Below are 72,089 nucleotides of genomic sequence, written 5' to 3'. Positions count from 1 at the left end.
AAATGGGGAAAGAATTCGGTTTTGGAAAGATTTGTGGTGGGGGGACCAACCTTTGGGAACCCAATATCCAAGACTATTTAGAGTAGTCTTGGATAAAAACATCCTTATTTCTTCAGTTTTCGGTCCTACTCGTCCTTTCTCTTGAAATTTAAATTTCCGTCGTAACCTGTCAGATTCTGAGATAGAGGACTTAGAAGGCCTCATGCGGTCTCTTGATGGATTGGATTTATCTCCTTCGGTTCCAGATGCCAGATTTTGGCCATTATCTTCTTCAGGGCTTTTTAAAGTTAAATCATTCTTTCTAGCATTATCTCGATTTTCTGGATCTCCTCAGGTTTTCCCTTCTAAGTTCGTTTGGAATTCTCAAGTTCCTTTCAAAGTGAAGTCCTTTGTCTGGTTAGTGGCACACAAGAAGGTGAATACTAATGACATGCTACAAGTGAGAAGACCCTACAAAGCCCTTAGTCCTGATATTTGCATTCTGTGCATGAAGCATGGGGAATCAGCAGATCATATTTTTCTTCATTGTTCCTTGACGATTAGGCTGTGGCATAGGTTATTTCAGTTAGCTAAGATGGATTTGGTCCCCCCGAGGAGCATTTTTGACATGATGTCCATCAAATTTAATGGTTTTGGTTCTTCTAAGAGGGGGTTAGTTTTGTGGCAAGCTGCAAGCATCGCTCTTATTCGGGTTGTGTGGTGGGAAAGAAATGCGAGGATTTTTGAGGATAAAGTAAGGAATTCAGAGTATCTTTGGGACTCTATTGTTTTCCTTGCTTCTCTTTGGGCTTTCTATTCCAAGGTTTTTAAGGGGACTCCTCTTAATGTGCTACAACTTGATTGGTTAGCGGTGTGTACTCCATAAGGAATGGTCCTTTTTAGAGTATTCGCTTGTTTTTCAGTGTAGTTTCCTGTAGTTTAGTTTTCTATGGCGGGAGGATTCCTCATCCTTCTTTTTGTACTTCTTTTTATCTATCAATATATCTCTGTGTCGTTTCCAATAAAAAAAAAAAAAAAAAAATTTCCTATGAGTTTTATCATCTTATAATTTATATTTTGCATCTGGTTAGAGCTTAAGAATTCCTTGTTGCTGGTAATTTCTGAATTCAATACAGTTATTTTCTTAGAGTTTCTAATCATTTCTACATTGGAGAGATTTCTTGGTTGGAAGCGATTCTCATCTGTATCAAAAACAAGGTATTTCTAAATGTAGTTCTAATTGGTTTCTTTTAGAAACATTTTATTTGTACATTAAGTTCTTCAAAGTTTATAAGTAAGGTCCATGAGTGATCTATCAAAAAAAAAAAAGTAAGGTCCATGAGTAATGAAAATTTTAGTTTGATTTCTTTAAGCTGTATTTTAGTTAGATTATTGAGCATTGAATGTGTGGTTTCCTAGAGCCTTCTGGCTCATTTTTTAACTACTCTTAAACGCTCATTACTACCATACAACCACACAAGTAGTCACCCTTTCTTTATTTTCAACTGTACTCTAAACCTTGTTCTTTAAGCCTTTATACTTTTACTTGAACACCAAATCCTAAATTTTGGAATCCAGAATATCAGCAATCAATTTCCTGGACTTTCAGCTACATATTTTCTTTATACCTATCCTAATGTACCCATATTCCCATTATAAACTCCAAGACTGTTCTTTCATTGTAACATACTGTAAAACTATAAATTTCTTAAATCTTGGCCCACTAGATATATAAATGTAGACAACATTTTTAGAGTTCTCAATTGTTATCCTGCATCATATTACATTTATAAACTATATTAGAATGAGTTTGTTTTGGTTGACTGATTAGAGAAATAGTGGAGCACAATTGAGATTTGATGATTGCCTATCCAAAAAAAATAAAATTGAGATTTGGTGATAAGCACTTTGATCCTGGTCTGCCTCATGGAATTATTCAGATACATGGTGTCGGATGTTGAACTGATTATAGAATAAACTGGCTTCATTTGTTACTCTGAGACTTAGATGATCCTCCACAATTGCTTGGATTACATTCTTGTACTTGGGAATCTCTTTCATCTAACTTAGCCTTTATTGACAGAATGAATAATTTTACTTTCCAAATTCAATGGGATTTGGTTAGTACCTTTTATAAATCTGAGTGTGAAATGAGAGCAGTTTGTCTCAAGGAGTAAATATGATCTGCAAACTGAACTGGAAAGTGATTTGATTGATCATGTGATATAGCTTATGCCCCCTTGCTTCTAGGTGCTTATTAATATACCTCCCATTTGCCTATATAGAAAGAATATGTTAGTGAAAACCTAACCTAATATTTACCTTTCCATGTCTGCAATATCCTGGATTGTTTGCTGTCTTGCCCCCTCTTTCAGAGTTGTAAAATTGTGAGAAATGCAGTTTCTTTCTAGGATATACGATTACTGGCTATTTCGGTGTAAGGTACATGGGTGGGACATATAAATATATAATTTACAGTATCACTGCTTGAGCACTATGTCTGTTAGTCTGCATGCATCAACTCTGGTTTTCTCAGTAGTGCAATACTTCCCATTCTATGTATTGTAGCAAATCCTCTACAATTCTGTCAACTGACAGTTACATTATTAATTTATTCAGAGAACTACATCTTCTGGAAGCTTTGGATCATTTGATAGCAACTCCATGTCTATCAAGTCAGCTAATTCCAGTAATTTAATGGATGTTGTCTCAGAACCTGAGCAATCTACTGGTGGGGCACACCAGGATAAAATATCTGAGCTTCATGCATTACCGCGATCATCTGTTTCTGGATATCCTGTCAGCTTGGACCTTTTTGATGCACCCTTTGCACCAGAAACTGTGACTTCTTCAGCTTCATCTATTGATTTGTTTCAGTTACCTGTGACATCATCAGTTCCATCTGTTGATTTATTTCAACAATCCTCAGTTTCTTCAGTTTCATCCATGAATCCTCATCAAGCTTCCCAGACTTCACCACCTTCGGCTTTTGACTTCTTTGCTGAGATTAATCAGCAGCAGTCGGCAGCCACCTTGCATCAAAAGTTGCCAGAATTATCTGTCCCAAAAAATGAAGGTTGGGCTACATTTGATACACCTACACCCATGACATCTATTGCAGGTACGACTGAAAATTGTACCCCTGCAAAAATACCTTCTACTGATGGAGGTCCTCCAGGAAAGTTGGACTCAGTTTTATCCATAGATGCAAGCATGCAGTGGCCACTATTTCAAGATTCTAATGCTCATGGTCCTTCTTCATCAATGTCTAATCCATGGGATCAGGGTCTACATAATGTTCAAGCCTCCGCTAATGTGACCAGTACCCCGGTAAGCTGTTGCAGAACGTAAACTATGTATTCCTTTTTCATCAAAGTTCCAAGAAAAATTAAGAAAGGTTGCAGGTTGGTTTGTAGTGTTATACCTTATGGGGAACTTTTGTAACATTTATAATTTCAAGCTAGCACACAATAAATTGAAGTGATCATTGAATTAACACGTTCCATCTGAGCAGTTATGGAATGCTTTTGAAGATGCTATTGGACATCTTTCGTTGGGAAGCATTCAACAAAGTAGTGAACCACATGTTGCAGTATCCAAGCCTTCAACCGCTGATCAGTTTTTAGGCTCAAGAGTTTTAGAGGTTGTTACAGTGACCTGGTGATAGCGTCAATTATGTTGCTTTCCCAAGTAATTCTTACAGTTTTAGCTTTGCAGGACCCTGATAATGATGGGATTCAAAGAGCTGCTTCGGCTGGTGGCCCTTCTCTTCCTAGTGTACCAACTCATGTCACTGGCCCGCCTGATGCACCATCAGAGCTTGCCCTTATGGTTTTGATTTTTCTCTTGTTTCAGCCTTTTTCTATATTTTTAGGCATTTTTCTGTTGATTGAATGGTAATTTATTTATTTATTTTTTGTTTAAACTATGAGTTTCTTCACTTTTGACAGGGAGGAACACAATCACAAGGAACTGATAAAAAATCTTCTAACCCATTTGATCTTCCATATGATTCTGATTTGGAACAGAGCAGTATGGTATGCCATAGGATACTTATTCTCTTAATAAATTGTTGACATTTATACCAGAAATTTGGCCTTATTTATTTCTTTATTTATTTTTATGTAATGCTAGATTTTTACCTTTTTATTTGTTTTAAATTGCTATATTCCAAAATTCTACTGACTCTTCTTAGAATCTTGGTGGTGATTCATGCTTGAATGGTCACCCTGAAGGTCAAAGATTCAGGACTGTTAAGAGTGAGGAGAGAGTGATGACACATGTTGTGTACAATGACCTTCAAGGACAACTATATGCTTGAACTTTATGAGAGCATGTTGAAACCCTACTCTGCATTTTGCTAGAATCTAGGTGGTTCACTATGTTTTCAAGTTGATTAATTTTCATAGTGTTTTTTAATTTATTTTATTCTCCTTTTTTTTTTTTTTTTTTTGCTTCATTACTTAGTTTTATGAGAGTTAGGAGCTAAGATTTGTAATAAGAGGTAGCTTTGGAAGTGGTTATACATCCGGTATGAACTGGCAGTATTTCTGACTGACCTTAAAAGTGAGATTCTGTTCTTCAAATTTATATTGTATTATCCTAAGAGAAAATTATTGGCTAGTTAAGTTGTGGCATTGGTGATAATATGATTAAGGGTGAAACAGCCTTACATGGGTGTTGCAGATAATAAAGAAAAAAAGGGGCTTCTTTTTTCAGCTTGATCAGACTACCATTGGGTAGCACAAGGCTTGTTGATGGAGGGTCATCCAGAGTGTTCATTCCAAGGACATCCATATGGCTACCATGTCATTTGGCTATATTGATGTGTTGTTTTAAATGATAATGTTGCTGAAGAACCCAATGAGGCAAGTATGGGGCCATTTAACATATGTTGATATATGGTTATTGTACCCTGAATGAAGTTATTAACTTGAGATCTTGACATTAGGTTACTAATTCTGAGAAGTGGTTAGTTGATACAGTGGTCATAAAGCTATTTGGAGAGTTTTAAGGGCCTGACCATGGAAGGTTCCTCGGTTATCAAAAAAATAAAAAATAAAAAATAAAAAATGGTCATAAAGCTATTTATGCTGCTGTTGAACTCGTGTGGCTGACAAACTGCAACACTCATTTCTTTACAATTTGTAAACTTCTGTTTGCTATTGCAGTAAAGCCTCAACACTCAATGCGGTGTATGCAATTGGGGAGTGAGTCCATATGTACACACATGGTTTAAGGGACTCCATGGAAGCATCATCATTCTGATGATTAGAGGAAAAGATGAACCTCCTGTTAATTTTGGAATTTGAATGAGCTCACCAATCCAATTAGAGCCACATGATTATCTGGCACAACCAAGCCTTTATCATCAATTGAAAAAAGGAAATTAATATTAATATACTATTGATGGATAGGGATATGCAACATCAAGGACTTAATGGTTGATAAGTCTATTTGCAAAACCTAATTTTTTGCCAGATGATTTGCACCTATGTTTTATTCTTTCTAAACCATTTATACTGTTGCAACAAAGAGCGTCATTGAATAAATTAGTAGTCCTTGGAGCTAATGAGAGGCGATATTTTGAAGGATTTTTTTCCTGAATCTCTTGAATTTATTACTTATTAAATAGAGCACTGGTCTGACATTTATTTTCTTGATCCCTAAGATATTTTCTTTGGTATGTAAATGAACAATTTATAACAGCGCCCATTCTTGATCCCTAAGAATCCCTCTAAAGGTTGTAGCTAGGGGGATCATATTGTTGTTAATGAGACCATTGCTTTTATCAAAGACAGGCATATGTTGGATGCATTTTTCATTGCTAATGAGTTGTGAAGGACTGCATGAGAAATATGGATGAGTTTTTATTTTTATTTTTTTACAAGGGGGAATTTAGAAAGAATATTGTAACCTATATTATTAAACCTATGTGATGGACAAGAAAGGACTCGGGCCAATTAAAAGTGGATGAAAGATTGTTTGGAAATAACCTTTTATCGTCTTGATTAGTGGGTTGGCTGGAAGGTGCTAGCCTGGCAATATGCCTTGTTTACCTTCAAGGTAGGGGGAGAATTTGAATTCATCATCTTCATTTTGTGAAATATACCATAGTCCCAAAACTCGATGATCCCCTAGCTACAGTGCCTTGCTGTAGACTGGAGAGTTGTGCCTTGTATATTTTTTTAACAATTTTAATTATAAAAGTGACTGTATATTGAAATTTTATATTTCATTTGATACTTATTTAAATGCTTGGAATCTTGCTGCTCATTATTATATAGGTTGGGTTGCTTGGATTGGACTTTCGGATCACATTTGGTGATTGAGTGTATGATAAATGTTTGCATGTCTACATTTACTATATCTTATAAAATTGACCACCCATAGGTTGCATCTCATTTAGCTTAGGCATTCACCTTTTGTGCATTATTGCACCTTGCACCTTGCACCTTTCAGAACAATGCTCTGTACAGGGATTAATACTTTTTTGATAGGTCACAGGGATTGATATCCCGTGGAACAGATTGCAGTGCAGTTAGGGAGAGTGAGATGGTTGAATGTCCCATTAAGTACTGAGGTCTCCCGTTTAGTTGTAATCCTTGAATCCTCGAGTTTGGGACCTAGACAATGAAAACATTTTAAGGAGGATTGTTGGATGGCTAAGTCCTTTTGCTCCCTTGGAGGGACCATAACTTGTCTAGTTTTGCTTAGCCGGTTTTCCCTTCTGTATCTGTAGGATGCTCATTAGTGTTGCAGACAATACTTGAAATTCAGAGAGAGATTGAGGGGAACTGAAGAGATCATTTGGTTTGATGGGGTGTGCTTATATTCCACATCTTAGAGTTGGTTTGGAATTATGTCAAAGTTGCTTTTAGTAGAGCCCTCATAGGTGGACAGGGGAAACCCACCTAACCTTTTTGCCAGATCTCAATTAAAAACTTAGATTTAATGGCCTGTCTCTTGTGTGTAAAATTGCCTGCACTCCAAATTAACATTTGAACCAACGCCCAATAAATTCACAAGGCTTGGATTTCATGAGTGCCAAAGGAGAAGGCCATTCAAAGAGATGTGATATCTTCTCTTTTCCTTTTACTTTTACCGTTTTTTTTTTTATAAATTATTATTGTTGACAGGCAATATTTTTGACAATCTATCCATTTAGCCCCTCTCACTGCTCATATTATGAGTGGTTAATTTAGAACCTTTTTTGTGTGCCAGAAAATATCTTCATGATGAAGTCAGTATGCACATCTTGTCCTATTATTTGTCACCTGGAGAAGACAAGCAATTGGATCTTTCAAGTTGTATTTTTATTTATTGTTATTGTTTTTCAGGATTGATTTTTATACAAGCTAATATATTATCTAGCCATCCACACCCCTTTTTTCCTTGTTTGTCATTTTGAGGGTAGGAATACAATATGCAAATGTTGGGGAAAATATATGCTTCTGCAGATGTGGATTATCTATTATGTTTTAATCTTGGCATACATTTAATTACAGTTCTTGGACATGAGCTCTCTCCAAGCGGCCCTGCCATCAAATCCTCAGTTGCCATCTGTATTCCTTGGTGGTGTAACTCAACCATGGTTTCCTCAAAAACCAGTCACACCTTATATCCCAGCTGCACCTCAAGGTAACCTTTTATGGATTGCTCCCAGCAGAATTTTATATTCTATTTAACTATACTTTTCTATATATAATCAGATTTTGGTGTGATTTGATAGGGGGCTTAGCGTATGTGGCAGGATCAACACCAAGCTCCCAATTACCGTAAGTCATTCTTCTTCCTTTAGTTACTTTTTGTAGATGGTCGTAGATAATAATAGTCTTCACCATTGACCTCTTTTCCCCAATGGCTCAGTCATTGCTACATGGCAAAAGGACCAAATTTTTTGCAATTAATCTTTTGTATTTATATGTAGTTGAGATGCAACCTAAGCAACCCAGCAATTTTTGTTTATGCCACCAGTTTTTATTGTTTTTCATGTCAATCTTAATGATTTGACTGATGGGTGATTGATTTGCTGAAAGAATTATCTGATTGGATGATTTCCTCTTAAGATCGTTGCAATCACCCACTTTTAGCTGACTACAGCTCACCATATCATGATAAGAGAGTTTTGCTATCATTTCATCAGAAAGTGAACAGTTGATTAGTGAGATGCTTCCTTGAATTTATCATGATGTGGGCGTGCTTTGACTGGAAAATACTAGCTCGTGCTGAAGTGAGAAAGTTTATAGCTTCAAGTAAAGAGCCTTTTCCCCATGATTAGGGCCTTCACCTACTTGTTCAAATGAGTTGGCAAATGGTTGCAGAAAAACTGTGGCAAGACTTGATGAACTTTATTGTAGTTTAGTCTGCTTCCATGAAATATATTTTTGTAGAAGATAAATTTGGAGTGTATAAAAAATATCCTTCACTGAAATGATTTAAAAAGGAAAATGATCTACTGCAAGTAAGTCTCCAATAATTATCTCATGTCACCATTTCGGCATAAGAAACTAGGGCTCAAATCCACCACTAGATAGTTTGTGCATGGTGGATAAGTTATAGCCTAAATCAGCCTTTGCACAAATTTTAACCACCTGATTAGAATTCCCTTTTTAGAATATTATTGGACCTACTTACATTTTCCAAGACTTTCAACTAAAATTTAATAGGAGTTACTAAATCAAGTCAATTTTGTTACTTCTGATCTGCTGAAGAAGACAGTTTGATGTTGATTCGTGATCCTTTCTTGATGCACTGCTGTGATGAGATGTTAGTGGGTGCTTGTAGTTCACTCAAAGAGGCAAACCCCAATCTATCTATCAGGGATATATCCTTCTTTCTTAAGAAGATATCAACAATGGTGGGGTATGAGTGGGTTGCAAGTTGCTGGATGTAGCTTAGTTGAGAGGAGCCCAACTTGGATATATTGTTCTGATGTGATTATGGATAAGCTTGTCCTCTAATAAAGCAATACAAGGGTTGCTGCCAAAGAAGCTTGATTTGTCAGTTTTGAACTTTGATGCAGCCCCGTCAATTGAAAGGGAGTTAACTGGTTTTACTTATGATGGATTGAAAGTTGAAACATTGTAAACAAGAGAGATATGTCAGATGGCCACTGTTGATTTCTCAAACAAACACGTGAAAAATCCTTATTTTTCTATTAGAATAGATTGCTTTTTCAAATCTTTTTGTGCCTTATGATATTTGCAATCTTGACATTATTTCTGTTTGTATTCTGCATGTCAGATCTGTGCTGCTCGTTTATATGATTTATTCTTGGTAATGTTAAGCTAATTAAGGAAGTTGTGGATTTAACAGGAATGGCCAAACACAAGGCCCTGTTGCTTCTATTGGAGGAAACCCTTTCGCATAGGATGCTGTGGTTGAAAGGAATGTTTTCACCATCCTCTTCCTTTGGAATTGTTGAAAGGTTTTCCATGACTAATTATTTTCAAATCTCTTCCATATATTAGAATCTTTTCTTTCCCTCCCCCACTTTGCTGTCTTATTTGCCTGTATTCTTTTTTTTTTTTTTTTTAAATAAAACCTATGTACAAAAACTAGCAGAAAATTTGCAAGGTCCCAGAAATTCTTAGTGATTTGCATCAAATTCTGGCCTCATGTTTGTATCCTAATTGTAGTTCAAGAAAAGGGCGATGTCATATAGATGAGTGTAGCTATAAGGATTGTATTAGGTTATGTGTTTCTTTGGGTTCGACTTAAGATGTGGATCTGTATTTACCTTCTTTGCCCATGCTTCAAATGAAACATGCAACAATGATCAGCTGACTTTACTTTGTATTTTTCTCTATTTTTTTTCTAATTGTTTCTCTGTATGTTACGATTGAAGATTGTTGACTGCTTTACTTGAGACAGTTCTTCTGTTTTATTTATTTTTATTTTTTTGCCTTTTCCTCCTAATTGTTGCTTTGTGTGTGGTTGCACCTAGGCCTATGGAGCAACGACTCCCTAGCTATAGTGCTTTTGCTTGCCAAGGCTCGTGCCTTGTTGGAGAGGCATGTCTTTTCTCTCTCTCTCTCTCTCTCTCTCTCTCTCTCTCTCTCTCTCCCTCGTCTTCTTCTTTTTAACACTTTTAGTCTTGATGGTAGATTGAAATTTTATAACTCCATTGGATGCTTCCTCCTATGCTTGGAATCTCGATTTTTTTATTGCTTGGATTGGATTTTGGATCATATCTTACAAAGTTGACTTATGCCTAGGTCTCGCCCATGCCTTAAGTCCTATGTTGTGGTAGGATTCCATTCTCTATTCAAACTTAAGATTATTGAAAGTGAACGCTTGAGAACCTAATCTGATCAAGTCAAATCATACTACTAACATAGAAACTATGACCTTTTTCTCATGCCCATCACTATGTACCTTGGCCACATCTGGATTCCAAATCCTGGACACATCACCACACTGCTTATATGCTGAAAGAGATATAACATAATCCATTTATAATGATTCGTATGATATGCTGATACATTATCAAAGATGAATGTCGAGTGGCTTTTTAGGCATACAATTCCAACAAATATCCTTGAGAAAACTAGCGTTTTCTGAATTATATGAAGCTAGTAAGTAAACAGCGAATCCATGGGTATTTGAACCCGAGTATCCGGGAAAAAGTAGAATATTTGATGGTAGAACGGGAGATCCTTTTGAACAACCTGTTATAATAGGAAAGCCTTATATCTTGAAATTAATTCATCAAGTTGATGATAAAATCCATGGACGTTGTGGACATTATGCACTTGTTACACAACAACCCCTTAGAGGAAGGGCCAAGCAAGGGGGGCAACGGGTAGGAGAAATGGAGGTTTGGGCTCTAGAGGGATTTGGAGTTGCTCATATTTTACAAAAGATGCTTACTTATAAATCTGATCATATTAGAGCTCGCCAGGAAGTACTTGGTACTACAATCATTGGAGGAACAATACCTAACCCTGAGGATGCTCCAGAATCTTTTCGATTGCTCGTTCAAGAACTACGATCTTTGGCTCTAGAATTGAATCATTTTCTTGTATCTGAGAAGAACTTCCAGATTAATAGGAAGGAAGTTTAATCGAATCGGACTGAATCATAAATTTTCTTCTATGATCGATCGGTATAAACATCAACAACTCCGAATTGGATCAGTTTTCCCTCAACAAGTAAGTGCTTGGGCCAATAAAATCCTACCTAATGGAGAGATAATTGGAGCATCTTCTCTTGAGCACAAATGCTTTATGTGCATTATATATCATACAATAGCAGCCACGAATTGTGTGGTGTAGTCATTGTTAGAGACAGGAATGAGGAGGAAATCAAACTTGAACCTTTTGATGATTTTCAATCTCAACTTGTCATCCTTCACACGGTTCTCATACTTGGAGGGTATTTGATAAAATTTCCATCAAAATTGAAGGTTGGGTGAAATAAGTAGAGAATGGCTAAATTTGTTCAAACTCTGCCCATGGAGTGGTGCCAAACCTGAGGCATTATGCTTCTTAGAGTTGATTCACTGGCTAACCATTGGTGTTAATGGATCGTGTTCATACAAGCGTTAAGATTCAAACAACACGACATAAACAATAATGGATCGTGTTATTTGTTTAATAATCGGTTGAGTTAGGTTTTATTTGAGTCAATATGATTAACCTAACAATAATCACTTTTGACTTGTCAATCATTCTTTAATCATCGTAAGTGGGTTGTTGGGACATTGCGTGTGTTGGGGATGCATTATTTTATTATATTTTTCCACTTTAGATTTCACACCTACCAAAAAAAGAAGCTTCCCCCGTCAAACAAACTCCCCTATTTTCATGCAAAATTTCCTCAAAGTTAGAAAATAAAAATAATTTTTATTAAATATTAAATGTGATTAATGATATTTTAAAAATATTGTCATTAATAATTAAGGATATGTTTGGATATACTTCTTATTTATTATTTTGAAAATAAAAAAATAATAATAATTTTTATATAGCATATTGATATTCTTAAAAGTTTTCAAAAATATATATATATATAAATTAGGGCAGCATGTGGGCACAAATAATAAAGTTTGACTAAGATTTGAATTAAGATTTATTATTATAAAATTATTAAAATATTAAATGAAAGATTAGGTTGTTAGGAGAAAAGTGTAATATAATCCAACTTTCTCATTGGGAAACTATATTATATTATTGCCATTTTTTATATACCCAAATAACTAAGATGTCGGTGACTTTTTTTTTTATATTAAATAAATGGAATAAAAATAAAAATAAAAATTAGACATTCATACATATATAAGGTAAAAAAAAGCTTTTTATTTTTCTTTTTGAAAAATAAAAATAATATTAAACAAGATATTTACATTGGCTAGCTAGACACATATCCTATAATATCTTCTTTATGGATGCAAAAATAGTTAAAAAAAATTATCAAATAATTACATAATAATCAAAATTAAAATCCTTTTTACCAATATCTGACCTATTGGCTAAAATCCTTTTTACCAATATCATCTCTTGACCTACTGGCTTATGAAGATACATTTAAAAATTATAATTTTGGGGTTTGGTTGTAATTGATTTTGAAAATAATTTTGAAAAATAGTTTTTAAAAACTATTTTTTGATTTTTGTAAAATAAAAGTCTATTTAGAAACTTAAAATATTTTTAACATATTTTTAATATTTTCAAATATATTTTAAAAATAATTTTTATATTTTTTTGTTTTGAAAAATAGAAAACTGAAATAATACTTAATATTTTTTTCATTAGATTTTATGAAAAGAAAATGGGTCAAAAATGCCCCCTCATTAAAACACATTATAAATTCTAAAATATTAAAAATTTAAAAATATATTATATAAATAGAATATAAATTACAGCTATATGTGTGAGAGTTAATGAGACATTCCACTTTTCAAAGTTGTGGGAGACAGTACTGTCTCCCGGTCAATATCATACCAAACAATGAGGAGGACACGCATTCATATACAAGCAGACAAAGTAATCGATTTTCATCTCTCCCTCAGTCGGTCAGTCCTCACTTTATTTTTGTTTTTATTGTATTTAATCATCCATCTCTGAGGTTTATTGGAAGAATAACTTGAGGAATTCATCATTTCAAGAAAGGAAGACCATGCTTATTTGTTGAAGAAATCTTATGGTTTAAAACAATCTCTTATATAATACTATAAAAGATTTAATATTTGTATGTTAATAATTATATTTATCATAAGAAATTATCTAATGACTCTTTTATTTGTTTATTGTTATATGTTGATAACATGTTAATTACTTACAAAAATTTGTTAAAAATTAATAGGTTGAAAACTCAACTTAGGGGAGAGTTTGAAATGAAGACCTTAGAGTTATGAAGAAAAGATTGGATATGGAAATTCATACATGCCGAGAAATAAGGAAATTGTGCTTATCATAGAGTACATTGAGAAAGTATCGGAATGTTTTAGAATAAAAGAGTCAAAGCTAGTGAGTACTTCATGAGCAACTCCCCTCAAACTTTCAAGTGATTTATCACCATAGACTAAGGAGGAAGTGGACCAAATGACATGTGTTCCTTATCCTAGTGCAATTTGAAGTATTATAAATGTTATGGTATGCACTAGGCTGAACATTTCACATGAAATTAATATGGTGACTAGATGTATGGATTGTCTTGAAAAGGTCTATTAGCAAGTGCTGAAATGGATATTTCAATACTTGAGAGGAACAATACATGTTAGCTTAGTATATAGTGTAATTAGTGATGTAAGGAATATATGAGTACCTCAACATTTCACCTATAAGTCAAGGTCACTAAAGACCTCAATGCTTGTTCAACATTATCTCAATATTGAAAACTCATGTGACATGGTAGCATGATGAAATCATGACTACTTGATAGTCAATATCATGATACCCCATAGGTTCTGTTTAACATAACCAATCATGAATACTAGTATACTTACTACGGGAAAACTATCATGATAATTAAAATAAGTTATCCCTTTCATTAGTAGATAGTGCACTGTAATTTTAAAGGGAAAATCATCTAACCATACACCAACTACAAAAAATATGAGATTTTGGAACTTTACTTTTTTTTTTTTTAATTTTGGTGTAAAATGGAAAAAAATATTGTTTATTCATGCACTCCAATAGTGCTTTCAAATTTGTTCCACAATTACCCTCTAAAGTAAAGGACAAAGTACATACCAATTTAATGCTATCTGTTAACAAGTACATGAGTCATTTAATTTTATTATTTTTCTCACATCAATATATCTCTCTTACCACTTGTCATGTTTCCACTTTTTTGTTTCCATTTTTTTCTTTTTTCTTTTTTTTCCTCTCCTGCCACCATAATCCATTGTCACCTATTGTAATTTTTATTATTATTTTTCTTTTTTGTCTTTATATTCTTTTTAATATGCTCGTGCATTTTTTAATACAAATTCTTTAATTTTAATTTTTTTACTCTCTAATTTGTCTATATTTATTGATTTTAATTATTTTTTTGACATATTAAACTTAAAATGATAATATATAATAAATAATTAATATAACAAATTAAATAAAAAATATGTATAATGTAAAAAAATGAAAATATTATCCCACAAATAATAATGATTTTAAATATTAATTATAATAATACATTTTATAAATTAAGGTTTAAATTTAAAAACTCCATTTTATTATTTAGAAGTTTATGATATAAGATTTTTTATATTAAAACTAAACAAAAGATTTATTTATTTTGTAAATTCTATCACATGTAAAAGTAAAAATATCATCGTAATACTATTTTATTATTTACATTATTTTTATTTTAATTTTTATTTTAAATTTATCATATCAAAATCACAATAAGTGACGATGCTTTTATCATTTTTCTTATGATTTTAAATTGATTGTGGATCTAACTTTTTTTTTTGGTTAAAATCTTTAATTTTTAATTAAAATAAAATATAAAAGAAAATATATTTTTCATAAAAAATTGTATTTAACCTTTTATATTAATTTAATAAAAAAATAGGTACATTCTTAAAAAAAATAGGTAAATTAATGCTTAAGAGAACCGAAAACACTATCATACTTATCATGGTGTATATATTCCTTTAGGACCCTTGATAAGTAATTGGAGGTCTTTGCCCATCCCAAAAAGAACTTTGGGATCCTAGGTATATCCATTCTTAGAGGAACCAAGACCCCTATTTTCATTTTCATGGTTCATATATTCATTTGGGGACCCTTGAGAAGGAATTAGAGGTTATTCCCCACCTTAAAATGGATATTGGAACCCAAGGTACATCCTAAAGACAATTTGGTGCATCATTTATAAAATTTGGTACATATTTCATAAAATTTGGCACATCCTTAAAACGATTTTGTACATCCAATTCATGAGCTACCAGGACCTCTATATTATAACCCATGGTTTGTTTATTTCTTTAGGGATCTTTAGGAAGTAATTAAAGGTCGTTCCCTACTAATAAACGAACTTTGAAACCCTAAGTACATCCTTAAAGAAATTTGGTACATCGTTAAGAAATTTTGGTACATCCAATCCTCCGGCTATCGAAACCCCTATCTATCTTCCCATGGTCCATATTATTCTTTAAGGACCCTTAGGTAGTGATTGAAGGTCATTCCCTACATTAGAACGACTTTGGCACTCTTGGTACATCCTTTACAAAATTTGGTACATCCTTAAAAATATTTGGTACATACTTGAGCTATTGAAACCTTTATCTTATTACCCATGGTCCATTTATTCCTTTAGGGATCTTTGGGAAGTGATTAGAGATCGTTCCCTACTCCGAAATGGACTTTGGAACACTTATCTCCATTTCCATAGTCCATTTCTTCCTTTGGAGACCCTCAGGAAGTTATTGAACGTCGTTCCCTACCTCATAACGGACTTTGGCAACATTAGTACATCATTTACAAAATTTGGTACATCATTTACAAAATTTGGTACATCCTTTACAAAATTTGGTACATTATGAAGAATGTACCAAATTTTGTGAATGATGTACCAAGGGTTCCAAAGTGCATTTCAAGGTAGGGATCAACCCTCAATCACTTCCTTATGGGTTCTAAAATGAAATCATGTGTCATCCATGTTCAGAGGGGGGTCCCGGAAGCGATAGGATTGGATGTACCAAATTTAATAAAGGATGTACTAAATTTTGGGAAAGATGCACCAAGGGTTCCAAGGTGGGGATCGACCCCCAATCACTTTCTTATGGGTTTCTAAATGAAATTATGGACCATCCATGTTTAGATGGGGGTCCCGGAAGTACCAAATTTAATGAAGGATGTACCAAATTTTGTGAAGGATGTACCAAGGGTTCCAAAGTGCGTTTTAAGGTGGGGATCGACCCCCAATCATTTCCTTATGGGTTTCTAAATGAAGTTATGGACCATCCATATTCAGATGGGGGTCTCGGAAGTGATAGGATCGGATGTACCAAATTTAATGAAGGATGTACCAAATTTTGTGAAGGATGTGTCAAGGTTGTGCTCTTTACTAGTGCACATAGCCTACCAATATAATGGTTTTAGCAATAGGCATGCCTCTAAAATCAAGGGTGTGCCCCTAGTTTGCATACTGCATATAGTATACCAAAATAATATTATCATACTCATGGGCATGCCTATGCAACGAAGGGTGCACCCTTACTTTGCCTTTTGCATGTAGCATAGTAATATGATGTCATTCAACCATAGGCATGCCTTTGAAATGGAAGGTGCGCCCCTAGATTGCCTTCTGCACATAACATACCAAACTAATGTTATTGTATAAAAAAAACTCCATTTATTCTAAAGATAAGGTGTAAATGTTCGAATGCTTTCCCGATGTGTTAATGGGTCAACCTCCCTTTTACCGACTCCTCACATAACACGAAGTCAATCCCCACCTCAAGGATTTGGTACATCCTTCACAAAATTTGGTACATCCTTCATTAAATTTAGTACATCCGATCTTATCACTTCCGGGACCCCCATCTAAACATGAATGGTCTATAATTTCATTTAGAAACCCATAAGAAAGTGATTGGGGGCCGATCCCCACCTCGGAACGCACTTTGGAACCCTTGGTACATCCGTCCCAAAATTTGGTACATCCGATCCTATTGCTTATGGGACCCCCATTTGAACATGGATGGTCCATGATTTCATTTGGAACCCATAAGGAAGTGTTTGGGAGCCGATCCCCACCTCGAAACACACTTTGGAACCCTTGGTACATCATTTACAAAATTTGGTACATCCTTCATTAAATTTGGTACATTCTTCATTAAATTTGATACATCCGATCTTATCGTTTCCGGGACCCAATCTGAACATGGATGGTCCATATTTTCATTTAGAAACCCATAAGAAAGTGATTGGGGGTCGATCCCCACCTTAAAACGTACTTTCGAACCCTTGGTATATTCTTCACAAAATTTGGTACATCCTTCATTAAATTTGGTACATCCGATCCCATCATTTCCTGGACTCCCATTTGAACATGGATGATCCATAATTTCATTTAGAAACCCATGAGAAAGTGATTGGGGGCCGATCCCCACCTCGGAATGCACTTTGGAACCCTTGGTACATCCTACACAAAATTTGGTACATCCTTAATTAAATTTGGTACATCCGATCTTATCGCTTCTGGGACCCCCATCTGAACATGGATGGTCCATGTTTTCATTTAGAAACCCATAAGAAAGTGATTGGGGGCCGATCCCCACCTTAAAATGTACTTTTGAACCCTTGGTACATTCTTCACAAAATTTGGTACATCCTTCATTAAATTTGGTACAGCCGATCTTATCACTTCCGGGACCCCCATCTAAACATGGATGGTCCATAATTTCATTTAGAAACCCATGAGAAAGTGACTAGGGGCCGATCCCCATCTCGGAACGCACTTTGGAACCCTTGGTACATCCTACACAAAATTTGGTACATCCTTAATTAAATTTGGTACATTCGATCCTATCGCTTCCGAGACCCCCATCTGAACATGGATGGTCCATAATTTCATTTAGAAACCCATAAGAAAGTGATTGGGGGCCAATCCCCACCTCGGAATGCACTTTGGAACCATTGGTACATCATTCCCAAATTTTGGTACATTCTTCGTTAAATTTGGTACATCTGATCCTATAACTTCTGGGAACCCCATCTAAACATGGATGGTCCATAATTTCATTTAGAAACCCATAAGAAAGTGATTGGGGGTCAATCCCCACCTCGAAACACACTTTGGAACCCTTAGTACATCATTTATAAAATTTGGTACATTCTTCATTAAATTTGGTACATTCTTCATTAAATTTGGTACATCCGATCCTAAAGCTTTCGGGACCTCCATCTGAACATGGATGGTCCATAATTTCATTTTAGAACCCATAAGGAAGTGTTAAGGGATCGATCCCCACCTCGGAATGCACTTTGGAACCCTTGGTACATACTTCACAAAATTTGGTACATCTGATCCTATCTCTTCCGGGACCCCCATCTAAACATGGATGATCCATATTTTCATTTAGAAACCCATAAGAAAGTGATTGGGGGCCGATCCCCACCTTAAAACGTACTTTGGAACCCTTGGTACATCCTTCACAAAATTTGGTACATCCTTCATTAAATTTGGTACATCCGATCCCATCGCTTCTTGGACCCCCATCTGAACATGGATGATCCATAATTTCATTTAGAAACCCATAAGAAAGTGATTGGGGGCCGATTCCCACCTCATAACACACTTTGGAACCCTTGGTACATCATTCCCAAAATTTGGTACATCCGATCCTATTCCTTATGGGACCCCCATTTGAACATGGATGGTCCATGATTTCATTTTGGAATCCATAAGAAAGTGTTTGGGGGTCGATCCCTACCTCGAAACGCACTTTGGAACCCTTGGTACACCCTTCACAAAATTTGGTACATCCTTCGTTAAATTTGGTACATTCTTCATTAAATTTTTGTACATCCCATCCTATCACTTCCGGGACCCCCATTTGAACATGGATGGTCCATAATTTCATTTAGGGTCGATCCCCACCTTGGAACGCACTTTGGAACCCTTGGTACATCCTTTACAAAATTTGGTATATCTTTCATTAAATTTGATACATCCGATCTTATTGTTTCTAGGATCCCCATTTGAACATGGATGGTCCATGATTTCATTTTGAAACCCATAAGGAAGTGATTGGGGGCCGATCCCCACCTTGAAACGCACTTTTGAACCCTTGGTACATCATTCACAAAATTTGGTACATCCTTCATTAAATTTGGTACATTCGAACCTATTACTTTCAGGACACCCATCTGAACATGGATGGTTCATGATTTCATTTTGAAACCCATAAGGAAGTGATTGAGAGTCGATCCCCATTTTGGAACGCACTTTGGAACCCTTGGTACATCCTTCACAAAATTTGGTATATCTTTCATTAGATTTGGTACATCCGATCTTATTATTTCCGGGATCCCCATCTGAACATCGATGGTCCATGATTTCATTTTGAAACCCATAAGGAAGTGATTGGGGGTTGATCCCCACCTCACATCCTTCACAAAATTTGGTACATTCTTCGTTAAATTTGGTACATCCGAACCTATTGCTTTCGAGACCCCCATCTGAACATGGATGGTTCATGATTTCATTTTGAAATCCATAAGGAAGTGATTCAAGGTCGATCCCCATTTTGGAACGCACTTTAGAACCCTTGGTACATCATTCACAAAATTTGGTACATCCTTCATTAAATTTTGTACATTCTTCATTAAATTTGGTACATTTCATCCTATCGCTTCTAGGACCCTCATTTGAACATGGATGATCCATAATTTCATTTAGAAACCCATAAGAAAGTGATTGGGGGCTGATCCTCGCTTCGAAACGCACTTTGGAACGCTTGGTACACCCCTCTCAAAATTTGGTATATCATTCATTAAATTTGGTACATCCGATCCCATTGTTTTCGGGTCTCCTATCTGAACATGGATGATACATGATTTCATTTTGGAACCCATAAGGAAGTGATTGAGGGTCGATCTCCACCTCAGAATGCACTTTGGAACCCTTGGTACATCCTTCAGAAAATTTGGTATATCCTTCATAATGTACCAAATTTTGTGAAGGAAGTACCAAATTTTGTTAAGGATGTATCAAATTTTTTAAAGGATATACCAAATTTTGTAAAGGATGTACCCATGTTGCCAGGGTCCGTTATGAGATGAGGAACGGCCTTCGATAACTTCCTAAGGGTCTCCAAATGAAGAAATGAACTATGGAAAAGAAGATAAGTGTTTCGTTAGCTCAAGGATTGGATGTATCAAAATTTCTCAATGATGTACCTAGGGTTCCAAAGTCCATTTCGGAGTAGTGAACGATCTCTAATCACTTCCCAAAGATCCCTAAAGGAATAATCGGACCATGGGTAATAAGATAGAGGTTTCAATAGGTCAAGTATGTACCAAATATTTTTAAGGATGTACCAAATTTTGTAAAGGATGTACCAAGAGTGCCAAAGCTCTTTCCAATGTGGGGAATGACCTTCAATCACTACCTAAAGGTCCTCAAAGGATAATATGGACCATGGGAAGATAGATAGGGGTCTCGATAGTCGGAGGATTGGATGTACCAAAATTTCTTAACGATGTACCAAATTTCCTTAAGGATGTACCTAGGGTTCCAAAGTTCGTTTTTGAGTAGGGAACGACTTTTAATTACTTCATAAAGATCCCTAAAGAAATAAACAAACCATGGGTAATAATATAGAGGTCTTGGTAGCTCATGGATTGGATGTACAAAATTGTTTTAAGGATGTGCCAAATTTTATGAAATATGTACCAAATTTTATAAATGATGCACCAAATTGTCTTTAGGATGTACCTTAGGTTCTAATATCCATTTTAAGGTGGGGAATAATCTCTAATTCCTTCTCAAGGGTTCCCAAAGGAATATATGAACCATGAAAATGAAAATAGGGGTCTTGGTTCCTCTAAGAATGGATATACTTAGGATCCTAAAGTTCTTTTTGGGGTAGGCAAAGACCTCCAATTACTTATCAAGGGTCCTAAAGGAATATATACACCATGATAAGTATGATAGTGTTTTCGGTTCTCTTAAGCATTAATTTACCTATTTTTTTAAGGATGTACCTATTTTTTTTTATTAAATTAATATAAAAGGTTAAATACAATTTTTTATGAAAAATATATTTTATTTTAAATTTTATTTTAATTAAAAATTAAAGATTTTAACCAAAAAAGAAAAAGTTAGATCCACAATCAATTTAAAATCATAAGAAAAATGATAAAAGCACTGTCACTTATTGTGATTTTGATATGATAAATTTAAAATAAAAATTAAAAGAAAAATAATATAAATAATAAAATAGTATTACGATGATATTTTTACTTTAACATGTGATAGAATTTACAAAATAAATAAATCTTTTGTTTAGTTTTAATATAAAAAATCTTATATCATAAACTTCTAAATAATAAAATGGAGTTTTTAAATTTAAACCTTAATTTATAAAATTTATTATTATAATTAATATTTAAAATCATTATTATTTGTGGGATAATATTTTCATTTTTGTACATTATATATATATATATTTAATTTGTTATATTAATTATTTATTATATATTATCATTTTAAGTTTAATATGTCAAAAAAAAAATTAAAATCAATAAATATAGACAAATTAGAGAGTAAAAATAAATTAAAATTAAAGAAGTTTTATTAAAAAATGCGCGAGCATATTAAAAAGAATATAAAGACAAAAAAGAAAAATAATAATAAAAACTATAATAGGTGACAATGAATTATGGTGGCAGGAGTGGAAAAAAAAAGAAAAAAGAAAAAAGTGGAAACGTGACAAGTGGTATGAGAGATATATTGATATGAGAAAAATAATAAAATTAAATGACCCATGTACTTGTTAACAGATAGCATTAAATTGATGTGTACTTTTGTCTTTTACTTTTGAGGGTAATTGTGGAACAAATTTGAAAACACTACTGGAGTGTATGAATAGACAATATTTTTTTCCATTTTACACCAAAATTAAAAAAAAAAAAAGTAAAGTTCCAAAATCTCATATTTTTTGTAGTTGGTGTATGGTTAGATGATTTTCCCAATTTTAAATAGATTGCTTAAGTTTATGAATCAGTTGTAAACAACTTATCAATTTGTAAGAAATTTATGAGTTGGATTTTCCATGCAACTCATAGTGTATCTAAGTTATGTGCAATATAATTAATGTAGGCCTAAATGATCAAAATAATTATAATGCATAAACAAGACCGTAAAGTGAAACTGAAATTATAATTTAAATATTAATGAAATACACGTATCATTATAATATGTCATGCATTTAAAGGTTAGATCATAACTTTTTTAGGAATGAGAATCTTTGACAATTATACCATTAATTTCCTATATGGAATATTCCTATACAATTATAAATATATGTAGTAAGATCGATATTTTGATTAGTTTTTTTTTATCGTGTAATTGAGACTTTAAGATTTAAGAGTTGTAAGGTTGTAATATCCTTTAATAATAGTGGAAGTTCTTCATTTTCGCCAAAATTACACATAGGCTTTCGGCCAAACCACATAAATCATTATATGTTTTGTATGTTTCTTCTTTTATTTTCAATCTTTGTAGAGGGTTTTCATACTATTTCTAATAGGATTGCTTTCTGTAGGAAGATTTATAATATTTAAATTAATTTAACTTTTTTAGGAAGGTTTTTGAATTGATTAAACATTAGTTTATTTATTTAAGTAGGAAAAAGTTGATGGATGTGATCATATTTTAGTGTGAAATCTATGCATGCCAAGATAAAGGAATTAGCACAATACAAAATATAGCAAAATAAGATAAATTTTCTCAACCACATGCATTTGGCACATTGTATGGAAAATTCAATACTAAAGTAGGTAGCCATGGAATCCTCCTGCATTGATTTTTTTTTTTTTAAATGCATTTTACAACTTAAAAGATAGATAAATAAATAAAAAATAAATTAAGAAATGAAAAGCATGGGCTAGCGCTGTCATACTTGACTTATTCTCTGTCACAACATAAATAATTAATTTTCATCACCTCTCACGAGTCTTTTTTTAATTTATTATTATCATCCATCTCCGAGGCTTCTTGTGCTCAGAATCAAATACTGAGAGAGAGAAGAAGACAAAGAAGAAGAAGGCTTCTTGTGCTCAGTATATATATATCCGATACTCAGAGAGAGAGAGAGAATCCAATACTGAGAGAGAGAAGACAGAAGAAGAAGGCTTATTGCATGTGCTCAGTATCCAATACTGAGAGAGAGAGAGAGAGAGAGAGAGGAGGAGGAAGAAGAAGAAGCAGAAAATACTGAGTCCTTTCTTGAATTTTGATCTGTAAGCTCATCCCTCATCTTCTCTCCAATTTTCTTTTTCCACATGTTCTTTCTTCTAATCATTTTTCATTGGGGTTGAAAGATCACATTTTATTTAAATGTGATATATAATATAAATGAAAATAAATATAATAAAATTATTTAAAATTTTACTAAGTAAAAAAATTGCAAGTATAATATCTCACTAATTAATATTCATCGCCAGTGTATATTTATTTTAATTTTTTTTCATTCATGTTAAAACGTTTATTTTAATTTATATGTCATCCTTTTAAGTTTCTTTTTAGTTTAGCATAAATTCTATTTCATGACTCATTCATTTTTTTTAATCTTTTCAAATATAAATTATAAAGAGAATTTAAATTAAAACAAAAAAAAAATGTGGTTTGAAAAATAATCTGGATTAAAACCCAATAATTGGACATAGACCTTCTTCTCAATTAATTTTTAATTAATTACCTTTTTTAATTTGAGTCCAAATTAAGCTAGTTAAGCAAGAATTGATTTTTTCATAACAAATTCTTAATTAGAGAGAAAATAAAAGAAAAATATCAAAAGATTATTAATATAATTGAAAAATTAAAATGTTCTAAATTTTTGAACTTGTATTTATTCTTTATATTCTTTATATTTTAAATTTATTTTTATTTTTAATTGATATTATTGAATAGATTTTATGTGGAATTTAAAACTAAAATATAAGAAATGATGTAGGTTTATAATAGATATTGATATCATGATTATTGTATATGCGTGTTTCAAGGGCTATAGAAGTGCTTTCTGGCCACTGAAATGGAGGGTGAGATGAAGAAGAAGCTTCTAAACAAGGTGGAAAAACCAGGAGGAGAAATAGAAGTTGATGATGAAGGAGAAGAAGGGCATGAGCAGCTTAAGGACAAGCTATGGAGTGAGACAAAGAAGCTTTGGGTTGTTGCAGGCCCTGCCATATTCGCCAGATTTTCGACGTTTGGTGTAAACATCATTAGCCATGTTTATCGGCCACATCGGCTCTACTGAACTTGCTGCATATGCTCTGGTTGCCACTGTCCTCTTGAGGTTTGCAAATGGCATCCTGGTAATGTATCACATCTTCTTCCAATTCTTTTCCTTATGCAAGTGGAAGCTTTAATGTCACTTATTGTTGCAATTACATAAAAATAAAATAAATCTATTTTTCGAGGTACACAAGGTTTTAATATAGTTAGATCGATCATTTGAAGCTAGTAGCGTAGAATCATATCGTAACAATCAAGTTTCATCAGTTCAATTAAAATACCATAAATTCAAAATAAGGATAATTTATATTAAGGGTGATCATGACTTGGGGGCATCATTATGTGGGGTCTGTGAAGCCACGCACTTGCAGCCTTCATCATACAAACAAAGCAGTCCAATTTTGATCTCTGAGTTAACCATCTTTTTATTCAATCATTTGCTCAAATGGGTTATGGGTTATATTATATTCGTTGTCTGCAAAATATGGGTTGTTTTTAATTAGGAATTATTTTGCCCCTTTGATCAAAGATCCCATAAAGCTTCCTTGATAATAGAAAGAGAACAAGGGATGTGAAGAAGATATATTATTCCACAAGATGAAAACATATTTGTTTTCAAAATTTTTGATGCTTGGTTTGGGAATTCTTGAATTTGTTATCTCATTGTATGCTTTACATTAACTTCTAATTAGGAGAAAATTAAGGGGGTGTTTGGCAAAAGTTAATATTTATTATTTAATGATTTTAATTAACTTTAAGTTAAATTATATTTAGACTATTAACTTAAAACTTATTACTTAATTCTTACTTTAAGTATAAAAGTTATTTGATAAAATAAACTTAAAATTTATTCTAAATCATCAAATTAATATATTTATTATTATAAATTATAATTAGAATACAGAAGGTCAAGTAACGACGAAGCTCGTGAAATAGCAAAAGAGATCATAAAGATAACTATAGGGCAAGTGATGGATTCTCAATTGAATGTTACTATGTATATATGCATAAATGTTCATCCATAGGTTAAGTTTACTCTATTCCCACATTACCTTTTCTTAATTTTCCTCCAATCTCTTATCCTCACTTAAACCCTAACCACCCAAATGCCCAAACTCGTCACCTTTCTCTGTTACCCTTCACATTCTTCTGTCTTCTTTCATTCTTTTTCTCAACCTCGCCATAGGTATCTTCAACCATATTAGCACTACCGTGGCAATATATTGGTGACCTTTTCCCCTTTTTCTCCTTTTCTCTTCCTTTTCTTTTCCTTTTAAATTCTTTTGACTCAGACAGTATCTGATAATAAACTTATGTTTTCACAATCTGATCTGTTGTGAGGTTTGAATGAGTTTAATCTCTTATATTTTGATTGTGTAGTTGGGCATGTCAAATTCTCTACAAACTCTATGTGGGCAATCCTTTGGTGCAAAGCAGTACCATATGCTAGGCATATATCTTCAAAGATCATGGCTTGTTTTAACCATTACATCACTCTTTCTTCTCCCGCTCTTCATCTTCACCGCCCCGATCTTGAAGGCTTTAGGCCAGGAAGAAGAGATTGCACAAGTTGCTGGATACATTTCCAGGTGGCTAATCCCGGTTATGTTTGCCTTCAATGTGTCCTTTACCTGCCAAATGTACCTACAAGCACAGAGCAAGAACATGACAATAGCCTACTTGGCAGCGTTTTCGCTCGTAGTCCATGTGTTTCTCTCCTGGCTTTTGGCTGTGAAGCTCAAGTTTGGACTCGAGGGTGTATTGGCGTCCACAGCTTTGGCGTATTGGATCCCCAATATCGGTCAGCTCATGTTTATTTTCTATGGAGGATGTCCTGAAACTTGGAAGGGTTTCTCATCCTTGGCTTTCAAGGATCTATGGCCTGTAATCAAGCTTTCTCTATCATCTGGCGTTATGGTCTGGTAAGGACTTCTTCAAATCTTCTTTCTCAACTAGTTTTCAGGAAATTGGTGATCACAAGTATTCAGTTCCTTTCTTAGTACTTTTCTAGATCCAAACATAAACCGATGGTTTTTAAACATAGGTGTAGCCCATTTTCTTCGAGTTTAAGGCTTTGGAGCAACTGGGAGTTCGACTATAGTATCATTGTTGTTGTTTTTGTTTTTTTATTTTTTATTTTTTATTTTTTTTATTTTATAAAAATCTGGAAATCTGATTTTCACAACTGTATGCTGCCATTGACAGTCTTGAGCTCTGGTACAACACAATATTGGTTCTCCTAACAGGAAACATGAAGAATGCCCAGGTTGCTATAGATGCTCTCTCCATCTGGTACTTCTTTTTCCCCTCTAGTTTTTGGGTTTCTCTTAGCTCCTTCGCTTTCATGTGTCTATATTGGCTTCCTCATTTGCAGCCTCAACATCAATGGGTGGGAGATGATGATCTCTTTTGGATTCTTGGCTGCAGCAAGGTATTATTAGTACCGTTGCGTTTATCATCAACTCAGAAACATATATTTATAAAATTTAACCATGTTTTGGTTGAAAACCTTTCAGTGTTCGGGTTTCAAATGAGCTTGGAAGGGGGAGCTCACAAGCGGCAAAGTTTTCAATTGGGATGACGGTCATTACATCCTTCGCTATAGGATTCGTACTATTTATATTTTTCCTGTTCTTCAGGGGACGCCTAGCTTACATTTTTACAGATAGTCATGATGTTGCTAGGGCAGTCGCAGATCTGTCCCCTCTATTGGCTTGCTCCATGCTTTTGAACAGTGTTCAACCGGTTCTCTCAGGTAAATTCTTAATCTCTTTTAGGATATAAAACATGGGGGTGATGTATGGATTTGAATCGAGCTAGGATGATATATTCACAGGAGTTGCTGTTGGGGCTGGCTGGCAAAGTATTGTGGCATGTGTTAACGTAGCGAGCTATTACCTAATAGGGATTCCAATTGGAGTTGTGCTTGGGTATACTATCAATCTTCAAGTTAAAGTGAGTTATCCGATCGTTTCCTTACTAGTTTTCATGCTAGATTTGTAGTTAAAGTAGCATAGTCTAGAGAGCTAGAAAATAGATTAACCATATATGTTAAGCTAATCAACTTACTTTTTCAAAGCTATACACATTCATGATATTATGTCTTTACATTTATCCTTTTGAAGGTCATGTTTATATTTAACTATTGACAAGTTAAAAACTTCCTAAGTTTAATAAGAGTTCCTCTATTTATTTGGATTAATTTTGTTATAATAATTTATGACTTGGAAAAGTTGTATGGCCTATATTGGAAGTTGTTTGATTTGATAAAATTTTTACAATATCAATGCTCGAACTTAAAGTGGAAATCTAGAGTATTCACTTGCACAAGTTATAAGATTCATCCACAATAATAAGATCCTTTCAACAATAATAACAACCTAACAAGAATGAATAGTAATACTCCAAGAACATCCAACAAAAAAAGATATTAGATATAACGTGGAAAAACCCTTCAAATAAAAGTAAAAAATCATGAAAAAAAAAAATATTATACTTTAATAAAATGGAGATACAAATAATTAAATCCTCGCTAGTTTCTTCACTTTAAAAACTTATATGGAAATATATGAGATGAGAATCCATCACCTCATAAAATAATGAATAGAAAGAGGTGAGAAAGAAATCATACTATAAGGACTTTTAAAGGAATATGCAATTTCACCCTTGAACCCTAGAATAGTGCTAAAAAAATAACCTAACTTTTCTTCCCTTTTTCTTAACCAACTTTCACCAACATTCCAAAGCCTTAATGCTATTTATATTTGGCTTAGTGAATATCCGAATATAAAATAGCCTAATACATGGGCTTAGAAAACTTTCATGGGTGAGATAATTAAACTTAGCCCAACACTATAAAAATTCTGTGAATGGGTTGTTCATATGGATCCAATGAAATAGAAGAGAGATTATTTCTATGATTCAATTAAATGATTCAAATACTTCTTTGCATAGTTTCTCATGTTTTTAGCATATATGAAAAATACTCTATAATCCATCATATGAACTTCAATTTGCCATCACTAAATTGTTTGTCCTTGCAATGGTATGTTTTGTAGGGTGTTTGGATGGGAATGTTGATTGGAACATTTCTTCAAACTGTTGTTCTTATCATCATCACCTATAGGACTGACTGGGAAAAACAGGTACTTGTTTTTTTATTTTTTATTAATTTATTTCCTTAAATTTATAGAATTGTGAAGGTTGTGTATCTGCATTTTTGTAGGTATCTCGTGCTCGTGCTCGTGTAAATCAGTTGTATCTAACAGAACCTAAGGAAGCTGATCCCAATATGCAAGACGTGTGAGACATCAACTTAGGGCCTATTTGAGAATGGCTGATAAAAGTTCAATCTCTAATGTTTTTTTCTGTACCGTTTCTATGGTAAACACTTTAATAATTAACGGGTTATGTTTAGATATAAACCAAAAAAATACTTTTTGTAATATTTTCGATAAGGTGTTATATACAAAAAATAGAAAAAAAAAACATTTATCATGGGTCAGTTCAATAATCAATTCAAGTAATTCTTTTCTCTAGTAGTATTTTTAAAAGAATCACTTATCATGAATTTTTCCAGAAAACATTATAAGTGATTTTTTTTATACTATAAGTGATTTTTCAAAATTTTAAAAATATTTTATAAATATTGTCAAACACTTAATTTTTTTTTTGAGAAACACTTTTTAAGTTAAAACCGCTACTAGAATTATTGTCAAACAAATAGACATTGTACTTCAAAGAATTATTGTATCCAAGACTATATTTGGTTTCTAGAAAGCAAAAAAAAAAATACAATAAGAAAAATGATTTTATCATATTTGGTTTTACCATTAAAATATGATAGAAAACTAAATATAATTAAAATTGGTTAGAAACTTACACATTTTAAAATTATTTAATAGAAGATTTAAAATAATTGAAAGGAGTTTGAAGTAACATAAAAAAAAAAAAAAAATAGCTTATGAATCTTAGTTTTTTTAATTTAAAATTTCTTTCATTTTTTATTTTGTTATATTTTTCTTTCTCATGTTTTCTCTTAAATTTTTTAGGAATCAAACAATCTTCAACTTTCATAAACTTGTATGTCATGATTCATGTTGACTTTTGATGGCATTAGAGATTATGGGACTTTTCTCAATAGTACGGTAATTTAAAAAAGTTATGCTTAAATTATTATAGTAGAAGAAGTTATTACAAATATATGGTAGTTTTTGCCATCTAGGAGAGAGAAGATAGGAGAGAGGAGAGAGGGTGAACGGATATTTTTTTTTTAAAACCAAAATCATCTTTTCAAATTTCAAAAGACGAAATCGTCTTTTCAAAAGACGATTTTAAAAAAATTTCAAAAGGGAAATCGTCTCTTCAAGAGACGAGTTCAATGAAAAATATATATATATATATTTAAAAAAAAATTCCCAAATTATAAAAAAAAAAAAAAAAAAAGAACAATTCCTCAAGGGAACTCGTCTTTTCAAAAGACGAGTTCCATGAAAATATATATATATATATATATATATATATATATATTTTTTTTTTTTTTTAAAACCAAAATCATCTTTTCAAATTTCAAAAGACGAAATCGTCTTTTCAAAAGACGATTTTAAAAAAATTTCAAAAGGGAAATCGTCTCTTCAAGAGACGAGTTCAATGAAAAATATATATATATATATATATTTAAAAAAAAATTCCCAAATTATAAAAAAAAAAAAAAAAAAAGAACAATTCCTCAAGGGAACTCGTCTTTTCAAAAGACGAGTTCCATGAAAATATATATATATATATATATATATATATATATATATATATTTTAAAAAAAATTCCCAAATTAAAAAAAAAAAAAACAATTCCTCAAGAGACGAGTTCCCATGAAAAAATATATATATTCTTTAAAATTCCCAAATTAAAAAAAAAAAAATTCCTCAAGGGAACTCGTCTCTTCAAGAGACGAGTTCCCATGAAAAAAAATTCCCCAATTATAAAAAATAAAAAATAAAAAATTCATCAAGGGAACTCGTTATATATATTTTTAAAAAAATTCCCAAATTATAAAAAAAAAAAAAACCAATTCCTCAAGGGAACCCGTCTCATGGAAAAAATATATATATATATATATATATTTTAAAAAATTCCTAAATTAAAAAAAAAAATCCTCAAGGGAACTCGTTGTAGACCCTCAATTTTGTCCATTTAGCACATGTCTTTAAATCCACTTCCAGTGCTCCACGGTAGTTCCTTGGTGGCCCATAGCTACTCATACCACTTACCCTTTTTTTGAGTCACCTCGGAGATTTTGGTTGAGGGACTATTTGATCCTTTATTGTGACCCTTGGCAGCCCGAACTTAGACTTAGGTTTTTCTTGTTTTTTTTAGGATAGCTTTTAAGCACACTTAGTCCACTTCGTTTGCCCTAGCGCACTAGGACACACCCTAGGTCACCTTTAGATGTTTTTGCATGGTTGCATGACTCATATTCTTTTGGTGGTTACATAGCTCATATGGCTTGCATGTGGTTGATTTTTTTTATTTTTGTTTTTAATTATTTTTATTTTTTATTTTTATTTATTTATTTATTTATTTTTTAGATGTGTGATTTAAATTTCTTTTGATTTTCAATTTCATGATATTTATTGATTTTAATCTTTATTCTATTTTGTCTTTATTTTATTCTTATTTCTATTTGTATCTTTATTTATTTATTTTTTGGGCATGAGGAAACGGACCACCATTTATTTGGAAGGAAAATCAACAGGATTTTGAAAAAGAGGAGATTTTATTTTTAGAGGGACAGCACATATACTTCTTCCATGTGGGGATCGGCTACAAGCAGGAAAGAAAAGGAAGAAGGAAAGAAAAGAAAGAAAGGAAAGAAAGGAGACAAGGAAGTAGGATTTTCCTTTTCAGCAAGATGGTTTCTTTTTGAAAAGTGGGACTGGCAGCACGCATAAAAGGGGAGATTTCTTTTTTAAGAAAAGGGGAGGACGCATTGGAGGAGATCTTTTTTTTGGAGAGATAGGAAATAAGGGGAGTTTTTCAGAGGGGACTTTTCAGCACACAGGGAAAACATGGGGAAAGAGATTCATCCGGGAGAGGGGAATTGGAAAAGAGAAGCAGACTTTACTTCTTTAGAAAAGTTCTAAGGTAAGCTTTCTGTTTATTTTTCTAGCTCACCTTCCCAATCTATATTCTTCATTCTCTCCTTTTATGATCTGGAACACTGCTTGCTTGTTGGGTTGAGGATGGTGGAAACTCTATGTGAACTTTGCTGATTTCTAGTCTTTGTATATGCTTACAGATATTGTTTCATTCCCTACTACTATATTCATTTATTTATTTTTATCATTTGAACTCGGTGAGACTCTGTTTCATGGCATATTATTTGATGACATTGGTTGCCTTGTTTCTCTTTTACTCCTCCCACCAATCTAAGCCCTTGGATTAACACTTGAAATGGGGCTACGTTAATTGGCATCCTTTGCTTATTCCTATGTGTTTATCCATGTCCTCTGTTCCCTTATTCATACTATCTTCCAGTCCTTGTTTGCATATTTGGGTGTGTATTCGGGACCGATAGAAGTGGTGATATGAAAGATAAAGTGCGTAGCAAACGCGGTGTACTCAGTGTATTCTTGGTGGACTGTGAGGAATGAAGGGTAGTGATGGAGATTCATATCGTGTGAATTTGGTTGAATAACAGAAGAAGGGTTGCATGGAAACAGCAAAGAGAGAGGGATCTTCAGGAATTTCCTCTATGGAAAAGGACTTATGATTACACAGTCCAACTGTTGGCAAGATCTCTGGTCACAATATTCGATCAAATCAAATATGTTTTTGGAATTACTCAGATGACGGATGTTGAGGAAGACATAGATTCGAGGATAATGAACTTTGATTATATTAATCGCAGCCAGTCAGTTTCTGGATTAATGCTATCTTCAGTTTATCCATCTGAGAATAGTAAAGCCAAATTTACTTCAAGTCCACTATCTTGGGACTAGAAGCTCTTCACTTAATCATTATCCACTTAAAATCCAAGTGGCTTTCCATGACTCGTAGACAAGTTACAGGCGTCATCCTTTTCTCACATGATTTCTACATCCAAAGCCTTCCGTGGCATGCATCAAAATACATCAAGTGGCTAGTTTAAAATATCGTTAATTATCAGAGGAGCTTTCTGGTATTTGTTGACGTAGCACACACCCTGCAATCTACTCACATGGATGATCATGACCTTCTAGTTGGGTCCAAGAACACTCATTGAGTTCAAAGTTAGGCAGGGAATACATTGGATCGAATTGACGGGTTTGAAAAGATTGTTAGAGCAATTTCTATTGTTGTTAGGTTCCTTGTAATCTTGAAGACCGTGCGCATCATACCTTCACTTGCACTTTTAATGAAATCTGATGAAGTGATTGACAGATCCTTTGTTGCCCAGGCTGATTAGTCTTGTTTGTAATGGAAGTCGGGGAATAAATCTTATAATTGCAAATTCAGGTGCAGTTGCTGGGTTGATAACCCTAATGGATTGTATAGAATAAGATCCGCCAAACCATAATTGCTCTATCTAAAGAGTGCATGCAAGATGGATCTTAAACGTGGACAGTTTCCAGTTGTTTCTGCGTATTCTAATGGAGATGGATGTTGTGATGGTGGAGCCTTTGACAATGGACCTTGCTTTTTTAGGTGCAACATCCGGCTGAAGTTCAGTTTCATGAACATAAATCTAAGATCTACTTACCTGATGTGTCAGGAAGTCCACTTCTTGTCAATGAGTTAGTTTATGATGATGCTCCCTAGCTGTTTGGTTCCTAAAGATGAATGTCTGCCTGCAAAAGAGATGAAGCAGCTCCTAATGCTGCTGATTCTGATACAGCAAGAAACTTCTCATGAAGTCACTCTTATGACACTACTGATGAGGAACTCACGTCAATTGTAATGGAAAACTATCAACATTCAGAGCCTCAGCACGGTCTTGAAAGCTTTTCTACCAGAGAAACAATTTCTCCAACTTCTTAGGAAAGGCTACGTCGGGCTATGAATTCGGTCTTGGAATAATGGGGTTTCAAGATAGGCACTAGAATCTGACCAGAAACGAATGCCTGAACCAGAAAAATGTGTGTTCCATCTGGTTGCTAGTAAGCTGAATTTTAGAGTCATGAATGTGTGGATTCTATTGAATTCCATTTACCAAAGCGATCATTCCGGTGATACAATAGAATCAGATGATGATCAAAACTCTGAGCCATTCTCGCAAAAGGGTTTTACTGTCAGGTCGTCATAAGAAAAGCATTCTTTCAGAAAAGATACCAGTTGATATTAATGGAAAGGAAGAAACAGGTATGAAGTTTGATTTGGATGGGTTTGTTGTCATCGGTAGAGTTGACTCAAGCATAAATGCTTGCCTACTTGCTGAAAACTTAGGAAGTTCTGATGATGGGATGCCTCGGTATTGTGGATTGATTCACAAGGTGATTTTTAGAGAAACTGACACATCGGTGATTCTGTTGGAGCAGCACACTTGGATAAACCTGACCCCAGCAGTGGCTACGTGTAGAAATTCAGGCTTTATGAAACTTGCTCGAACTTCTGTATAATAGGAAGAGACAAGAACAAAACCTGCTAGAGAGTGTAAAGATTAACAGACTAGAGCCCTCTGATTTGAACATACTTGAAGATTACATAATATTCTTTGAAATTAAATGTGACTTGTTAAAGCGAATGAATGAAGGGAAGGAGCCAACGGGTGGAGTCAAATTTGTGGCCTCGTGTATTTTGTAGTGGTGACAGAGTTACACAGATTCAAGTTAAGGGATTGGGATTAAAGGGACCTCTCCCTCAAAACTTCAACCAGCTTTCAATGCTCTGCAATTTGGGGTTTCAGATGAACCACTTCAATGGAAAATTGTCTTCTTCCCGCAGATTGTCTGAATTGCAACTCGCCTTCTTCGATTACAACGAAGTCGACACCACCCTCGCTGATTTCTTTGATGGCCTTACAAGTATTCGGATCCTTGCTCTGGATGACAATCCATTCAATGGAACTATTGGTTTACATCATTTGCAGGGACAATTAGAAAGCTATCAGTCACCAAAACCGAAACGTCAGAATGGGATCTCACTGGCTAGAACCTTTTGGCAGTTAGCTTAGTTGCTCCTGCGATGGCTCCAGCAGGGACAGCACATACTGCTGCTAAAGAATTTTCTTGATTCAATTTTGGACATTGCTGTTCGGATATTTGAGAATCATGTTGTTGTTAGAGCTTTTGGAATCGAAAGCCACCCAAGCTGTTACGAACTTACTTGAGTCAATGCCTGTAAACTGGAACCATGATTTCGAAGCATTTCAAGTAACTGGAAACTTCGTGCTTGCAGACCGCAATTCCACCACATTCTTCACAGGTTTCATCCATATTCCAGAAGTTCCAAAAAGTACAAGAAAAATCGATGGCGATTGGATGCATAAATTAGCAATCCGGGCTAACCAATTTTAGTGGCAGCTTGTGTTCGCTCTACAGAAGCAAGGAGGAGGGTTTTCATGGAGATCAGTAATATACTTAATGACTTTAATGATTTATCTAATGATTTTAGGCCACTCGGCAACGATATCCAAGCTTTTATTGATTTGCTCAATGATGAATTGGCTGCTCGATCACCTACAGCTGATCATGTTGAGTCTTTTAATACCACTCAAACCTATGGCGGGTTTGAGGCAGCTACTGATGATACAGAACAAAACGCAAGTCACCTTCGAGCTATATATCCATAACATGATTACCCTGCCCAAATAATGCAAAGATAGCTATCGAAATTGTGAATCTCCCTATCTGTCCAGTCTTTGATGTGACGCTGGCAATGGGGTCCATTAAGAGTTAATTTGCGTTGATGATTATAAAAAAAGAAGCTTTCCTTTGTGACATGCCATGGACATTATTAACGAACGCTGCACTTATGCCTACATTCTGGAGGATTTTTAGGAGCACTCTTATCCAAGGTGATTCAATTGTGTCGACTCAGAGTCAGGCTCAAGAAGTTGTGAATTAAAAGTTTAGGATTCGGTCCAGATTTCTTCTTTTTTTCGAAGGGTGGTTTGTCATTGTAGTTGAAATGAAAAACATCAAGAGCGCAAAAAGAGGGTTCAAAATCATTCAAATCGGGGTTTAAGCGGACTGGATTGACGTTTGGCTTGAATATTAAAGAAAGATAAATGAATCTCCAGATTTGTGGCTGAGATGGCTAAAAGACTTAAAGCAATGGAAGGCAAAGTAATAGAGTTTCGAATTAACGCATGCCTCAGGTTCCATGAAAAGGGGTGTAGGTCCCCTCATCTAGACCTAGAAGCATTATTCCAGGTTCGGCAGAGTCTCAAACAAGGGACCAGACGGGCAACTTATATGATCAGAAAGCACAGACATTAAAGGAAAATTCAGGGAAAACGAGTTATAGAACAGGAAATTTAATCTGAAATTGAGCATTATGTCTTCACCAGAAGCTTCTGTTGATAATTCAGAAACGAACACATTCAGTTTCTTTCTAGACAACCAGTGGTCTACCGAATGCTCCCTATGCAATCTGTTTCAACCATTTAGTCTCAAGTGCACCTCCAGACCTCACTCATATAGTGGTCACCTTGCCACACACCATACTCCTCCTAATGTTTCTCCTTATTCTTTTTGTTATCTTACACATTTTAAATCTGGATTTCAAAATCTTTTCCCGTAAAAAATAACTCTAGTTTTATTTAAAATTCCCGAGAAGTCTCTAGGCATAAAATCCAAATTTTAACATACTATTTGCTGCCATTTTCCCTTCCGGCATGCCTTTTCATCATCTTCAACTATTTTATGATTTTCTCGATTTTTGACAAGCATGAATAAACTTCATGATTCCAAATAATGGAATTCGTAGAATCAATTCATGCAAAATTAATTAGGGCTTTGGTGGGGGCCCGACATTCATGATACCTTCTTCAATATTGTTTGCTTGATATGTTGATTTTTGATTCTTCTTGATGATATACATGAATTTGTTTCGTATTTATTGTTGAGATGCTCTTGATTCCCATAGAGGAGTACTAGCTTGCCATCCAGGTACACTCTCTTCTCATCTATTTTTTAGAACTCTATGGACTTGTATGCCATTGATGACTATATCTATATTTGACGTGATTCTTGGATATCTTGATATATGCCTGATTTGCTTGAATAAAACAAATGTTGTGTGCTACAATTCTATACTAACTTTTATGTTTTATGATAGCGCTTGAAGAGCGGTTCAGGTACGCACCCTAACTCACCTTTATTGCAATTTGATCTTGTTTAACATGCAAATTTTTGTTTGAAATCACCTAGCCTACTTAGGTATCCATAATTAACCGATTAATTGCCATATTCCCCTTAACTTAGTCAGTAGAGACCTTTTTAGGGCTTAGAGGGGTGCTACCTCTTAGAGATACCTTCCCAATAAGTAACCTGATCCCCGAACCTAGACTCAGGTTTCTCAAAGACATGCTTTTTCCAAAACTATGGAGTCACTTTTTAGGGTTTTTCTTTCTTGTTTTATTTTCCCTTTAAAATAAAAATAAAATAGGTGGCGACTCCAACTTTTTTCAAAAATCAATTTTTCACAAATAAAAAGCGAGTCTCGCCGATCGAGTGGGGACGCACGTGAAAAATGTGGGTCCACACTCGTCTCTTCAAGAGACGAGTTCCCATAGAAATATATATATATATATATATATATATATATATATATATATTTAAATTCCCAAATTATTAAAAAAAAAACAATTCCTCAAAAGACGAGTTCCCATGAAAAAAAAATATATATTTTTTAAAAAATTCCCAAATTAAAAAAAAAAAAAAAACAATTCCTCAAGGGAACTCGTCTCTTGAAGAGATGCGTTCCCATGAAAAAATTTTTTTTTTAAAAAAAAAAATTCCCAAATTATAAAAAATAAAAAATAAAAAAATTCCTCAAGAGAACTCGTCTCTAAGAGACGAGTTCCCATGAAAAAAAATTCCCCAATTATAAAAAATAAAATAAAAAAATTCCTCAAGGGAACTCGTCTCTTCAAGAGACGAGTTCCATGAATATATATATATATTTTTAAAAAAAAATTCCCAAATTATAATAATAATAAAAAAAAAACAATTCCTCAAGGGAACTCGTCTCTTCAAGAGACGAGTTCCTATGAAAAAAATATATATATTTTTTAAAAAAATTCCCAAATTAAAAAAAAAAAACAATTCCTCAAGAGACGGGTTCCCATTAAAAAATATATATATATTTTTAAAAATTCCCAAATTAAAAAAAAAAAAAAAATTCCTCAAGGGACTGTCTCTTGAAGAGACGAGTTCCCATGAAAAAATATATATTTTTTTTAAAATTCTCAAATTAAAAAAAAAAAATACAATTCCTCAAGGGAACTCGTCTCTCCCAAATTATTATATAAAAAAAAAAATTCCTCAAGGGAACTCATCTCTTCAAGAGACGAGTTCCCATGAAAAAAAAAATTTCCCCAATTAAAAAAAATTTCTCAAGGGAACTCGTCTCTCGAAGAGACGAGTTCCATGAAAAAAAAAAAATATATATATATTTTTAAAAAAATTCCCAAATTAAAAAAAAAAAAAAACAATTCCTCAAGGGAACTCGTCTCTTGAAGAGATGAGTTCCCATGGAAAAAAATTTTTTTTTAAAAAAAAATATATATATTTAAAAAAATTCCCAAATTATTAAAATAAAAAAAAAATAAAAACAATTCCTCAAGAGACGAGTTCCCATGAAAAAAAAAATATTTTTTTTATATTTTATAAAAAAATATATTCCCAAATTATATAAAAAAATAAAAATATTAAATAAAATAATTTTTTTTATTTTTTATTTTTTATTTTTTTTTATTTTTATAATTTGGGAATTTTATAAATTTTTTTTTCCATAGGAACTCGTCTCTTGAAGAGAAGAGTTCCCTTGAGGAATTGTCTTTTTTTTTTTTTTTTTTTTTTTTTTAATATAATTTGGGAATTTTTAAAAAAATATATATAAAAAAATATTTTTTTTTCAAGAGACGAGTTCCTTGAGGATTTATTTATTTATTTATATAATTTGGGAATTTTTTTAAAAAAAATATATATTTTTTTCATGGGAACTCGATTATTCAAGAGACGAGTTCCCTTGAGGAATTTTATTTTATTTTATTTTTTTTATAATTTGGGAATTTTTAGAGACGAGTTCCCTTGAGGAATTGTTTTTTTTTTTTTTTTTTTTAATTTGGGAATTTTTAAATAAATATATATATATATATATATATATATATATATATATATATATATATATATATATATTTTCATGAGACGAGTTTCCTTGAGGAATTTTTCTCTTTTTTTTTATTTGAGAATTTTTTTTAAAAAAAAATATATTTTTTTTCATGGGAACAAGAGACGAGTTCCCTTGAGGAATTTTATTTTATTTTTATTTTTTTATAATTTGGGAATTTTTTTTTAAAAAAATATTTTTTTTTCAAGGCAACTCGTCTCTTGAAGAGACGAGTTCCCTTGAGAAATTTTTTATTATTATTATTTTTTTAAATAATTTGGGAATTTTTTTTTAAAAAATATTTTTTTTAAAAAAATATATTTTTTTTCATGGGAACTCATCTCTTCAAGAGACGAGTTCCTTGAGGAATTTTTTTTTTTTTTTTAATTTGGGAATTTTTTTTCATGGGAACTCGTATCTTGAAGAGACGATTTCTTTTTTGAAATTTTTTTAAAATTGTCTTTTGAAAAGACGATTTCGTCTTTTGAAATTTGAAAAGATGATTTTGGTTTTAAAAAAAAATTATCCATTCACCCTCTCTCCTCTCTCCTATCTCCTCTCTCTCCTAGGTGGCAAAAACTACCATATATTTGTAATAACTTCTTCTACTACGATAATTTAAACATAACTTTTTAAAATTACCGTACTATTGAGAAAAGTCCTTAGATTATGTACATGAACATGATTTTGGAAAGTTCATAATGAAAAAACACAAAAGTGAAACAATTTCGATTAGACAGAGAGAGAGAGATGCATAAGGTGAATATTTCAACTTTAAAAATGTGAATATTTCAATAAGGTGAATATTTGTAGGTATTGAAAAACAATATTGATATAAACTTCAATCACACATAAGGTGAATATTTCGACTTAAAAAATGTGTGCATTGGGATGAAATTAAACAAAATTAATTGATGATGTCTTTCTTTTTAGATTAATTTTATAAATTTAAACTAATCACCAAAATATAAAGTTTCATGAGCAACCATAGTTATACTTCAAGAATTATTATATTTCCATAATCTTTCTACATTCTATAAAAGGTCAAAGTTTAGTTATTGGACAATTTGAGGGAAAAACCAATGGAAAGAAAATAGAAAAAAAGAGAGAGATAGAAGTAAAGAAAAAAATGAAGAAAAATAAATAAGTAGATTTAAAATTAATAATATTTTTATATATTTTTTAAACTTATTTAATTTATTTTAACTCTTATATATAAATATTAAATAATTTGAAAATATACAAGTTTTAAACTAATTTTGATTATTTTGGTTTTCATCATGTTCGTAGTAAAACAAAACATTAAAAAAAAAAATCATTTTTCTTAATAGTTTTTTTCTTATTATTTTCCTAAAACCAACCATAATGTTAATTATATATCAAGATTCACGTTGAACTTTATAAATATGCGTATTGGTTAAGTAATTCTTTGTTCACTTGATAAGGTTAATAAAGTTAGTACTTGTATTCTTTTCTTGGTTAGTTTGGAAAATTAAAATCACTCCGTAGAGAACAAAATTGCATGCCAAAAAGTTGTACTTCAAGAATAATTATATATATTCTTATAATCTTCTTCTTTGTACATGTTCAACTTTTAATCAATTTAGCTCAAGTATATAAGAAGAAAATATTGAAACAAAATTTAAAAATTAAAAGATAATTATATTTAATATTAATGAAGGTATTAAAAATATTGATTAAAATTGAGATCAAATGAAAGAGTAGAATTATTCCAATAATTATAAGCTCTACTCATTATGAACACCTTGCAACATAAAATAAACTCGAGCATATATTTATTTATTTATTTTTATATATAGGTTGTCTTCCCTAACCCATGTCATCACATCTCTAGTTTGCTTTAAATTATATGCTTAGGAGAGTGAGAGTTTGATCATAACTAGATTTTTGAGTCATAGTTATATGCTTGCCTTTTGTTTTGCTTATATATATGTAGGCATATTAGAATTATTGTTTTCCAAATCGGGTTCTTCATCAATTTAATATATGATGCTCAACTTTGTGATTAGCTTTTAGTTCTCTGATTAGTTTTAGTTTTCTCAAATATTAGTTAAGAAGGATAAGATTATGTTTAACTCTATTTAAAATAGTACAAATCATGAAGACTTTTACTATAAGCTCCATCAAAGCATTTTTAAATTAGTGCATGCACACGCCAATAGTTTAAAGCAAACTTAATATTCATGGCATATGAATCAAGAAAAGAACGTATGGTTCTTATTATCTCTCCATGCGAAACTAATTAGTAAAGGTGAAATTACATGCTTCTCAAATCATTATGCATATAATTAGAGATGGGTTAAGAAAAATAAGGTGGCAAAACTTATAGTAAAAAGATGATGAGTTGCTTTATAGCATAAATAAAAACTTGTTTCTATTTATTAAATAAAAAGGTTATATAGAAATTCTAAAATTGGATTATATTTAAAAAAAAACCTCAAATATTGTTTCATATTTTAAAAATATAATACCTTAAAATGAATATGCACATTATTTTGAATAAAGGCCATAAAGATTAAAATCATGTTTAAATATATATATATATATATATATATATATTATGTTTTCTACTTTTATGCATAGAAGATGCATATGTATTCTTATTTAATTAATTATTAAATAAGTATATTTAATAGTTTTAATATTTTTTTTTAAAATTATATTAGATAATTACATAATAAAGGTAAAAAAAAAAAAAAAAAATTCAATGAATTTTCCAATAGTTCATAGTTTTGGTGATTCATTTTTTTTTTTTGTGATTTTCCAACATTCTTTAATATACATATAATTTGTTAAAAGTTAATATTTAAAAAATATAAGAGAATAAATAATTTTTTTAAAAATATTTTTATATATTATTTCAAACTCATTTAATTTATTTTAACTCTTATATATAAATACTAAATAATTTGAAAATATATTAGTTTTAAACTAATTTAATGATATTTGGTTTTCTTTGTATTTTCCAAAATAAAACAAAACATCAAAAAATTATTTTTCTTAATAATTTTTTTTACTTACGACTTTTCAAGAAATAAACATAACCTAAATTGAATATCAAGATTCACATTGAACTTTACAAATATGCATATTGGTTAAGTAATTCTTTGCTCACTTGATAAGGTCAACAAAGTGAGTATTTCTATTCCTTTCTTGGTTAGTTTGGAAAATTAAAGTAATTCCTTGGAGAACAAAGTTGCATGCCAAAAAGTTATACTTCAAGAATAATTATATATTCTTATAATCTTCTTCTTTATTCATGGTTCAACTTTTAATCAATTTAGCTTTAGCATATAAGAAGAAAAGTTTGAAACAAAATTTCAAAATTAAAAGATATTTATATTTAGTTTAATGAAGGTATTAAAAATATTGATTGAAATTGAGATCAAATGATAGAGTAGATTTGTTCCAATAATCATACGTCATACTCATTGTGAACACCATGCAACCTTGTGTCATCACATTCCAAGTTTTTAACTATGCTTTAAATTATATGGTTAAGAGAGTGAGAGTTCGATCATAATTAGACTTTTGAGTCCTAGCTAGTTATATGCTTGCCTTTTGTTTTGCTTATATGTAGGCAAATTAGAATTATTGTTTTTCATATCGGGTTCTTCAATAGTTTCGTGGATAACGCTCTACTCCATGATTAACTTTTGGCTCTCAGAGTTTTAGTTTCCTCAAATATTAATTAAGAGAGGTAAGATTACATTAACTTTATTCAAAATAGGACAAAGTATGAAATTTTTTTACTACAATAGGATAAAAAATGCTAGACCTGATTTTTTAAAATTAGCTCAAAACGTTAGACAATCGTCATAAATTCTTCTTCTTATTATTATTACTATAACTACAATAATATTATAATTATATGACCACCCATTATATCCAACATCATATTTTTAGTTTATGTTTGTTTCTAAAAAAGTAATAAAGAAAAAGGGAATATTAAAAAAATTATTTTCTTACATTTGATTGTATTATAAAAAATATCAATGAAAATCATAAAATGAAAATAATCTATCGTCTCCAAATTTAATTTTTTATTTCCTTCTTTCTTTCCCTTTTCATTTTACTTTTCATGGCATTTTCTGAAAACCTAGGATACGTGCAAAGTAGGGGCAGTTCCCACGATCTTTTCTTTGCCTATAAATTCAAGCTGCATGCCACCTCCACAAAAACCCATCCAAAAACCACAGCTTGGACAAGTCTCCACAGGTCGCCGGAGGATGGCTCAAGAGCAAGTGGAATCCCAGAGGGTCGGACCGCTGGATGCCCAGTGGATACATATACAGACCACAAACAATGAGGAGGTGCGAAGCTTGGGAGAGTTCGCTGTGAATGAGCAAAACCAGAAGTCGGATGGTGGGAACCTGAAATTCGTTAAGGTGGGTGAAGCCTGGGAGATGAGCCTCGCACCAGACGCCGGTCGCATTTACCTGCTCCATCTTATTGCTACCATACTTGAAGGTCAACAGGCTGCCACATTCCAGGCATTTGTTTGGAAGACCGCTGGGGGTCCAAGGTTGTTCATGTCCTTTAGGATGCAGAGCATCATTGGTTGTCAAATCTTGTAAATTGTTTGTTCTCCTTGGAAATTACTTATTCTATTTTCATAAAATATAACTTATCTTATTATATATATATATATATACACACACATTTATTGTATATTTGATTGTATTCAATGGAAAAACTCAAATTAGGGTGTATAAATACAACTTCCGTTTAGATAAAACTTCTTTTGATTTTTCAAATTCATGTGCCACAAGTTACAAATTTTGTTAACTTTTCAGGAAGTTGGTTATTTTTTTCTCAAAGTTATAGCTATAGTTAACTTCTAAATAAGGCAGAGTATAGAGAAGTGCTCCTACAATAAATGATCTTTTACTACCAAAAATCCTAGGTGCAATGGCAACTCCTATATTTTTGAACGACCAAATAAGGAAATTCTCTAAGCTTGGTCAAAGATGAATACAATTCATGGTCTCTTGTCAATTGACAAGGGGGTTCATCCACTCTGTTAGACAAGAGGCAAATTAGGTATGGTAAGGGCTAGAGAATAATTGGACCATCCAATGATATTTTATTTAAAACAAATTTAATACAGCAAATCAAGTTTTATATATATATATATATATATATATATATATATATATATATGTATATATATATATAATACTCAATTATAAATAGAGTATTCTAGAATAGAATACTTAAAAAGATTCATTAAAAAAGTTAAAATATTAATTATGTACGAATGATGAAACAACGTGACATAGAAAATATGCATGAAGAACATGAACATATCCATGCATTAGAGATGGAAGACAAGGTGCATCATGTCTTATGTTAATTAGTGGAGAGTTTTCTTGAATAAGTGATGCTATTTTCCATAACACATGACACTTCATAATCGGTCGTACCATGATGGAGCTCGTGTATCGCAAGCTACACATGTGGCATGCAATGATTGGTCCATGGAGAACTTTGAAAAAAACGCCATTAATATAGTGCAAAATTTGTCATATGATAATAAAGACAATAATTTTCAATAGGTGATTTACTAGTGCATCCTTCATGTGATTGGAAGACAAAAACATATGACACATGTGATCCAAATATAATAAGAGTGATGATAATGAAGTTCACAATAAAAAAAGAAGAGAAAACTTCCAAGAAATTTTTCAAAAGAAAAAAGAAATTTTACTAGAAAATTTTCAATAATATTATACTTTTTTATTCCTAAAAAAATCCCTTTTTTTTTTTCAAGAAATTAGTAGCTCATTAATAATTTTTTTTTCAAATAGCTAATATAAAAAAAATTAATAGATATTCAGCTTTTAATTTAAGAATTATATATATATATATATATATTGAAAAATATATTAAAAAACACATAAGTGGTGAGAAAAAAAAAATATTTAGTATTGTTAAAGAATGGAAAATAGATTAAGATAATGATTATATGATGAAAAAAGATAAAGATATGATAGAGATGAGAAACAAAAAAAGGATAGGTATGAATATTAATTAGATGTTATAATTTATTTATTTTATTTTAAATTTTATCTAAAATTTATAAAATAATTTTATCTAAATCCTAATTTTATTTTGGAAATTCAAGTTTCAATCTACTAGGTATTTTTATCCTATTAATACCATGGCAAAAACTTTTTGTTCTTTAATGTAAACATTTGAAAAATCAGAGAATTAGTCATCTCTGTATCTCAAACTCTTAGGAGATTTTTCTTTACATTCTCTAGGTTGAGAAGGATATCTGTATCTTCTCAAGCATTAAGGTAAGATCCACTAGGTGCACATGTGGTGTTGTGTTGCAACTAGGTGCACATGTGGTGTTGTGTTGCATATGTGAAGTTCAATGTAGATATTAGGAAGTAAGACTTAGGGATAACTTTTGCTTAGTAATATTATGTACTATTCTTTAAAATTGTGGATTTGTGATTAATGGTCTTTGACTTTGTGGTTTTTACATTAGCATAGTTTTTAGGAGACTGTGTTGGTGGTTTTCCACAAGCAATCCTTGTGTCGTCCTTTGCATTGATTTTATTTATTCTATTTCCTATATCAAATGAGAATGTCAAGGGGTTAAAAATAATTAATTTTTGGTTATAAACTTCATAACAACGATTCACTCCCTCCGGGTGTTCCCTAATGTAAATCTTTAAACTTTCAATAGAAATTAAAAAATGATTTTTTTAAAAAAAATCAATTTTTTTTTCCCAATCCTTCTAGATCTAGTTATGCAACCACGGAGGGTCGAATCTTTCATTAATAATCTATCCTATTTTGTTGGCAATAGCAATCCTCACTAGAAGGCCCATATGGAGTTTTTCTTGAAAATGCAAGGAAGACAAGTTTTGAATTTAGTGGAATTTGGATGGGGATCATCATTAAAATTGAATGAGATTGGAAGATCTACCGGAGAACTCAAGCACAAACAAGAGTGAGACAAATTAGACAACGAGGATAGTGACGCGAATGCTCAGTCTCTCTATAATATTTTCAATGGCGATACTCTTGATGAATTTCGCAGGATAGTCACATGTAAATGAGTTAAGGAACCTGAGATATTTTCTCACTAACTTATGAATGCACTTTGGCTATTAAGTTGTTCTTAAATTTAAATGCTCACTACCAAATTTAAGAGCATAATGTCACAAGATGCTTCAAATGACCCTCCCCATGGCTTATATAGGAGGTGAGAAGCTTCTAGAGACCCTTGGAGACATCCACACTTAGCTACTAGTGGGAAGAGTGTGGAAGGTTCTAGAAATGCCTAGAGAAGTCCACACAACTCTACACTATGGTAGAAGGCATGAGAAGGGTCCAAAGCTTTCCAGATAAATCTAGAAGTCTCTTGAATATTCTAGAATAGTGTAGGACATTCTAGAATATTCATGAATTGTAAGGGACCCTCCAAGGTTCTAGAGAGTTCCATTGGTGCCTATAAATAGGTGAGGGCCTCATTTGGCCAAGGCACCAAGCAAGTGAGCTTCCAAGCACTTGTAAAGGCTTCCTTGAGTAATAAGAGCTTCCATTCTTTAAGGAGTTGCCTACTACAACTTCTCAAGCTTTCGAGTCGTGAGCATCTTAGCCTAGCAAGCTAAGTGTTGGGGGTAAGACTGACTTAGCAAGATCAAGTGTCTTGATTTGCCTAAGTGCCGCACGAGCTTAGGAAACGACTAAGTCCGTGACAATAAGGATGAAAAAGAATCAAACTTTCTTTGAATTTTATTCAAAGCTTAGTGACATAGTCAACTCTTGCTTTGATTTAGGGGAGAAGATTCTTGAGTCAAAAGTTTTAATAAAATTTTGAAGATAAGGCTATTAGGTAGTCAAAAGTTATTAGTAGTTTTGAACTACATGTGAAATTCTAAAGTGATCATATATTCTCTATGGACTTGGTCACTATTAATGGACTAACAAGAAGCGATGTCACATTGAGTATAAGGTTTGAGACATGGTGCTTGTCAAGTTCCTTCCTCAACAATTCAAGTCATTAAGGCTGGTGCATAAGGGCCTTGTGAGGAGGTATGAAGGACCCTTCCCCATACTCGGGAAGGTCGGCAAGGTGTCCTACAAAGTTGAGTTACTACCAAGGTTAAAAATTCATCTTGTCTTCCACGTAAGTTACTTAAAACCATATCACGAAGACAAGGATGATCCAACCCGAGGGTTTTTTAAGCGAACACCTATAGCAGTCGTGACCTCCTATGACAAGGAGGTAGAACACATCATTATAGACCGAGTCATCAGGAGACGAGGTGTGCCTCCTGCTACATAGTACTTAGTGAAATGGAAGGAACTACCAGAGAGCTAGGCTAGCTGGGAACCAGTAGATGCACTATGGCGATTCTAGGAGCAGATTGAACAGTTCCGGGCAGAAGGCACGATGAGGACATCTACGATTTAGGTGTGGGAGAGTGTCACAGGATGCTTTAAATGAGCCTCCCCATGAGCTTATATAGAGTCCAGGAAGCTTTTGGAGACTCTTATACTTAGCCATTAGTGGGAGGAGTGTGGAAGGTTCTACAGATGTCTAGAGAAGTCCACACATTCTACACTATGATAGAAGACATGAGAGGAGTCCAGGGCTTTCTAAAGAATTCTAGAGACCTCTTGTACATAGGCTTGTATATAGAATGTGTAGGATATTTTAGAATCTTCTTGAATTGTAAGGAACCCTCCAAGGTTCCAGAAAGATCCATTGGTCCCTATAAATAGGGGGGGCCTCATTTGGCCAAGGCACCAAGCAAGTGAGCTTCCAAGCATTGTATAGCTTCCTTTGAAGGCAATAAAGCTTCCATTATTTAAGAGTCGCCTACTACGCCTTCTAAAAATTTCGAGTCGCGAGCGTCTTAACCTAGTAAGTTAAGCAATGAGAGTAAGACTGACTTAGCAAGATCAAGTGTCTTGACTTGTCTAAGTGTCGCACGAGCTTAGGAAGAGACTAAGTCCGTGACACTAAGTTGCCTAAGTGGGCTTAAGGTGCCTAAGTCTAAATTAGGGCTGCCAAGAGTCACCCCTCAACCAAAGTCCTAAAGGTGGTCTAGAAAAGATAGGCTACACGAGCAGTAATGGACCACCAAGGAATTATTGTAAAGTACCGAACAATTACCTAATAGGACATGTGCTAAAGGGACAAAATGGAGGGTTTACACTATAGGTTTTAAAATTGAATATAGATGTTTTAATAAATGATTTCAAAAACTCTTAATAGCGCTCAAGCGCTCATGGTAGACTTCCAATTTTACGTAATTTTATTTATTTTATAATTTTAATTGGACTTGTTTTGGAAATTCGGGTTTTAGTCTAATATGTATTTTTATCTTATAAAATACCATGCCAAAAATATTTTGTTTTTTGATGCAAACATTTTAAAAATTAGAGAGTTAGTCTTCTTTGTATCTTAGACTCTCAAAACATTTGTCTTCACATTATCTAGGTTGAGAAAGAAATTTATATCTCCTCATGCATTGAGGTAAGATTCAATGGGAGCACACGTGATGTTGCAACACAGGCATAAAGTTCAAAATGAATACTAGGACATAAGACTTACGGATAATTTTCATCAGGTAAAACAATTTTTTCAATCAGTGGATTCATAATTAAAGGTCTCTAACCTCTTGCTTTTTACATTCATACAATATTTGGGAGACTATCGGGATGGTTTTCCACATAAAAAATCCTCATGTCCTTTATTTATTCTATTTCCTATACCAAACTAGAATGTTAAGGGATTAAAAAAATATTAATTTTGGGCTATAAACTTCATAACACCTATTCACCCCGCTTTAGATATTCCCTAATATAGATCTTTAAACTTTCATAAATAAAATTAAATTTATTATCAATGCACTTTTCCTACATGCCTTTTTGAAGGAAAATATTGTCAGCGTTTTCTCCTATCACTTCTTTTCCTTACCTTTTTCCATAGTATCCAAACGTGACAAATCATTTTTCCTTAAAATTCCCACCTTAGCAGTTTCCTAAACCAAACATAACATAAATAAATTGTTATTTAAAACATGCATACAACCTGCTAAATATTATTCTTCCATTGTTTTATAGTCTCCTTCTAAGCCCCACATACAAATAATTCTTCCATCAATAAAAACCAGCAAGAAAAAATCTGTTGATGAAGAAGCATCCTTTCAAACATGGATGTTTAACATAAAAGAAAAAAGAAATTGTTTAAAATTAATGAAGAAAAATATTAATTAAAATTAATAAAAATAAATATTAATACAATAAATATGTCAACTTAATGTTTTAAAATACTTTTTTAAAGTTAAATTTAACAAACAATTTTAATATTTAGAATAAAAATTAAATAATAAACTAGAAATAATTTTTTTTTAAATAATTTAATTTAAAATCAATTTAAATTATTAATTAAAAATATTAAATTTTATAAAAAAAAATCCTCAACTCCATGACTTAATTTTTTTTTTCTTCCTATATTTACATGTCCATTTGTAGCTTGACTAACTTGCATTGATTAAAGACAACAAAAATAAATATTATAGTTGTCTATTATGGAGCATTAATTTTGTTGGCTCCACCACTTCCCTCCATGAGTCATATCTGTCAAAATATCATTTTGTCAAAATATTGACAAAACTAATAATTCTCATCACTTTCTCACTATTTTTAAATTTTTCATTTCCCCTTTTATTATTATTATTAGTATCAACAGTCACTTTGGCTTCTCCATCACTCTCTAATCATCTTTCAGTGGGGTTGCCGTATTTCGTATGTCTCGGGGATACATTTTTATTTTTATTTATTTTTAATTATTAAAATTAGAAAATTTAATACAAAATATAAAAGCTCTTATACCAAAAAGTAGATTTTTTTTTTTTTAACAAATGTTTTCAAAATTTAAAAAATTTGTGAAGGAATTTTTTTTTACTTAGAGTTTTCAAGTATAAAAGGTATGCATTAATTTTTTATGCAGAAATTCTTATTTTTATACAAATTTTTTTTTCTTATTTTTAAAAATTTTTAAATAGAAAAATATCAAATTAAAATATTATAATGATATAATGAAATTTTATTTTGGAAATCACTTTTGACCCCTTATGTGCATTTTCAAGTTATTATAATGTTGAAAAGAAATGTTAGAATAATAGGAAAAGAGTTTAATATAATTCAACTTTATTGTTGGGCATTATTGGAATTTTCATATGAAAATAATAAAAGTACTTTTATTAAACCCATTTAAAGTTGCCTTCCATTCACGAGAGGTTTAAATTTTTTGTTATTAGAATCATGATTAAAATTTTTATTCAAACGCATTGGAATTAACAACGCAATAGTTAAGGATCTGTTTGGTAATTAGTTTTTAAAATAATTTTTGAAAATAATTTTTAAAAATTGTTTTATAATGTTTTATAAAAAAAAGTTTGTTTACAAATTTCAAATATTTTTAACATGTTTTTAATATTTTTAAATATATTTTAGAAATAATTATAGTGTCTAATGTTTTATTTTTAATTATTTTTTGTATTTGTATAATTTTTTTTAAAATAACCCTTCGAAAATAACTATAAAAACAATAAAAAATAACAAAAAGATATCATCAAATTTTCTTAAGAATATGAAACAAAAAAAACCCTTTTATTGCCAAATGTGTTTTCCTGATTTTTTTTTGTTTCGAAGAACAAAAAAGTGTTCTAAAAAACAATTATCTAACAAGAGACCCTAACTATTGATATAAAAGACACTTCTTATTTTATATTTTTAGAATAAGAAATTAACAATATGTTTTATATGAGATACAAAAATTCTTAAAAGCTTATATTAATAAAAATAATGATTTTAAAAGATTAGGTATTTTACTTTTATATATATGTTAGTGTATGTTTAAATATCCTTCATGTTTTTTAAAATCAGAAAGTAATAATAAATTTTATATAATATTCTTAAAAGTTTATATTAAAAAGTAATGGCCTTGCATATTATTTAAAAATATTTAAATTATCAAATCTTTTTCGAATATTAAGGTACCAAATCTTTTTCGATGCTTTATTTTTATTGTAAAGGTAGCACATAATTCAATTACGTCATTGGGAAACTATATCATTGGCATTTTATATGACCAAATAGTAAAGTTGTCGGGGATTGCTTTTAATAAATGAAAAAAAATAAAATATGCATCCAAAAAAATTTCATACATATATGTTCATGAAGAAGCTTCTCCTTCAAGAAAAATTGTTTCTTCCTAGGGAATATATATATATATTAACTTCAATTTTAGATTTATAATATTTATACAAAAATTATTTTTCCTCCAAAAGAAATAAAGCTATAGTTTAATAATTATCAATATATTTTTAGTTTATTTATACCTCAATTCTAACCAATCAAATTTGAGGAAAAGAAAAGAGAAAAAATTAAAAGAAATGAGAATTTTTTTTAAAAATAAAGCCAACAAATTATTTCTATATATAAACTTATGTATAAGTTTTTATATAGTTTTTATTATATTTAGTTTTTCTTTTTATTTTTCTTAATAAAACAAAAAAATGAGAAAATTATTGTTTTTTTTAACATTTTTTTTTGGAACCAATCATAACATTACATTTTTTTTTTCCTTCTTTTGTCGGCAATATATTTTTTCCTTTTGAAAAATGAAAATAATGAACAAGTTTCAATGGAACACATCATCAATTTTAAAAAATATTAAAAATTAAAAATATTTTATAAATTGCATAAATTAAATATAATACAAAAGTACAGCCATAGGAGTGAGTCAATTACAAACTTCAGTTTTCAAAGTTGAGGAAGATTGTATTGTCTTCCTGTCATATCATACCAAACAAAAATAATTAATTCTCATCTCCTTCTCCTTTACTCTTCATTTTTTCTATTTATTTTTTATTTTTTATATTTTATTTTTATTTTTTGTTTTTATTGTATTTATTCATCCATCTCTGAGGTTTCTTGTCCTCCAAACACTCAGAGAAAGAGAGAGGCAGAAGAAGAGAAGAGTCTGTGTTCTTTTGGATTTTGATTGCCAGTCCTGTAAGTTCATCCCTCATGTTTTCTGTATTTCTTTTTTCTTTTTCATATATATATATATATGAATATATACTCTCTCTTCTGATCATTCTTCAATATAATGAAAATTTTATTTAACTATGATATGTAACATAAATGGAATCGAACATAGCAAAAAATATTTATGTCAGATTGAGTGCATATTTCTGTATTTTTTTCCTTTCTTTTTCGTTTTTATTTTTCTATCTCTTTGATTTTTGTTTTGGTGAAAAGAATAATTTTTTTTTGACTATTTTATTTAGATTTTGGTTAAAAGAAAAATTTAAAGGATGAAAAATGCTTCTTTTTTATTTATTTTTTATTTTATGTATGATGCTTCTCACAAATAGTTTTTTTTTTTAATTTGTTATTATTATTATTATTGTTATTTTTACTAGTATTATTCATCAACCTCTAAGGTTTCTCTGTCAAGATAGAGAAAGAGAGGGAGAGAGAAAGTGAAAATAATTTTAAATAAAAATTATTTAAAATTTTAATAACTGAAAATTGCAATTATAATATCTCACTTAAAATTCATTACCAATGCAAATTTATTTTAATTTATTTTTTTATATATTCATCTTTTTTTTTTCACTTATCTTAAATTTTTATTTTAATTTATATGTCATCCTTTTAAGTTTTAGTATCAACATAAATTATATTTATTATCTCATTCATTTTTTTTTTATTTTTTATTTTAAAATTTTAAATGCAATACAAAAACTATATACTATCATTCTAATTATTTGAGTCTATGTCAATAAGTATACAAATATAGATTATAAATAATTTCTTGATTAAAATATAAATAAATAAATGGTTTAAAAAATAATATGGATAAAAACCCTTAAAGTGTTCTGAAATTTTAGCTTGTTTTTAATTTTTATATTGTTCTTTTTTTAAATTTATTTTTATTTTTAATTGATATTGATGAATATATTTTATATGAATTTTTAAAACTAAAATATAGGAAATGATGTAGGTTTATAATAGATATTGGATTGAAAAGACATTACATGTCAAATTATTATCCTCACTTAAAAGATAAGGAAGGTTGTTATATTATTTACAATTCAATTTTGTCTGTTGCAGTTTTTTAATGTTATAATAAGACACAATCAAATTTTAAGCCATTAAATTAAAAGAAATTAAAACTAACATCATCCTAGTTTAATACTGGGGATTTTATTTTTATTTTTTTTTATTTTTAACATTATTATGCTTTTTTTTTCTTTTTTTTTTTCTTTCTAGTGATTACACTTTCGTCAAACACTCTCTATGCTAAGTTTTACATTAAGTTTGTGTGATAGTATTTTTAACCTAAAAAGTGTATTTAAGGAAAAATTAGGTGTGACAAAATTTAGGAAATACTTCCAAAAATTTGAAAAGAGAAATTTGGCAAAAATTTAAAAACACTTTTAAAAAGTTTCTACAAGTGTTTACACTTCAAGAAATACTTGTAAAAACACTAAGTTGATGTCCATCCTTTTAGTAATGATTTTAAGAAATATTTATAATCTTTTTAACATTTGAAAATTTTTATATTTTTCAAGTGTTAAAAGGAATATAAACACTTCCTAAATTTACTTCTAAACACAGACAAGTGATTTTCTACAAGTGTTTTCTGTTATCACTTGAAAAAATACTTGCAAAAGTTTCTACAATCACTTACATAATGTTGAAAAATCACTTGTAATGTTTCCTAAAGAAACACTTGATTAGTGATTCTCTTGAGAACACTTTGAGAGAGAACACTTGCACTAAAAATATTTAAAGTAGAAACACTATAAAATGCACTCATAGTTTCTTTTTTATAATATGATCCACACATTATGAATTTTATTTGATTTTATTTTTTTGTCATCCCATTCACCTTTTTCATATACAAAACAACAAAATGTACAAAACACACTATAGGGATATAATGAGAAATTAATTTTGAGTCTATTTGACAGTGATTGTGGAGCTCACTACTACTATAAAAATAGTTTTTGAAGAAAAATCAAGTGTTTGATAAAATTCAGAAAATACTTTTAAAAAGTTGAAAAATCAATTTTTGTATTTCTTGGAGAAGCATTTGATAGGTGCTTCTCCCACAAACACTTTGAGTAGCTACACTTACAAACAAGCTCTTCATAATTATTTTATGTGCATGTTTCAACAGTTGTAGAAGTGTTTTCTAGCCAATGAAATGGAAGGCGAGATGAAGAAGCAGCTTTTGAACAATGTGGAAAGGCCAAGAGGAGAAATAGAAGTTGGTAATGAAGGAGAAGAAGGTCAACAACTCAAGGACAAGCTATGGAGTGAGACAAAAAAGCTTTGGGTTGTTGCAGGTCCTGCTATATTTGCTAGATTTGCGACATTTGGTGTAAACGTCATCAGCCAGGCATTCATCGGCCACATTGGCTCTACTGAACTTGCTGCATATGCTTTGGTTGGCACTGTCCTCTTGAGGTTTGCAAATAGCATCCAGGTAATGTTTCACGTTGTCTTCTTCTGATTGTTTTTATCATTCCAAACATACTTTTGAAACAACAAAATAAAAATAAAAATAAAGCTTAAAGCTACGTTTCAAGGTACACGAGATTTTAATATAGTTGGACCAATCATGCCTATATCTTGAAAGGTAAATAGTATGAAATCATATTCCTACAACCAATCTTATATCTATAGATGCAGTTGCTTAATTATTGTTGAAGATAACATTCTCGAACAATGGTCTCTTGTTTGAACTTCATCTTTAGGGCTTCATTGATGGCATTTCTATTTGTCCAAAACCTACCATTTATATTTAATGGTGTCGCAACTAAAAACCTAGCCCATGTTCTTTGGTTGTGATAAGATTAATTAATTGTTATGTAGTTTTTGCATGTCTCTCTAAAACGGTAATACTACTAGTTTCCTATGCCAAAACCAACAAATATGCATGGGATTGGCTAACAAAGCTCTATCCAAATCGATCTCATTCTTGAGCTATTCAACTCAAGGATAAATTTGTTGCTATAAGTTGAGGTATAAAGAGTGTTGTTGAATATCTTCATCGTCTTAAGTTTATTGTTATTGAACTTGATATCATTGAGTCACCAAAAAGTGAGGATGATATGCTCATATACTATCATTGAGGTCTTGCCCCTAAATATAAGGAAATTGTGGTAGGTTGTGCATGCACTCATGACTCTCCCATTTCATTCAAGGAACTTCATGACCAACTTGCAGACCATGAAGAGTTCCTAACAAAGAAACACTTCTACTTAATACAACCATGACTATTACTGTGGATTTGGTTTTCAACTTGCCGAAAATACTAAACAAGGAAACAATAACTCTAAAGGGAACTTGAAATTTTGGTCACATAATCATGGGGCACTTGCTTCTCTAAATCAGCCACAACAATTTGAGTCAACTAGGACTTCTAACAAATAGTTGACCATCTCTCACATGTTAGTTTTGTGGAAAAAGTGAACATGGTGCTCCACAATGTATTCCAAATCTCCATCCCACTCCTCAATCTAATCACAAAATTTCCTATACTCCATAAAAGGAAAATTAGCTTATAAACTCTATTGCCTCTAATCATATTACCGTAGATTTCTCCAATTTGTCTATCCACCAAAACTATGAGGCTCTAGATGATATTCTAATGGAGATCATTCAAGTCTCTCAATATCTCACACTAGTTCAACTACATTATCTATTCCTTCTAAAAACTTCTTCCTTTCTCCTATTTTATGTGTGTCAAACATGTATAAACACATTTTTTGTTTCTCAATTTTGTAAAATGAACTAACCAAACTTCAGCTAATTTGTTTCCTTTTTTTTTTTTTTTTATCGTAAAAGGTTTAAGCATAAGGGCAACTCTTTTTCATGGTCATAACGATGTATATGAATAGCCTAGCACCATGAGAATTGCATTACCATTTACTTCCTCCAATACCTTTACTTTCTTAAGAATAAAAACCTCTTCTCAATTTTGGCATGATCATCTTGGTCATACTTCAAGAAAAGTTACGAATTTTCTTATTCAATCAAATTGGTTATCTATTTCCCCTATTTTTCATTTGATTTTTACTATGAGTTTTATCTTTGTAATAATAGTTGTCATTGAACATTTAACACTTCTTCACTCAAAAGTTATGCGCCTCTTGATTAACTTGTTTATATTGATTTCTAGGGTTCTTCCCCTAATTTACCAAATGATGGTTTTTATTATTAAGTAATCGTTGTTAGTCATTTTACTAAATACATATTGCTATATCCATTACAATGTAAACCAAATATCTCTTCTACGTTCACTCATTTCAAATCTATTGTTCAATTACTACATATTCAGATGGTGGATAGGAGAGTATCTAGCCCTTAAAACTTTCTTTGCCACTAACGACATCCAAAACTTGCAAACAACACCTCACACCCCTCAACATAATGGCTTTGTTGAAAAATGTCATTGCCATGTTGCTGAAATTATCCTTAAACTTCTTCACAATGCCTCACTATTTCTTTCCATCTAGCCTTATGCCTTTCAAACAACATCTTGCCTAATAAAATGACTATTGACCCCATTATTCAACCATAAATCCCCATATGAGAGATTATTTTAATCCCTTCCCAATTGTACAAACGAAGGGCCTTTAGGTGTCTATGCTTTTCTTAGCTAAAACCATGCAATCTTGCTCTTAGTCATTTTTTTGCTATTCCAATAACCAAAGTGCCTATAAGTGCTATGATATGGCACCTCAAAAATATTTTTTTTACACGTCATGTTGAATATTTTGAACATGCCCATTTCATGCCCACTTTAATTTCGCTATTGTTCATTCACTCTTGATATGTGGACCTCTTATTCTACCTCATTGGTTGCCTTGTCACCATCTCACTCCATTCTCTCTACCCCTACATTTTTTCTCACACCTATTTCTATAATGAAAATTCTTTTGGTAATGCAAGCTAGCATAGTTCTAGACACTCAAACACTATTCCTACTTCGAATGACTATAATAAGGATGTCCCCTTTGTGCCACCAATACCAAGGATTAAAAAATAAAAAATAATAAATTATTGATGGTTCGATTTTACAAAAATTTCAAAAAATACTAGAAATATTGAATGAAAATTTGGAAAAAATATCAATTGGGTGAAAATTCATAAAAAAATATTATAGAAATGTATTAGGAAAGAGACCTTAACATCATGACATGATGTAACAGAATAAGATTTCGCTAAGATATTTATTTGTTATGATTTCTAGTCTCTCTCTTTATCCTTAATTGCATTGATTAATTTTCTAAATATTCACACTTATATTACTTGCATTGTACATGACTTGAGTACATTAGGAATTACATAGAAGGTTCATGTCATGGGTTCTTTACTAGATGATAAATAATTCATAGTCGATTCATGGAAGAAGGCAATCCATCAAAGACTGTAATGTACTATCTCCTAATTAGAAGAATGAGTTGTCTTGGTCATTATAATGGTTTTCACATGGTGAGTGCACTTATGTGTATGGTTACATTAGATGGGACCTCTAATGAATCATGACATTAACTATTAGGTAGTCATTATTCACCAAATTACTATGTTGTATAATCTCTCAACTTTGAGAGAATATAGAGTTAATGTTAAGGTCTTCAATGACTTCAACCTATAGGTGGATCTTATGGTAATCACATATTCCTTACAGATTAGGTCATTTTTCATTAAAGTAAGTGGCAATAGATATTTTTAAGACTAACACCATTGTTGATTAATTTATTAGTCTTGTTGAGTAAGTGGTAATCACATATTCCTTACGGATTGAGATAGTGTATCCCTTTGGGGAATTCTAAGGACTTGTAATCCTGTAAATTGTCGTCACGATAATTTCTTTAGTTGAATTTGACATTTGGTATTTGTGAGCTAGAGTATCTCCTAACATCTACCTCATTAGACTTAAGAGGATATAAGACGCAAGAATTGAAAAGGTAATCTTGAGAACTTGATAACATCTACCTCATTAGATTGTGGACAGTAGTTCATGGAAAGTCTACATGCAGTAGATAATAGGTCACAAATTAGACCTTGAAATCTTTATTTAATATCATAAGATATCAAAATGTTGTTGACTCTCTATAGTGGCATGTTGAGTTAACTTTAGAATTAGGTTTTAAGGAAGACAATATTTTCCTATGAATTCCAATGGTCCTCAGTCAAGCTCACAATCCTTGGTGGTATAGTTTTTAAAGGATATTTGGGTTTTCTATTCATTTGTGTGCATGGTAAAATGCAAGGTTGTACAAGAGCTTATGGATAGTCTTTTCGGATTGGGCTAATTAATTAATTGGAACCTAATAAGACTGTTAAATTAATTAAGGCCCATTAGACTAGACTAAATGACCTAGCTCAAGTTACTTAAGCCCACGGGCAAGCCTATATAAACCCTCTTAGGGTATAGGGTTTGTAACTTGAGCCATTTTGCCTTCTAGAGAGATAAGCCTAGGCTTCATTCCTATAGAGAGGATTCCACTATTTTCATGTACCAAGATCCAAGAGAGAGTTATTAGGTAGAAGATTGCAAGGTTTTTGAGATTTGCTTTGTCTTTTTCTTCAACTGAAATTGATCTAAGAACATCTAAATCAAAGGTACCACTTTTAAGCCCTAGATCTACCATTTGAATATTATTATCACTTCTTTTACATAGATGTAGAGTCCCTAGATTCTTCCCCCACTACTCCCTTACCCAACACCACATCCTTATCCACTCATTTACATGAATCCAACATTCCCTCTATACCTACCTCCTTCCCAACCACTTTGAATTCACTGATGATGGTCACCCCCTTCCAAATCTATATTTTTAAACTAAAGTAATTTTATCTTATTGTTACCAAGAACCCTTTTTCTTGCCTCTATTGAATGAAGTTATTCGCCCTAAGATCTCAAAGATGTCAATTGGAAAAAAAGTTATCACTAATGAATTAAATGCCTTACTAAAAATAGTGACATGGGATCTTGTACCCTCTTAACCTTCTTAGAATGTTGTTGGTGATGAGTAATTATTTTGAGTCAAGTGGAATCTAACTAGCTCTATTTCTTGCTACAAGTCTCGACTTGTAGCCAAAAGTTTTCATCAATGACTAGGCTTGGATTAACATGAGACCTTTAGTTTGGTTATTAAACCTACTAGGACAATTCAACTCATCTTAAGCATTACCTTATCACATGGATGGTCCATTTGTTAGCTTGATGTGAATAATATCTTCTTACATGGTAGGTCGTTCGAGGATTTTTTTTATGTAACAATTGCTAAGTTTTACTGATTCCACTTACATTTCCCATGTTTGTAGAATTAATTAGAAGGTTATTTATGGTCTTTAACAAGCTTTTTATCAATCAGCCAAAGGCCTTCTTATACTCTTTTTGATTTTTCAACTCTAAGATAAATCTATTGATCTCTTCATTTACAATTATGCCAATATGATGATACTTTTTTACCTATATGGATGACTTGTGATAGGGAATAACATGTCATTCATAGCTGGCTTTCTTAAAGCACTTTCTTATAGAATTTTTCAATGAAGGATATAGGAGACTTATATTATTTTCTTGGAATAGAAGCTCTCTCCATGGCTTAAGGTTACTCTCTTATGTACTTAACATAAATAGATACGAGATCATCTCGCTTATACCAAACTAAATATTTCCAAGGAAGTTACTACTCCACTCTTTAGCTTTACCCCCTTATTCTCCATGATGGCTCGCCTTCTACTTAACTCACACAACATCACCAAATCATTGGTGCCTTTCAATATATTTCCTTAACACATCCTAACATCTCATATGTAGTGAATAAGCTCACACAACTTATGTACTATCCAAAGAAGACCTATTTATCAATAATTAATCATTTACTTGGTTACCTTTAAGCACATTATACATCATTGTTTCCTTCTCAAGCACCATCAATCTTTGACACTAATCACATTTTCTAATGCTAACTGAGTCAATATTATGGATGATAACTCTTGGTGCTCTCATAAGCAAAAGATAGTAACTCAATCTTCAATAAAGGTTAAATACTACGCCCTTACCTCCATGGCTACCAAGGTCCTTTAGATTAAATCTCTTCTAGGAGACTTGGCAGTTAGCTTCCTAAGCCACCTATTATACATTGTGACAACATTAGTGGTATATACCTCTCTATCGATCTTGTCTTTCACTAAAAAAATGAATCACATTGCTATCAACTTTCACTTTGTGCATGATCATGTTGCCAAGATAAATCTTATTATATCATATATCTATAGGAAATTTTTGGATTATTGGATCTCATTAGATGCATGAAACTACTCCTAATGATACTAGATCCTATGTATAATGCAAACATAGCATTTAAGTTTTTTTATAAGATTTAGATTACGTGTTTAGAATGCTTGCTTCAAATCTAGATGTTCTCATATCAAATCCATGTTGTGTAGAAGATTCTCGTGAGTGTGGTAGTCAATAATGATCTCATAAACCTCTAATTCTACCTTATGACTCCCTTTTAAAGTTAGACACTCAAACGGTGGAAGTCTATAGGGTGGAGACTAGGGTTCTCTCTTTGTAACATAAGAATGACGGAAGAAGGCTAAAACCTTAACCTTGTAAGGGTTATTTATAAGGTTCCTATTAAGCTTAAGTGACTTGAGTCCATCTTAAGCTTAGGTCACTTAATTTAGTATAAAAAAGTCTTAATTGATTACTTAACCCAATAGGACCTTTTTTAATCAATTAGTCTAGTCCAAAAATGTTGTTCATTAATTCCTCTACAACCTCGTATACTTATCAAAATAACCTTAGAACCATGAACCAATCCGACCCTCATAATAATTCCAATTTAGTATAAAAAAAGTCTTAATTGGTTACGTAACCCAATAAGACATTTTCTAATCAATTAGTCTAGTCCAAAAATGTCGTTCATTAATTCCTCTACAACCTTATACTTATCAAAATAACCTTAGAAACAAGAACCAATCCGACCCTCATAATAAACCATATCATCAAGGTATATGAGTTCAAATATGACCACCGTGACCCATAGGATAGTACTACCTCCCTTAAAATCTAATTTTGAAGTTATTTAACATCTCACTACAAAGAATCAACTACACTCCAATACCTTATGTATATTACAATGAGACACAAGGTGCTTGGGTTCGTGACTTGCTATTTTATTGTATATAGTCTTCCTATGAATTGGTGTTTATAATCTAATAAGGTGAAAGCTATCAACCTCTTAAGATTACCTTTACCATTCGAGTTACAAGTCCTATTGTGTGATCAATTGACATGTTCTGGCTCACAAGAACTTATGTCAAGTTCCACTTAAGGAACTACTATGATTATAGTTTACTTGAACATGCGTCCATAGGATCACCCAAGATGACGCACTATCTAAAAGTCCATGAGATATCATAGTGTTTTTATTGAGAATACTTGTTACTTCCAACTTTCATCAATAATGACTCAATTCATAGGGAATATATGATCACTTTAAAATCTCATCCAAAGGTCAAAGTCATTACTAACTTTGGCACAACCTCAATATTTTCTCAAGGTTGAGAGAAAATACAATATAATAGCTTGGTGAAATCATGACAACTCGATAGCCTTACATCATGACTCATCATAGGTTTTGTTCAATGTGTAACCATACATACTAGTGCACTTACCATCAAAAATTCATCTCAATGGCTAAGACCAATCATCCCTTCAATTAGGATGTAGTGCAATACAACCTCAAATGGATTGCTCAAGTCCATAAACCAATTGTAAACAAAACATCAAATTATGAGGAACCTATGACTTAGGTCTTTTGTACAAATTTTAATGCACTTAAGTCATGTGAAATGCAAAAGATGTATGTGACAATGCTTATAAAGAATAATACATGGAATAAGGATAGATAAAAGTGTAGTTGGAATATAATTAAATTAATAATAAATTCTAAATTTGTTACATCATATCATGTTTTTAAGGGTTTTATCTTAACAATGTCACTTCTAGAGATCAATTTGCAAATGCTTTGATTAACACCATCAACTTGCAAATGCTTTGACTAAGCCGATCAACTTGCAAATGCATTGACTAAGCCTTTAAGTTGCTAACCATTCTAGTAGCTCAAATCCAAGATTCATGTATGTGATGGGATCATGGTCTTGCGATGGCATAACCCTTCACCTCCTCTCAATATGTGTAGACACCAACATTCCATTTTGTCTTTCTCAATCAATCTTCCTCATCAACTCAATCTCCTAGTCCCTCAATCAACTCAGTTTCCACATCATTGTAGTCCACAAACTTGTCCACACAACCCATTCAAGTACCTTTTGTTGATTCACCCAATTTGGGTCTTTTTTCCCAACTCCTGTCCAAAACACTCACCCTATGACTACTTGATCCAATGATGGTATTATCAAGCCCAAGTTTTTTTTTACACCCTTAGTTGCTGAACCTCAAACATTTCAACAAGCTATTAGAGACACCAATTGAAAGTCAGCCATGGATACTGAATATCATGCCCTCTTGAATAATAATACATGGATGTTAGTTCCACCTCCACCTCATGGTAACATCATTAGGTGTAAGTGGGTATTCAAATTGAAATATAAATCTGATGGTAGTGTGGACCACTACAAAGCGAGACTTGTTGCAAAAAGATATGATCAAAATCAGGGCATTGACTACTTTGAGACGTTTAGTCCTATGCTAAAACCATATACCATATGGATTGTGCTCACAATTTCCCTAACTTTTCGTTAGATCATTCGTCAACTAGACATTTAGAATGCATTTCTGAATGGAGAACTTCAGGTCCAAGTGTTCATGCATCAACCACTTGGATATGTACATCATCAGCATCCTACTCATGTCTGTTGTCTCCATAAAGAAATTTATGGTCTCAAACAAGCTCCTAGAGCTTGGTTCAACAAGCTTAGTAGCTCTCTAGTTACCTGGGTTTCTAGTGCTCCCGTGCTGATAACATTTTTTTTTTTTTTTTTTCACCACACAGCTATAGGTGTACTCATCATTCTCATCTATGTTGATGACATATCGGGCACAAGAAGCTCTGCAACTCAGATTCATTCCTTCATCTCTCGTCTAAGCTCTGTCTTTGCTCTAAGAGATCTTGGTCCCATCATTTATTTTCTTGACATCAAGGTTCATCGGAGCTCCACTTATCTTCATCTCAATCAAACAAAATACAAACATGATCTATTAAAAAGAATAGCCATAATTGTAGCCAAGTCTGCACTTACACTAGGTTCCTTAGGAAAACCGTTTTCCTTCTCATATGGTGATCAACTGCTCTCTGATTCATCTCTCTATAGACGCACAGTGGGAGGCTTATAGTATGTCACTATTAGTAGACCAGATATATCCTTTGCAGTCAACAAAGCATGCCAATTTATAGCTCATCCAACCTCAGCACATTCGCTTGTTGTTAAACGGATACTCAGGTACCTTAAAGGCACTTCGGCACATGGTCTTCTACTACACTCATCCTTCCCCTTTGCTCTTCAAGGATACATTGATGCCGACTAGGCATCTTGTCCAGATGATCATCCAAGCACTAGTGGCTATTGCCTCTTTCTAGGACCTAACATGGTTTCCTGGTCCTCCTCTAAGCAAAAGGTCGTCTCTAGAAGCAGTGCAGAATCGGAATATAGGAGTCTTGCATTCTTAACAGCTGAGATTGTTTTGAGTCTAAGCTCTTTTAAAAGAACTATGTATCACTCGGCACAAACCCCCTTTGCTTAACTCAGTGCGACAAGAGTGTTGCAACTCTTGTTGCAAACTTTGTCTTCCATGCACGTACAAAACACGTAGAACTCGATCTTCCTTTCATCCAAGAGAAGGTTCTCCAACAAGACCTCATTATACAGTACATTCTATCTTTTGATTAGGTGGCAGACATCTTCACCAAACATATTCCAAGTGCACAATTCTTCATGTTTCGTACCAACATGAATCCTAGCAACAAAATCTCACCGAATATCTTCAAGACTACTTTACAGTTAAGAAGTTTCAACTATAGATTGTTAGGTTCAAAGTTGATAGCCTTGGAAATATCAAGACCTCACCTGTATAAATACATAAAGTTCAATAACAGAAGTAGAGTATGTTTCTCTTTTTAACTCCACAATTGAGAATATTCACTAATTAAGAGAAAATTAATTCAAAGAACTGGAATTGATGAGTTCTCATTTGAATGTTACAATTTATATGCTCTTAATTGTTCACCCATGGATTAAGTTCCTCTATTCCCACAATACTGGATATGTTAAGTCCCATCTCTTGTTGTCAAACCCTAACTACCCAATTGATTAGACTCGTCAACTTTCTTTATTTTCCTTTGCATCTGCTTTCTTATTTCATTCTTTCTCTCAATTTTGCCTTATGCCTGCAGCCACAATGGCATTACCATGGTTATATATTGATGACCAAACCCTAAATACCCTTTTTCCTTTTATTTTCCTTTTTTCTAATAAAGTGATCAAGATAAAGAGTATCATACATGGGGAGGGAAAAATGTGAAATTGGGTTTTGGCAGATGTTAGGAATAAGAAAGAGCTCCAGAAATTAAGATTAGGGTTTGAGAAAGATGAAAAGAAGAAGCAAGTATTTCTGGCATTTTATTTACGTATATCATAAAAATCTTAAATAGATGGGTGAAGTGAAATTTAACAACATTTAATTTAATTTTTAATAAAAAAATCCAACAGAAAATATTTATACATGGAGGCTAACCAAAAATCTTCTTTGAACAAGAGTAACCATTTTTTTTATGGTACATGCATACATGGCTATAACCAGGTCTGACTTTGTCTACAATCTATGGAAAAGTATTGTTTGTACTTCAAAATTTCACAAGAAAGTAATAAAACTTATGTTTTCACAATCTGTTGTGAAGTTTGAATGAGTTTACTCTCTTATAATTTGATCTTGATTTTGAATGTGTAGTTGGGCATGGCATGCTCTTTACAAACTCTATGTGGACAATCCTTTGGTGCAAGGCAGTACCATATGCTAGGCATATATCTTCAAAGATCATGGCTAGTTGTAACCATAGCATCACTCTTTCTTCTACCACTCTTCATCTTCACCACCCCGATCTTGAGGGCTTTAGGCCAGGAAGAAGAAATTGCAGAAGTTGCTGGATACATTTCTTGGTGGCTAATCCCGGTTATGTTTGCCTTCATTGCGTCCTTCACCTGCCAAATTTACCTACAAGCACAGGACAAGAACATGATAATAGTCTATTTGGCAGCATTTTCACTTGCAATCCAGTTGTTTTTGTCCTGGCTAATGGCAGTGAAGTTCAAGTTTGGACTTGTCGGTGCATTGGCTCCTGCAGCTTTAGCATATTGGATCCCCAATATGGGTCAGCTCATGTTTATTTTCTATGGAGGATGCCCTGAAACTTGGAAGGGTTTCTCACTCTTGGCTTTCAAGGATCTCTGGCCTGTTATCAAGCTTTCTCTATCATCTGGGGTTATGGTCTGGTAAGGCCTTTTTCAAATATTCTTTGTAAACTAGTTTTCAGGAAATTGATGATCAAAAGTAGGTTTGTTATGTTTTTTGGTTTGATATACATTATTAGACCATCACACATAATAATAGACTCCATCTATATCAATAAAAGTATAAGGAAAACAATGAAAAAGAGAGAGGAAAAAGGAATAAAACAATATTCATTATTCATTTTCTTTCATATTTTTTCATTATAAACTAATTAACATAAAGCGATTTTTTTTTTCTTTTTCTAAATTTCCTTTCGTTTCTCAGTACTTTTTTAGATCCAAACATAACATTAAGCTTTTGAGACAACGGATAGTTTTCGAACACAGGTGTTGCCCATTTTATTCAAGTTTAAGCCTTTGGGACAACTAGGAGCTTAAATATAGTATCATTGCTTTTTATAAAAACATCTGATTTTTACAACCATATGCTGTCATTGACAATCTTGAGCTCTTTTGGGAAAAATAATGTGTTTGGTAAAATTAGGAAAGCGCCTTTAAAAGGTTAAAAAAACATTTGTAATGTTTGATGAAGAAGTATTTGATAGGTGATTCTTCCAAAAATACTTTTAAAAAAAGCATTTCAATTAAACGGGCACTCCAAATCTGATTTTTACAACTATTTGCTACCGTTGACAGTCTTGAGCTCTGGTACAACACAGTATTGGTTCTCCTAACAGGAAACATGAAGAATGCTCAGGTTGCCATAGATGCTCTCTCCATCTGGTAATTTTTTTTGCCCTTCACTTTTCTGATTTCTCTTGGCTTCTTCGATTTCATGTCTATACTGGCTTCCTCGTTTGCAGCCTCAGCATCAATGGGTGGGAATTGATGATCTCTTTTGGATTCTTGGCAGCAGCAAGGTATTATTACTATTATTGCATTAATTTATCATCAACTCAGAAGCATATATTTAGAAAATTTAACCAACTCCTTAACCATATTTTGGCTGCAAAACCTTTCAGTGTTCGGGTTTCACATGAGCTTGGAAGAGGGAGCTCACAAGCAGCAAAGTTTTCAATTGGAATGACAGTCATTACATCCTTCGCCATAGGATTCATATTTTTTATATTTTTCCTGTTCTTTAGGGGACGACTTGCTTACATTTTTACAGATAGTCATGACATCGCTGAGGCAGTCGCAGATCTGTCTCCTCTGTTGGCTTGCTCCTTGCTTTTGAATAGTGTGCAACCAGTTCTCTCAGGTAAATTCTTAATCTCTTTCAGTATATAAAACATGGGCGCGACAAAGTAATTTGGATTTGAATCATTGAGGATGATATCAGGAGTTGCTGTTGGGGCTGGCTTGCAAAGCATTGTGGCATGTGTGAACGTAGCCAGTTATTACCTAGTAGGGATTCCTATTGGAGTTGTACTCGGTTATACTATGAATCTTCAAGTTAAAGTAAGTTATCCAATCGCTTCCCTTTTAATTTTCATGCTAGATTTATTGTTAGAAAGTAGCATATATAGTTTAGGGAGTTAGGAAATAGACCAAGAATGTATCATGTATATTAAGCTAACGTACCTTTTCAAGATTATTCACGTTCATGAGATAATGTCTTCATTTATTCTTTTGAAGTTAGAGATCATTAAGGCAAAAACTCTTTTTTAAGCTTACTAAGAGTTTCGGTTCTTGTTTGGAAAGTGCCTGATATAGAAATCAAATGTTTCCTCTTATCTTGGAAGTCATTCAATTTAATAAAACTTCTACAATATAATTTTTTTTTTTGAAAATTATCCATAAAATATGTTGAATTAAGTTTATAGGATTTGGATTCAATGTGCATATTATACTCTTTAACACCCTCCCTCACAATATGCGTACCTCATGTGCGGGTATGACACATAGGGAGACAAACAAATACATATGCAAAGAATTGCAAAAGGATAGAGAGATACATAGATAAAGAACTACAAATTGAGGGAAAGGAGAAACAAATGAGAGAAATGCAAATTGTTGAGAGATGGCTCGAATTCAAGACCTATTGACAAACCAAGGTCTGATATCATGTTGAATAACCATTTTTTCTAAAAACTTAAACTTATAGGATTTAAGTTCAATATGCAGATCATACTCTTTAACAAAATAAAAGAGCTAGATTTCTACATGTTGTGTATGATTGAAGTAGATGATTCAAATACTTTTTAGCCAGGTTTCTCATGTTTTTAATATATATATATTCTATGATCTATCATATGAACTTTAATTTTCCATCACAGCAAACTAGGGTGCAAGTTGTTTCTTCGCTAAATTGTTTGTCCATGCAATGGTATGTCTTGTAGGGTGTTTGGATAGGAATGTTGATTGGAACATTTCTTCAAACTGTTGTTCTAGTCATAATCACCTATAGAACTGACTGGGAAAAACAGGTACTTTCTTCTTCTTCTTTTTTTTTTGAATTTATTTCCTTAAATTTATAGAATTGTGAAGGTTGTGTATCTGCATTTCTGTAGGTATCTATAGCCCGCGCTCGCGTAAACCAGTGGAATATAACAGAACCTAAGGATGCTGATCCAAATATGCACGACGCGTGAGACATCAACTTAATTAGGGGTTTGTTTGAGAATGAATATAATAAAAGTTTAGTCTTAATGTTGTATCGGTGGTACTTCTATCAAAACAACTTCAGTAATCTTAACGGGTCATGTTTAGATATCAACCAAAAATTATTTTTTATAATGTTTTGGATATATAATGTGTAAATAAAATTAGCAAGTGTAAGTCTAAGAATCACTTAAAGTAATTCAATCTCTAGACTTTTAAGTGATTTTCAAGACTTTATCAAATGTCTTATTTGCAAAACATGTTTTTAGGGATTACAAATACTTCTACCACCCCCAACCCCACCCCCCAACCCAAAAGCACAAATAGGTTGATTCTTTTAGGCTATGTTGATGTCCTCCAAAGTTTGAAGGAAAGTGTGGGAGAAAGAAGATATAGAGGAAAGTCGAAGGAAAATAAAAAATTGATTTAAAATCAATAAATTATTTTTATATGTTATTTCAAATTCATTTCACCTATTTTTCTTCTTCTATGTAAAGGTTAAATAACTTAAAAATGTATAAATTTCTAATTAATTTTAATTATATTATATTTTCTTTTTTATTTTTCATAGTGAAATCAAACATAAAAAAATTATTTTTCTTGACATTCTTTTTCTCCTTAATAATTTTTGGGAATCAAATATAATCTTGCTTTATTTTAGAACTAAAAATAAATATTACCTTTATTTAACTTACTACTCAGTACTTTACTTTTAATTTGGCCCAAGGGTCTTTGATTGAACATTTTTTAGTATATGGTTTTATACATTGGAGGAGTTACCCCCATTTACTTATTATATTAAATATTTGAATCATATTATAAATAATACATGACTTGTTTTCAACCCTTTTGGTTTATGTTTGTAATTGTTTGAATTTAATGTTATATATGGCTGAAAAGCAAAAAAAAAAAAAAAAAAAAATCCCAATAAACTATTTCTATCTCAACTTGCTGGTGATTCTTTATATTTATATAAAGATTTTAGAGTTCCTAGAGAACTCCAAAAAAGCTCTCCATGGATTATATAACCTTATGTGATGTCTCACGTGGGAGAGGGGAAAAAAATTTGGTTCTACATATGTATGTGTTCATCTTAATCTTATAGATGCATTTTAAAGTTGTGAGTGCCCCTTTGGGCTTAAAGCGGATAATATCTACATGATTTGATATGAATTGTTACACCTTATTTGTAGCATAACCTTGTCCGTTAAAGAAAAATGCTTTTCTTAGAGTAAGAAAATTTCATCACAAGAAAATATTAAGGTCATGGGGATCTTTTAAACTAAAAGTTATCTTCAAGGAATTCTTGTATGTAAGAATTTTCCATGGAATCATGTCTCAAATTAATCCTTCCTATAAGTTGTGTAAACTTTTTTGAAACTAATATTGTCTTATATATTGCAACATTCCCATCATGATTATATTTTAAAGAAAATATGCACTTGCAACCAATTGAGTGTTTTCTTTATTAGCTCCCAAAGTGATTTTTCTAGAGAGAGCTTCCATCTCATCCATTACTCATTTCTAAGAAGTAAAAGCTTCTTTATAAGAGGAGGGAATATATGAGCAATCCAAACAATTAGGTTATGTTTGATTCTTGAAAAGTATTAAGGATAGAAAAAAAAATACAAAGAAAAATGATTTTTTTCACGTTTGGTTGTACTATGGAAAATATCATGGAAAATCAAATATAATCTAAACTAGTTAGAAAATTGTGTGTTTTAAAATTATTTAATTTTAAATATCCTCTTATAGGTTAAAGTCTCTTATTAATTTTAGTATAAACTCAATATCCTCTCAAGGTTGAGAATCCATATAGTGTAGTAACTTGGTAAATCATGACAATCAATAATCTTACGTCATAATTCATCGTAGGTCTTGTCAAGTATGCATTACATACACTAGTGCACTCACTATAGAAAACTCATCTTGATGGCCAAGACAAATCAACCCTCTAATTGAGAGGTAGTTCACCATAGTTCTTGCTAAATTGCCCAAATCCATGGACTAATTCTAGACACTTATCTACTTATAAGGAACTCATAACTTGTATCCTCTATGCAAATTATAATGCACTCAAGTCATGTACTAGGTAAGAGATATTGGTCGAATGTTCAAATCCATATCAATGCATAAAAATGATACTAAGGGGACAATCAAGTTTGACTTCGTTACATCATATCTTGCTTTTAGGGACTCAATCCCAATAAATTTTATTTTAGAGGTTGTGGCTTCACTCCAACAAGACAATTCAATCACAATGCTAGCAATGACCAAAGACAGAATGTTCATGCCAATACCATGAATCCAAGAAACAACTTCAACAACCAACTCCTACCACAATAGATACTTCAAAAATCTAAAGGTACTCTCATTTGAAAATTTGCATTAAGGCTAACCATTCAACACTAGATTATTAGAACAAATTTAACTATTCATATCAATCAAAAGAGATTCCTTAAGCTTTAACAACCATGGCTCTAAATGAAGAAGATAAGGATCCTAATTTTTATGTAGACTCAAGAGCAACAACCCACATAACAAATGACCCAGGTAAGATGTCCTAAGTAATTCCATATAAGGGGAATGGTGCATTTTTTTGGGAAATTGAGAAGCTTTAAGAATCTCACATATTGGTGAAGTTAAATTTTAAACTAAACATAGAGATCTAAAGCTTAAAAAAGTATTGATTATTTCAAAAATTAATAAAAAAAATTGCTATCAATTAGACAACTTACTCCATAGAATTCTCATCAACTAGTTTTGTCATTATAGATCAACTTCAACAAGTGCTAGCCAAAAGAACTAAGTAGCGAGGTTGTTATGTATTGGAGGAAAATGTGATTCAAGCCATGACAATTACTAAATCTAGCAAGGCATCATTAGAAGTGTGGCATCAACGTATATAGCATCCACAAATAAAATCTATAAAGCTCCTATAAGATAAAAATTCCATTAAAGTATCTAGTTGGATGAAATCAATAGTAGTATATGTTAGTTGTCAATTAGGAAAAAACTGTAAACTTCCTTTTAGTTTAAAAAATAAAACTTCCAGCCATCCTATTGACAAAATTCATTGTGACCTATGGGACCTGCACCAAATAATTCAACTCAAGGATACAAGTATTATGTCGTCTTTATTGATAATCATGATTGCTAAACATAGCTCTATCCTTTAAGAAGAAAATAAGGTTTCTTTGAATGTTTTTTAAAGTTTCAAAATATGGTTGAGAACCAACTTGAAAGACATAAAAATCTTCCAAAGTGATGGCGGGAGTGAGTTTTTAATTAATTAAAATTTAGAATCATCGGAACAAATGTGGAATTTTACAATAAGTCCCATGCCTAGGAACTCCATGACTTAATGGGTTTGTAGAGAGAAATGGGTCTGACAATGTTTTTCCATGCCAAACTACCTTTGAGTCTATGGGTAGATGCATTCCTTACTGCAACATACCTCATTAATTGATTGCCTTCCACAGTGTTGAAAATGGAGAGTCCATTGTTTATGTTTTTCAAACAATATCTAGCATATAGAAGCTTGAGAATTTTGTGCTACCAGTGTTTTCCATACCTTAGAGACTATAGGAAAAGTAAATTCTCACCTAAGACATATCCATGTGTTTTTTTTTTTTATATATAGCTCTCTACACAAAGGCTTGAGATGTTCGCATCCTTCAACTAAAAGAGTATACATATCTCGTCATCTGATCTTCAATGAAAATTGTTTTCCTTATGCTAACTTTCTTGTTAAGAAAAACCATCTGCATATACCTACAGAAATGGCCTCATTCCTAACTTTGGATGCTTGGTGTGAGACTCTAAGAATAAATCAACAAGCCAAGTCTTAGAAGGGGAACACTACCAACCAATCACGCAACTCCATGAAGTACAACCACTACCTATGCACTATTCACATGCAAATTGGGTAAGGAAACCAGTTCAATGCTAAAGAAAGAATCTCTACCAATTGTAATACTGACCAAAATACAAAAGCATCATGTGTTAATCTTATAAGAACTCCTATTGCTATTGTTGTTTGCATTAGTGACTACAACACTGCCACTATTGTTGAAATTACCACTACTATTGCTACTACAAATGGCCATAATATTACCATTGTAGTTGTAACTCCTACTCTATTGTTGTTGCTAGTAGCCACACTCCTACTAGTGTTAGTAATTTTTCTTATATCAACAAGCACCTAT

General features: G+C 32.1%; 2 protein-coding genes and 1 pseudogene across 4 annotated transcripts in view; all 3 read left to right on the top strand.

Annotated features, from left to right (window-relative positions):
* The window catches only part of LOC100255407 (probable ADP-ribosylation factor GTPase-activating protein AGD14), a 20,976-nt gene extending 11,186 nt beyond the window's left edge, over positions 1-9,790 (top strand). For 2 of the 3 annotated variants that reach the window (XM_010654856.3, XM_019221730.2), the window contains 7 exons: positions 2,599-3,309; positions 3,494-3,622; positions 3,697-3,810; positions 3,930-4,016; positions 7,488-7,620; positions 7,712-7,757; positions 9,298-9,790. In XM_010654856.3, coding sequence (XP_010653158.1) covers positions 2,599-3,309; positions 3,494-3,622; positions 3,697-3,810; positions 3,930-4,016; positions 7,488-7,620; positions 7,712-7,757; positions 9,298-9,352 — 1,275 coding nt within the window. In that variant the 3' untranslated portion in view covers positions 9,353-9,790. The remainder of the gene's footprint in view (positions 1-2,598; positions 3,310-3,493; positions 3,623-3,696; positions 3,811-3,929; positions 4,017-7,487; positions 7,621-7,711; positions 7,758-9,297) is intronic. The other variant, XM_019221729.2, reaches the window with a different exon arrangement.
* Positions 9,791-24,170: 14,380 nt separating this feature from the next.
* Positions 24,171-28,794, top strand: LOC100256946 (protein DETOXIFICATION 21-like; annotated as a pseudogene).
* Positions 28,795-51,656: 22,862 nt separating this feature from the next.
* Positions 51,657-68,063, top strand: LOC100262048 (protein DETOXIFICATION 21). The gene is made up of 9 exons (XM_002272542.5): positions 51,657-51,777; positions 53,957-54,265; positions 64,778-65,319; positions 65,974-66,060; positions 66,141-66,197; positions 66,300-66,538; positions 66,620-66,738; positions 67,620-67,706; positions 67,791-68,063. Exons 2-9 carry the CDS (start codon positions 53,984-53,986, stop codon positions 67,869-67,871), a joined length of 1,494 nt encoding a protein of 497 aa, XP_002272578.2. The 5' UTR covers positions 51,657-51,777; positions 53,957-53,983; the 3' UTR covers positions 67,872-68,063.
* The last annotated feature ends 4,026 nt before the right edge of the window (positions 68,064-72,089 follow it).

This window comes from Vitis vinifera, chromosome 8 (genome assembly GCF_030704535.1).
Source record: "Vitis vinifera cultivar Pinot Noir 40024 chromosome 8, ASM3070453v1".
In the NCBI taxonomy this organism is placed as follows: domain Eukaryota; kingdom Viridiplantae; phylum Streptophyta; class Magnoliopsida; order Vitales; family Vitaceae; genus Vitis; species Vitis vinifera.
Note: the sequence above shows the minus strand (reverse complement) of the source record. Positions and strands in the feature narration are given on the sequence as shown.

What these genes read in the sequence shown, in the direction of transcription:
- LOC100262048 (XM_002272542.5), top strand. Translation starts at nt 53,984, where the DNA reads ATGGAAGGCGAGATGAAGAAGCAGCTTTTGAACAATGTGGAAAGGCCA. An exon ending in GGTTTGCAAATAGCATCCAG is followed by an intron (nt 54,266 to 64,777) that starts GTAATGTTTCAC and finishes TTGAATGTGTAG; the next exon opens with TTGGGCATGGCATGCTCTTT. An exon ending in ATAGATGCTCTCTCCATCTG is followed by an intron (nt 66,061 to 66,140) that starts GTAATTTTTTTT and finishes CCTCGTTTGCAG; the next exon opens with CCTCAGCATCAATGGGTGGG.